Below are 72,089 nucleotides of genomic sequence, written 5' to 3' on the forward strand. Positions count from 1 at the left end.
CCTTGTAATCCTAAAACCCAGATCCTCAGGAAGCCATTGATCTCCTAATGCCACTATAGATTAGTTTGCATTTTCTAGAATTTTAAATAAATGTAATCATACAACATGTATTCGTTTTTTGGTCATTTTTTTCACTCAGCATAATTATTGTGAGATTCATCCATGCTGTAGCATACATCAACAATTCATTTCTTTTTACTGCTGAGTAGTAGTATATTATATAGCTATACCACAGTGTATTCATCTGCTTATAGACATTTGGGTTGTTTTCAGTTCTTAAGCTGTTACTAATAAAGCTGCTACACTTTGATATACAAGTGTTTATACAGTGTTATGGGCTGAATTGTATTCCCCTAAAATTCATAAGTTGAAGTCCTAAGCCCCATTACCTCAGAATAGGACATTATATTTGGAGAAAGAGACTTTTAAGAGGTGATTAAATTAAAATGAGCCCATTAGGGTGGGTCCTAATCCAGTCTGGCTGCTGTCCACAGAGAGACACACAGGGATGGGCATGCACAGAGAAAAAAACCACATGAGGACACAGCAAGAAGGAATCAAATATATCTATGTACATATATTTTTTTCTTTTATAGATCTTGCTTTCAGTGATGTACCTAAGAAATCTTTGCTTAATCCAAGGCAGCAAAAATCTTCTCTCTTATGTTTTCTTCTAGAAGTTCTACAGCTTTAGGTTTTTCATTTAGGTCTATGATCCATTTTGAGTGAATTTTTGTAAATGGTGTAAAATATGGATTGAGGTTCCTTTTTTCCCCCTCACCATTTGTTCAAAAAACTGCAGATCAGTTGTCCATAAAATTGTGGGTCTGCTTTTGGACTCTATTTTGTTCCACTGATCTATTTCTCTATCTTTACACTAGTGCTACACTGTCTTGATTACTGCAACATTATATTAACCTTTAAATCAAGTAATGTTGGTCCTCCAACTTTGTTCTTTTTCTAAGTTGTTTTGGCTAGGTCTTTTAAATTTCAATACGATTTTAGAATTGGTTTATCAGTTTCTACAAAAGAGCCTGCTGGGATTATGACTGAGATTGCATTAAATCTTTAGAGTCAGTTTCAATTAATTGATTTGTTTTCCCACTACGGTTCAAATTTTCCTGCTTCTTTGCATGGTTTTTATTAACTAGCAGATATTGTAAATTTTATCTTGTTGGGTAATGCATATCTTTGTGTTCCTTTTCTAGAGCTTTGTTCTGGGATGCAGTTAAATTACCTGGAAATAGTTTTATCCTTTTTACATCTTGCTAGACTGGCCCAGAGCAATGATTACTCTAGAGCTTATTCCCCATCACTGAGGCAAGATCTTTCTGTGTACTGGACCCAGTGTGCTGTGAATCCTGGGGTTTTCTAGTCTGGCTGGTGGAAAGGGTAACTATTTTTTGCCCTGTGTGAACACCAGGCACTGCTACCTCTAATATGTTTAGATGTTTCTTTCTCCGGCCCCAGCTGGTCTGCTCACAGGCAAGGGCTAATCTTTACTCAGCTGAATACTTGAGGTGACCCTTTACAGATCTCTTCAGTTCTCTCTGTGCAGCTCTCTCCTGTCCAGTACTCTGCCCTGTGAACACTAGCCATCTCAGTCCCCTGGACTTTCAGCTTTATCTCCTCAACTCACAGAGTCCATTGTACTCTCCTGAGCTCCCCCTCCCAGTACTGTGGCCTGAAAACTCTCTCAAATGGTAAGCAGGGTAATTATAGGGCTCATCTTGTTCTTGTTTCCTGTCTCTCAGGGATCACTATCCTTTGTTGACTGATGCCCAGTGTCTTAAAAACCACTGTTGCCTATATTTTCTTTTTTTTTGGGGGGGGGGGTTGGTTGTTTCTGGTAAGAAGGAGAATATAGTCCCTATTACTCCATCTTACTCAGAAGTAGATGTTCCCACTCTCCTTTTTGACCATTGTTTTATAGCCTTAAGGTAATGCATTTTTTAAAAAAAATTATGTCATTAATCAAACCTTTTTAGTCAAAGTTTAGCTATTCTAATTCACTTATTTTTCTTATATTATGTCATTTTGGAACTGTGTCTTTTGATTCTAACCAATGCAGGATTCCTTTTCCATCTGTAGCAAACAATGCTAACAATAAAGGGAAATGATTGAATTAGCACTAGACAATAAATACTTCCTCTCCTGATGTGCCTACTCTGACCAATTTGTTATGGCCACTGGATTGTGTTGGCTCGTAAGTATTACAGAAACTTATTTGTTACCCCTTCACCAATAACTGAAAATGAGTAAAGAGAAAAAAATTTAAATTAAGAAGATGCTTTAAATTTGCGTTAGAGTGCTGAAATGTTGGTTAGCTTAAACAATCCATTCTATCTAAATTTTTTTTTTAATGACAAAGTTGTGCATCGTCATTTTCATTACATTTCTAATCTCTATCTATGGTTATATATCCTTCATCATTCAAAACATTTATTTGCATTTGTGTTAACTTTTATTTCTTGGTCAGAACTTGCCAAACACAACATTTTAATGGACTTTTATAAAAAACTGGCTCTTGATATTACTTATTAATTTTTTTTTGCTTTACTGCTTTCTTATTCAATTTATGCTTTTTATCCTTCTATTGCAATTTTGTTCAATTTCTGGGATCTACTCTAGCTTCTTCAGACAAAAGCTTAGTTTGTTTCACTTCAATTATATTCATTCTACGTTCCATCTCTACTGTTCCCCTAACTATCACAACTTATATCCAATATCTAAAATGTTTCTCTCTGGAGGGGGTGGGGAGAGAGGGAGAGGGAGAGAGAGAGGGAAGGAGGGAGTTAAAACCAATAATTTGGCAGACATTTATGTAAAAGAGACAACATAAGCTTCATGAGGGTATGACTGTTCACTTCACAAGGGCAGGTTTTGTGCTCTAAAATATTTGGTGAATAAATGAACATACCTGTTCCTGCCAAACTTATTTTTTCTGATCTTGCCTCTGTACTTGGAATGTCCTTTCCCATTTTTTCTAGGTGAATGTGTGTTAATTCTTCAAAACTGATTCTAGGTCAATTTGCCAAAAGTCAACTGCAGAAAGCCAACCTTCCACAAGGCCGATTTGCCGAATATTCTTGTTCCTTTGAACTATTTATAAAGTTTACAACAATTCACATTGGATAGGATAGTTTTAATAGCTTTTAAAAATTTATGTAAACTTTTAGTTTACCAGTTTTCATAACAGCATTTTAAGGAATGTTTAATTTGTCTCTACCCAGATTCCTGCTGCTGCAGCTGGAAAGAGCTGGGACAGAGAAAGGGGACTTCTACTAGGGGCAAGATGAAGAGGAGGGTCAGTATTCATTGCTTCCCAGAGAGAGGCAAGATGTGGTCAAAATACAAAGGATACATGCATGGACCATATATTCACAAAGAATATATTCTCAAATACAATGACTTTTTATAAACACATTCTTAAATAAGAAGCTGCCCACAGGTTCCTCCTTTGTTTCCCCATACATTTCGCCCCATTTCTCCTCATCTCTGTAGTCTCATTCCTCCCTGGGAGGGCCATGCTATATGCTGACTCTGCTCCCTGTCTCTTCCCAGGTAGTCATTCCCTCCCTGTTCCTTCCAGCACCAGCAGAAGGAGCTGGGGCAGACACAAACCCAACATTCCTTCGAGTGCTATTATGGAGACAAAATGAAAACTAGCCCATCTAGTTTCTAAGTAGTGAAACGAAACAAGTAAATTCATAGAAGTGGTTATTCCACAAATTGGACTCATTTTCTCCCAGACCTCACTCACGTGACTGCTCTTCTACAAAGTCTTCTCTGACTCTCCTTGGTTGAAGTGGTGGGTCCCATTACACTCTGTTCACACTTCCATCACACCCCTTAGAAGTGATCTGAAGACAGAAGCATTTTATCCCAGTTATCTGATTTCAGAAGTAGCTCAATCTCTAAACTGTTTATTCATTCAACAACTACTTATTAAACAAAATTTTTTCATTAAACAGACATTTACAGGAGGGGTGGCAAATTGGGTGAAGGAGGTCAAAAAGTATAAACTCCTAGTTATAAAACAAGTAAGTCCTGGGGATATAATGTACAGCATGGTGACTATAGTTAATAATATTGCGTTGCATGTCTGAAAGTTGCTAAGGGAGTAGATCTTAAAAGTTTTCATCACAAGAAAAAAAATTTTTGTAGCTATGTATAGTGACTGATGCTAACTAATTATGGTGATCATTTTGCAATACATACATATATCAAATCATTATGTTGTATACTTGAAACTAATATAATGTCAACTATATCTCAATTAAAAAAATTTTTAAACAAAATAGAACACAGACATTTACTGTGAGCTGACTATGTGCTGGAAAGTAAAAAAAAGATGCTGGAAATTAAGGTAAAATAAGTCCAGGACTCAGTGCAGACATCAGTCTGGAGAAAGCAGAACAAGTCTTAGACCTCTTTATATTCACCTTCCCCTTGGCATTGTGGTTGGCATTGATTCTGTGCTCAGTAGAAGTGCTAAGTATATCACAGGCACTTTGCAACTAAAAGAACTAGAACTACAAGTCCCAAGTACAGTCACGGGTGTTATAACTAACAGTGAAAACAACAGCAGAAAATAGTCTCAGTCCAAGAGAGATTATGAGGGGCTTCTGAAGGTTACATTTTCTAATTCACCAAAATATTTAACAAAAAAAGGACAAACAAAATTGTTTAGTGAGGTACATAGTATTCAGAATGTCACAAGAAGGAAAAAAGATGAGATAGCCCTTGTATTTAAAGTTTGGGTCCCGAAACAGGGCACTTGCCACTTCTTTCAAACTACAACAATAATAATTCAATAACTATGCTCAGAGTCTGGATATGCTAAATGGTATGTTAGGTGCAAATTCATTGAAAAAATATATTAATTCAGCCATAATCTAGTTCAAGGTATAACCTGTCAGTCCTAAGGTGATAAAAAATAAATAATATTGAATCATTCCAGATTCAAGGTCTTACAGCTTCCACATGGCTGATCAAAAACATACAGAAGCACATAATAATTTAGGAAGTTCAATAACATACAAAATGACCACAATAAAATTTAATTCAAATCTGACCCTCAGGATTTTTGAAGACTATATCTATTAGTCTGGACAGTTAAAACAGAAATTATGTTGTCAGATGTTCCCCCAAACAGCCCTCTTTTAAAATAAAAGAAACCTAGGTTTATGATTGCTAGTCATAACGAAAGTAGGTCTTTGGAATCTCCATCCTTTGATGTTCTGTTCAGAGATAGTAGGAAGTAAATAGATTTGAGTTTGAGCAAATTTTCAGACAACTTGCATGTTAGGCTGAATAATATCCCTTCCCCCAAAAAATAGCGTGTCCTAATCCCTGGAATCTATGAATATTGCCTTACATGGCCAAAACAGACTCTGCAAATATAATTAAGGATTTTGAGATGGGGGAGATTACCCTGGATTATCTGAGTGGATAACTTTTATTGTTGCCATAATTTATAGTTGTATCATAGTAACACTTTGTCAGTGTAACTATTTAATTTAGAGACACAATGGATTAGGATAAATCCTGCAGTCAAATTGTTGTGAAAGACAAGATTACCTGGATTATAAAAGTCAATATTCTCTGCTCCACCTTTCTTGAATGAACCAGAATTCCATTATTCCCTTCTCTGGCTCAAAGGCCAGACTGTGCCTTTAGGCAATCACAAGCAGTTACTCACACAGTTACCTTATTGATTCCCGATAAGTAACTCATATGCTCTGAGTTATAACTAGATCTAATTCAGAAACTGTCAGACTGTCAGGCCAGATTTCCATGATGCAGCCCCTGAAAAGAGCATTTAAGGATGGAGATCCCAAAGGCCTCTTTTAACCTATTTTATTTAACAAAGTTTTGGAATAAGCCCTCCACCCTACACCACTTTCTGGATAGCCAGGTAAGTTCTGAAAGGTGTAGCTTTGCTTCCTGAATTGCTTTAGATGATCTGATCATCTAACATATTCCCAACTGTCCTCATTGTCATCAATCCATAGCTACACAATTTAGACTGCTAATTAAATCTCACGTATAAGCTTTAACTTTAATCTTTGTAATTGAGACATTTTTATACACACACATGCCAAAAGTCTTTTTAATTAAAACCTTTTGTGGAAATATTTTTACTTTCCATTTTGGAGATGGTGAGAAGTATATGAAAAGTTTTGATTCTGTGCAGGGCATTCCTGTTTTAAATCAAACTAATTTTTCCATAGAATATTCTGTGATTTGCCCACTCTTAATACACTTCAGCCAGACACATTCCCTTTGAAATTAATTCCAGTTTGTGAAATTCGAAGGTGAAGACTAGAAGGAATGTAATTTCATATTGGTGGTTTCTGTTGCTGGGTAAACATTATTAATGTTTTCATAATGGCATAGTAAGTGATTTAATTCACTAAGCACAGTAGACATATGGTACCATGTTCCTATTAGCTATGCCCAGTACATGAAAATAAATCACTAAGTATAATCCATATGTCTCTTTTTTTTTACTAACCTACTGCATTTGAATATGAATTTGTCACTAGCCATGAAGATCTCCAGTTAATATGAACTACAGCAAGAAAGAATATACCATTAGATGTATAGGTTAATAACTAGAATATACAAAAAATGGTGATTAGCAATTCAGTTCTACAAATACTGGGATCATACTATGCGACAGGCCCTGTATTCTGAACTGGGGACAGAGGAGTGAATGAACCAAATCCAGCCCTTGCCCCACGGAGCCTAGTGTACAGACCAGGTACCACTCTTGCCAGACTCACGATGCAGGTGATTGTGGCAGATAGAGCAGCATGTCTTAATACGAATTCCAACCTCCTTCCTGTACTGCAGTACTTTCATGTCCTACTCAGGTTAGAAAGCTAAAAACTACACTTTCCAGACTCCCTGTAAATGAGTTTAGTATGTGATTTGGATTCTACTACTCAGGTGCACTTTTCAAAGACCTGGATTAAAACTAAATTAAGTGGAGACCGGGCTAGCTACAGAATTCGTGGGGCCCAATATAAAATGAAAGCACGAGGCCCCTGTACAGAAAGCAGGGGGTGGAACTTCTACCCTCCTTTTGTGGTCTTTTCCACAATTTATCAAGGTGGTTTCTTTTTTCTTTCTTTCTTTCTTTTTTTAAGCCCCTCTTTTTGTTTGCTATTTCGTGGTGTGATCTCAGAAAGCGAGGACACTCAGATACGCGTGCAGACACTCACCGGGCCCAGGGTCCCTGCCCACAACTGGGCGCGCACTTGTGACCCACTGGCTGCTGGGCTTCCTCTCCCACCAGCTGCCGGACCGACCGAAGCTTCCAGAAGTCCCGTCAGACATCTCTCTTTCCCAAGGGCTGGCACCCCAACCCACGGAGGAGGGATGACTCTGAAAGTACTGCCACCTCCACGCCCAGATGCACTAGGCACCTGGATAGAGGTAAGTTAAGAACCTCTCCCTGCAACTAAGAACGGGCGCTGCTACCCGCCAGGTGCGCGGACCGTGCGGCACTGTCCTGTCGGCGATCGAGGGGCGCATGCGCCTGACGCGAACCAATCCCAATCCTCCTCGCACGCAGGGCCCGGTCAACCCCAGGGCCGGAGAGGCGATGGTCACTGGGCAGTGGCAGGGAAGGAGAGCCCTGGGGTGCTAGGTCATAGCGGACAGGCTGGCCGAGAACTTGTCACAGGGAGGTGGCAGGAGGAGAGAGCTGAGGCTCGAAGCTCCCCGTGCATAATCCACTGTCCCAAAGGACTTCTCCTCAGAACACAAATTTTAAATCAAGAATTTTAGGATGGCAACCTCGGAGTGTTAAACTACAAAAGTGGCGCCCTTCTAAGGGTGGGACCTCGACTGGCAGCACAGGTTCTGTGTTGATGAAGCTGGTCCTGAGCGGAGAGAAAAGGTGGGAGGCTTTCATTTTGTGCCTGCGGATTTGGGCAAAGGCATTAAGGTTCTCCTGTCACCAGTTTCCTGCAAATTTCAAGAAGAGATTGTGAAGTTCCTGGCCATGCAGAAGCTGTGTGATTTTGGAAATTGGGAGTTGTTCCTAGAAACTCAGCCTAGAGCTTCCTCCTATAGCCCTTCATTAATTTTACAAACCATCAAATAACTGTCAATAATTCCCTTAGCCCAACCAGGAGAGTTCAGTTGCAAACAACAGGAACCACAATGGGTACAGTAGTAGTATTCTCTCTGGAAAGGCATGAAATAGGAAGATTCCAGGAATAAATTGACTGCAGTGGCCACTGTTCAGGCACAAAAGAAAGCACTTCATATTGGAGAAGTTCATTCTGTGCTAGAAGAAAAACCAGTTATACTAAGGGAGAAGCATTATTAAGATAGAATAGCTGTGCCATTCTTCACTGCCCTTTTATATCACAAGAGTTGGAGAAGATTGTTGAAGCAGAGCAGTGATTAGATTTGAAAGTGGGGAATCTAAGTAAATTGTGTCTTTGCTAAGAAAGAAGTACAAATTGTCCCCCTGATATGGTAAGAAAACATGAAAAAAATCTACTTTAGATTTAAGTAGATCTACTTGCTTTATTACCTTGAGTAAGTAAATTAACTTCTCCAAGTCTCAGGTTCCTCTTACTTTCCTTCCAGGGTAAAGATAATATATAAAAAGAACCTGCAATAATATCATAGTATGTATTCAGTATATAACTCATAGTATATATTCAGTAAAACTACTGTTATTATTATAATAAAATCAAAATTTTGTATAGAAACATGTGGATGGCTTTCCCAGGTCACATCACCCAACCAAAACTTTAAATAAAGCAACATCACTCCGATTCTCTGTTGGATTCCTTGGCATCCATCTCCTATCCTCCCACCTGTCCATGCTCCAATCCAGTCAGTTCACCCATCCACCCTCCCACTCACCCCTCTAACCTTTCTCTCTTCTAAAACTGGAACTGTTATGAGTTGGAATTTAATATTCAGAAGCCTTAAGATTGCCTAGTAGCCATCTACCACAGCAAGCTATAGATTAGAAATTTACTCCAAAATAAAGTTAGGCTAAAATCCATATAAAATTTTCTCCTCAAAAAGTTGCTTCAACTGTATAACAATCACAGGGATGCTACATATTTCTGGTTGGCTGGGGAAGTGAACAGTGGAAGGCCGGTCTTCATGTCAGCTCTAACCACCATATTGAATATTGATGAGAAATCTTCCTATACTTTTGCATGTGCTATTACCTCAACTTAGGATTTCTTTCCCTGCTTTATCTAATAAATGTAAGGCCTATTTCATATTTTTACTCTCCTTTGAATCTCCCAGCACCCCCAGACAACTGATCACCCCCCCACTGCCAATTTGTACCTTGTGCACACCTCTGCATAGCACTTCCCATAATAAACTGCTAGTGCTTATTTACACACCTATATATTTGATGTATATATTTTTTAATCTGACACCTAACTCAGTTGGGCACATGGGGTGCTTGATACATGATGAATTAATCTAGAATTTTCAGAGGAAGCCCAAGCCCTTTGCTCCCAACTTCACCCCGTGAAGGCTCAGTCTGAGGTTTCCCTCTTCAGTTATAATCAGCAGCTCCACCCATCCTTCCCTCCTCTTACCAGAGCTCCTGTGAACCCAGCTCACTGTGTGGGGCAGCGGCACGTCACCCAAATCTCATCCACCCATTCCCATACTCCTGTTCTGTCCTGGACCCTCTCAGACCTGTCCTAGCATTTTAAAGGTATGAACAGAGAAAGACAAAGAAGTGAAAGAAAAGAGAGAGAGAGTTTCAGAAAGAAAAGCATGGTCAACAATGACAAATGTAGCACGAGGTAAAAGAGCTGTTGAAGTGCCTAACGTATTGTGCCCTACCATGCTGTAGTCTCAAGCAAGATGTAAAGGGTAAAAAAACAACAAGGCAGATGAGTCCCTTGTCATTCTGGACCTTGCATCCTATCATGCCACACACAACAAATGAATAAATAATGCAATCACAGCTCATAATTGTGACAAAGGAAGAAAATAGGGAGATGACAAAAATGTTGCCCATAATAGTAAGCAGCTATTTATAATTAATCCTAAATTACTGCTCTGTGTCAAGGCTTGTTCTAAAGACGATGTGTATAATTTCATTTCATCCTTATAACAGCCATAGGGGAGAGGTACAATTATTTCCTCCCTTACAGACAAGAAACTGAACCACACAGAGGTTAAGTGGTGTTCCCAAGGTCACACACCATGTGTTGTTCAGGAAAGGTCTCTCTGAGAGTCGGTATCTGAGCCAAGACCTGAGGGATAAGAATGAACCATCCATGTGAGAGCTGGGGGAGAGAATCTGGGGCTATGGGAAGAACAAGTACCCAGGCCTGGAAATGGACGAGGGTTTGTGGCGTTTGAATCATAAAAAGGAGGTTGGTGGGGTTGGATGAGCCGGAGCGAGTGGGGAGAGTGCAGGAGATGAGCCTGAGGGGGAGTAGGGGCTGGAACACGGGCTGGCAAGCCTCATGAGGAGATAGCTGGCACGGCCAGTGTGGCTTGAGCAGTTGCAGTGGAGCCATGGTAGCAGAAGGCAGGCTTAGCTGGTTGAGAATGGGAGGTACACAAGTGGAGGCAAATATTCAAAACTGAATAAAGAAAACTAGCTTTAGAAAGGGGAGAGAGGATGGTGATGAGAGGCAAGGCGTGGGACTGACCAACTTTAAATACATTTAAATGCTGTAGAGAATGAAGTGAAGACAGATGAGAGAGGAGGGGTGATTTCCTGAGCAAGGTCTGAGCGTGCACCAAAGGGCTGGGATTCAGGGCCCAGTGGAGGGGTTAGGTTCAGACAGGGTGAGGCAGAGTGATTACAGTGTGGTGGAAGTGATGCAAGGAAGGATGAGTTGGACACACATGAGCCAATGGGTGGAATGGAAGAAAGCTGGAGAGTTCTTGTCTCATTCTTCAGTTCTCTCTGTGAAGTTGGTTCCCCAAACACTGTATCCAACTCACCTATTGAATACTCATGCCCAAACTTTACTGCAGTTAGGGCTGAGACTCTTACTTCTCTTGGACCTCATCCTGGGCTTGCCTGCCCACTCCCAAGTCAAGCTCTTTATGTGGCTCACTGCTCCCTGTCCCTTCCCTGCTGACCAAGAGGTGTTCAGTACAACGTAATGCTTTGTGCTTGTTCTCCTGAGACCTAGTAATACCTAAACTCTTAAAATGGCAGTAATATATGCTCAAAAATTAAAAATAATACATGAGAATTGATCTCCCTATCAAGGAATTTTATAACAAATGGCTCACTATATATGCAAACCTCACCCCATGAGATGACGCCAAAGGAATTTCATAGCTCCTTTATCAAGGAAACATTTCTGTAGAGGGTGGAGTGCAATCCTCTGAAGAGTCTCTTCTGGCATCATTGATATTGTCAACCTATATTTCACGCAGACTGAATGGGATCATGGATTCTGACAGATATAAAATTCCACGGGTGCAAGACATTAGTGAACATATTCAATAAAGCTCGTATGATGAAATGACATGTTCATTCAAAAACACCTGACCACAGCTTACCCATCTCCTTTGAGAAAACTGTAATGGTTGTGTTCCTCTCCATCCATAATCAACATAATAAGGTCAATCCATATAGAAAAGGATGAGTTACTTGCATCAATCAAAATGTGTTTTATATACAGTTTACTCACTTTTGAGAAGTAAAATCTCTCCTCTTATGAAAAGGCTGAAATTGTAGACTTGTAACAATTATATAAGAAAACTTTCTCAAACTTTCAGCTGTAAGATGAATAAGGTCTGAGGCTCTAAGGTGTAATAGTGATTATAGTTGATAATACTGCAATGTATAATTGAAATTTGCTAAGAGAATAGAACTTAATTGTTCTTACCAAAAAAAAAAAAAAAAAAAGATAAATATGTGAGGTGATGGATGGGAGGAATTAACTAGAATAGATGGGAGGAATCTTTTCACAATGTATATACATTTTAAATCCTCATGATGCACACTTTAAATACCTTACAATTATTTGTCAAGTATATCTCAGTAAAACTGAAGAAAAAGTCAAATGATTTGTAAGTATCCTTCCCCCCCACCCCTAATTTTTTTTTCTTCTTCAGCAGCAAGCAATAACAACAACAAAAAACAACTAAAAGTGGTTGAATAATGAAGGGGCTAATTTTTACATAATAAAGTGTCTCATGTAAGGCTGTAGAGAGCTGGTACATGAACTCCCTGATTCCATCAAGAACCCAGGGGGCAGGGGCTTCCCTGGTGGCGCAGTGGTTGAGAGTCCGCCTGCCGATGCAGGGGACGCGAGTTCGTGCCCAGGTCCAGGAAGATGTCATGCGCCACGGAGTGGCTGGGCCCGTGAGCCATGGCCGCTGAGCCTGTGTGTCTGGAGTCTGTGCTCCTCAACGGAAGAGGCCAAAACAGTGAGAGGCCCGTGTACCGCAAAAAAAAAAAAAAAAAAAAGAACCCAGAGGCGGTCCTCCTCCTCCTGCCCCACCATTCTTGGCAGGTGGATTTTCCCCGCATGGTCATGAGATGGCTGCTGTACCACCTCATTACTCATCTCCCTTCGGAACCGGAGAAGCTTAGTTTATTCCTTTTAAAATGCTGTTTCCAAGTTTCATCCAACGACTTACATCTTACTGGCTAGAATTGGGTCATGTGGTCAGCTCTAGTGGAAAGATTGTTGGAAAGGTGAGTATTCTAGCTTTCAAGCCACTGTGTAGAAAAAAGCAAGAACGAAAGATTGTGAATGGCTTTTAAGCTGCCTTGTCTGCTTCTGTGGGCAAGGAGATGAGAAAGGAAGTTTATTAAAAAAATATTACTAGGCCATCCAAATATTCTAAATCACAGAAACAGAACATTTCCTTAGCAAATATTGACTTTTATAAGTGTTACTGTTTGGCAGTACAAGGCAGATTTTATTGATTTAGAGAGTCAATGTAACAGTCATTACTTACTACTGAGATGGTTTCTCAATATGCTAAGGTCCTATTATGATTTGACCTTCAGTTGAGTTCGATTTTTCAAATGCTTTTATTTAAACCCTGGACACTTCTAGACACTCAGCCTTCAGGACAGCACAGATCTCAGCCCCGTTATTCCCATTCCAAGCTGTCTCAGGAAAAATAAAAAGGTTTGTCTAATTCTCTTAAGTATCAACTAGATAGGGAAGCAAGATGCTAAATGGGCTCATTTATAAAGTGATTCTACATATTAGAGTCACCTAAGAACCTCTTAAGAAATTCTGATAAACTGATTTTTTTAAGACCTCTCTAGATAATTCTAATGTGCAGCTAATGCTGGGTACTGCTGCATTAGGACAAAGGGAAAAAAACAGAAATAGCATGGAAAACCATGAACAAGTTATTGAGCCTCTATAGGCTGTTTTCTCAACTGTTGATTAAATTAGTTAATTCATGTAAACATGTAGTTTGATGCATGGCATAGAGCAAACACTTAGATATTATTACTGTTTTGTTGATGTTAATATATTTTTGATGGAGTTTTTCCAAGGCAGGCAATAATATATAAGAGCATAGATCTTGAAGACAGCAAAATTTGGTACTTAAATCCCAGTTCGGCCACTTACTAGTTAATTTGACATTAAGCAGGCAAGCCATTTGATCTGATTCTCAGTTTTCTCATCTATTAAATGTGAATAATATCCATCTCTCAGGTTGTGCCTATTAGAAGATACTATGTATGCTAAAGCATAATTTTCAAAAGAGTAAAATCATGACTCATATAAATATAAAATGGACATGTATCAAAGATTTTATTCAACTCTTCAGTTACTCAGGGAACCAATAAGATGGTAAGACCTGTTCAAATGAGAATCTGACTTAACAAAGTTTTATAATTTACCAGTCAAATTGCACTTGCCTTGTTACGAACAGGAATTATTTGCATTGGTATTTGTTTTTTGCAATTTAACAGCTACCCCTATGGAACTGTAAAATAATCTAGCAAAAGAAGGTCAATTGAAGGTACATATTCCTGGAATCAGATAATGCCCTGAGGGTCGCCTGGCCAATGCCCAGTACTCCACTGAAAGACACCAGTAATTCTCTTTGCTCACTTCCAAGTCCTGACATGTAGACAAAGTGCCTGGCAGGGTGTACCTGCCATGCAGTAAGTCCTGATTAAATGGTGGCTCCAGTTCTTGTTATTCTTGAGTCATGATTATTTACCTAGAAAACCCAAGCAAGTCAACTAAATGTATTACGACAGATTTATCATTGCTATGACACTATGCATTTGTGCTTTACATTCCTCCCTCTACTGTAAACATAGCAATTATAGATTTTTTATGTAAAGAAAAATCATAGTCACATTCAAAAGCAGGATAAGAGAGAACATGCAGCAATATGCAGGAGCTGATGCCTCAGGCAGCCCAGCGTTGGACTTGTGTGGGGTGACAGCGCATGCCCCCCTTCCTAAAGCTGGAGGCAAGGACAGTCTTATCCTTTTCCAGCTCAATGACTAGATCTCCAATTATCTCCAGTCACAGAGCGAGGGACAAGAGCTCAAGCTACAACTAAGACCATATCCTGGGCTAGAGATGGCGGGGGAAGAAAGGGTGCAGGCAACCAAAAAACTGATAAACATGGAAGCTTGGAGGGGAGGAGGATGAAACACCCACACAAGATAAACCTTCAACTAAAATTTCAAAGAAAATGAGGAAAATTAACACTAAGAAACACAGCAAATAAACTTAACAACCAGAACATTAATAATTAACAAAGAATATGATGCAGCCATTAATTGTGGAAGACTATTTAACAATGTGAAAATATTCATGTGAGAAAAACGTGTTAAGGAAAGATAAATGTTTTAAAGACTGGTCTGCTTGTTGGCCATTCGCTTGTGGTTGCATTTCCACATTTCTATGCTTCCCACCCCCCTCCGGAAACACCCCGCCACTGCAGGAAGCCAGAAGTCTGTATACACCAGTCTTTTCCATATTTCCTGGCAGAGTGGAAATGTGGAGGATTTCCCTTCTTCTGGAGGTAGCTCCCACAAACAGCAGCAGCAGGTAAGCCTGAGCCCCTGACAAGCAACAGGGTTTGAACAGGAGGGTTCCTAGAATCCTGTAACATCGGCAGGATGTTTTGTTTCATTTCATTTTTAATTTTAACTACATTTTATTTCCATCCAGGTCAAGGGACAATTGAGAAAAAGGTTCTATCCTAAATACATAACCAAGGAAGCGTAGAGGGGCTCTCGATGCCATTGTTTTGAAGTTAGCCTATCAGTCATCATGATTGAAACATAACCCCAATGGCTTGCACAAGCGGAATAAAATGCTTCGCATTGTAGGATGTTATAAAGGCTGCTTAGCTTCATTTCCAATGCTGCACAACTCCCTGCTCCCAATACGTCAGCCGCAGTGGGGTTCCAGCAGCCTCAAGGCATGTGATTGTGGCTGGGGTCTGGGCAGCAGCATCTTCCTTCCTGCTTCTCCCATCTTAGGCATGGCAGTGGCTGCCAGCAGTTACTATTCTTTAGGTAAACTTAACACCTTCCTTTTTTTGCTCCTCCAATCTTTCCAACCACTCTTCTATACTGTATTCCCTCTACTGGTCCTCACTGCCTGACTGGACAATGAATGACAGAGTTGGCTTCACCAGCAGAATACAGATGGCATTCAGCAGTGTCATAAGTGCTGAAAAATTGGAGAAGCAATGATACTTAAGAAACTGTGAATGCCAGCAGGAACTGACCTTTTTTTCATTTTTTTTTGGCCACACCTCACAGCATGTGGGAACTTCCCTGACCAGGGATCAAACCCGCAGCCCCTGCAGTGGAAGCATGGAGTCTTAACTGCTGGACCACCAGGGAACTATTATGCTAAAGAAGTAAGCAACTTACACAGTACAACTGCTCTAGCATATCTACAGAAAGGAGGCCGGTTTTATCTGGTTAGCAGGATTACAGGTGATTTTTATGTGGTGAGAAGATCACAAATGCTGGAACCAGCCTATCTACAGACTCAAATCCCAGCCCTGCCACTTCCTAGGTGTGTAGCCTTGGGCAGGATTTTTAACCTCTCTGCCTGGTTTCTCCAAATGCAAAGTGGTTGTGGTTGATATAATATCTCAAAAAGTTATTTGAAGAAAAAAAGTGGGTTAATGAAGTTGAAGAACATAGAAGAGAGCCTGACATATAGTATTATATAAGTGAATTTTAGAAATTATTTTTTTTTAATTTTCTTTATTTTCCAATTTAAAAAAAGGATATGTAATTGACCAGAAAACATGTCATATGTAAAAAGAAAAATGTGACATTCATAGAAAGTAAATATAAATGATCTTAAAGTTATTGTTAAATTTGTAATTTTTACCGTGTCACAGAGCTGTAGCAGCGACCCTGGAAGACTGTGGGAGGGGACTGCACAAGGGTGTGAAGGAGGCGGGGATCGTTGTGGGCCATCTTGGAGACTGGCCACCGCAATCTGGAATATGAAGACCACTGTCATGCTTATTGCCAAATTAATTTTTTCCTTGAGTCAGTTAGTAATGCATGCAGCTAGGAGTAATAGGAGTCCCAGCCAATGGTGATTTAAACAAGGAAGGGGTTTCTTTATTTCACATCACAAGAAGTCCCACAGTAGGCAGTCCGTAGCTAGTATGGTGGTCCAGGATACCTTCAAGGACCCAGGCTCCTGGCTTTTAGCTTTATCTCCCTTAGTGATGACAGCAGCACTTCCAGAGCCCTTTGGCAGAAAGAGACCATGTGGCACCAGAAGCCTTCCTTCCCTTTACACCTCATTGGCCATAATCCCATCACGCAAATTCTAGCTGTAAGGCAAGCTGGGTCATTGAGTTCTTAGATATTCTAGCCTCTATAGTAGATGAAGGCAAGAAAAGCCAGGGAAACTGTACTGATGGAGGTCACAAGTTTCTAGCATGTTTCCTAAGTTCAGATTTTGAATGCTGCATTTTCTTTAGATAACGAGGCAAAAAAGTATAGGAGCTACATTATGACATAAAAGAAGCACAGGGCCTTACATGTAACAGGTTCCTATTAATTATTTCTTGAGTGAATATGTTATATAAGCATTAACCCTATACAAGCTTTTCCTGAAATGACTTTGTATTCTATTTCCATTCATTGGGAAAAATAGATTTTCCATTACTAGGAAGTAAAAAAACACACTAATTTTATGTAGTCTACTTTTCTCTTAATTTTAGGACTTTATTTCAGGCTTTGATCTGTGCATGAAATGCTAAGCCCAGCTACACTTCAGCTCTATGCTTCCCCTGCCACTCCCGGGCTTCCAAATCTTTTCTGCTACCCTACAGCCTTGTTCTCAGACATAAGTTCTTTTTCTATAATTGTTCTTTTTGGTCCAGAATTTTCTTTCTTAAATAACATAAAAATAAAAGTGATAGGGCAAGATGATTAAATATATTCCCTTCAGAAAAAAAAAATGTTAGAAGAAACTAACTTTGTAAATAGACAACCAGAAAAACAAACTGCATTCTGAAAATACCATGAAAGGCCAACATAGCATTTTTGTACTTCAAAAAAATGTCTTCTACTTTCATACCAAAATTGACTTTAAAATTGAAGCTGTTAAAAATACACACTTAATTTAGTAGCTTTTAATTCACAGAGCTTTTTCATGGGTGGGGTGCAAAGTGGTGAGTTGAATTTTGCCACAGAGGAATATACTGCCTGTGTACAAGTCAGGCTGTTTACTAAGAATAGACTGTGGGCAGCTGGATAATTAAAAAGTGCTTCGCATAATTGAAGTTCTGGTGAGGAAGTGATTAAAGTCATGGCCTTGCCTGCTGGGTGTATACAAACTACTTTAAAACTTGGATACTGGAATGTATGGCCTTAAAAGGATTGCATTAAGATGAAAAACATGTAAAAGGCCACTAATAAACCATACTTTCATTTTTAAATAGAATTTGAATCACTAAAATTTTACACTGATTTTACATGAATAGTGAAACTTGCTACACCTATTAGAAATATAGAAAAACATCTTTTTAAAAAGGGTAGCTTATGCGCTTACTCAAAACAAAAGAAAATAAATTGCAGAAAAATTTTTACTTAGCCATTTCAGCATTAACATTTTAAATATTATTCAGTAATCTCTAGCTTTTTGAGTTACTAAAGTTTAAAAGTACTGAAAATTAATTTTTGTTACTTATAAAAGAACCAGATACTGTTTCTTTCTTAGACTAAATTACTTAAAGAATTAGGCTATCTTTTAACGGTTAAACAGTATGATTAGGCAACTATTATCAGTGGCTACTTTGGGGAGTGAAATCTGGGATAAGAAGCAGCTGAAGTAATACTTTTCACATCATATTCTTCAGTACCCTCTGAATTTGTTTTTAAACAAACATATTATCTTCATAATTAAATTATTAATGATAAAATTAAGTTAAAAACTGTGTGAGACCAACAATCACTGAAGAAACTGAAAAAGAAGTCATGAAAAAGAATTACCTTGGGCTTGCCTGGTGGCGCAGTGGTTGAGAATCTGCCTGCTAATGCAGGGGACATGGGTTCGAGCCCTGCTCTGGGAAGATCCCACATGCCGCGGAGCAACTAGGCCCGTGAGCCACAACTACTGAGCCTGCGCGTCTGGAGCCTATGCTCTGCAACAAGAGAGGCCACGATAGTGAGAGGCCCACGCACCGCGATGAAGAGTGGCCCCTGCTTGCCACAACTAGAAAAAGCCCTTGCACAGAAACAAAGACCCAACACAGCCAAAAGTAAATAAATAAATTTAAAAAAAAAAAAAAAGAATTACCTTGACTGAAACTTGAAAAGGATCTTCATATATAAGAACAAGTTTCAAAACAGTAAGGCCCAACCTAGATCTAGAATTATCTTAAGAACAAACAGAAAAACTGAAATGATTACATGTTATTTTATGTTACAGTTTTTTTTTTTAAATCTATCCTAAAAATAAAGAAACCCCAAATTCCTTCTTACTAAATGTCAGTTTACCTGTTAACAAAAGGAAAGAGCATTTTCCTCACCTTTTTCATAGTAATTTTGAAGTCTCATTAACATGCTTTTATTACGAGACTCAGGGTTTCCAGGCTAGGTGTGGACCCTATGAAGTCAGTTAAAGATAAAAAAATTAATTTAACTGATTATTTTACAACATTAAGTTTTATTTTTAAAGTAATTTTATATTGCACTATTATAAAACCAATAAATGATGGAGTTTACAATCCCGGACTAAATTATCAAGGATTGAGAAGGGGAGAGGATGGGAAAAGTAGCAAATTCCTTGTTTCCATGAAAAGTCACTGAAACAAAATAAAACCAATGGAATAGGCACAATTTATCAGACAAATATGAAGAAAAAAGTATGCAGAGGTACATATTTATACCATCTAATTATAATTCAAGGCAAAAAAAGAATAAAATAAGACAATGAAGCCTATTTAAATAGTATAATTTGTAATAAAGACATAAGTCATCAACCTTGTGGCTATCCTGAAAGGATTAGAAAGTGAATGGCCTTAGCCATCATTTAACAGGCGTAGATAATATCCAAATAACAACATTAAATTACATAGAATAAAAATATTTCATGCAGAAGGAAAAATGGAAAGAAGTACATATGCAGTAGAAGACATTAGTGTACATCAGCATTACTCTATGACAGATAAAATGGACAAAATAAGGAAGATTTAGAAAATTAATAATGAAGTAAAAAAGATACTTAATGAATTCCCAACAGCAGAAATTACAAAGACCATATTTTTACTCTAATATAAAAATGAAAGCACGGAAATCTTTAAGAACACATATATGAAATAAGAAAAATACAAACAAGCCAAAAAATGCAAACCAGGCACACACACACACACCTACACACCTCACTCACTAGTACAGGAAATGGCCAGATATAAATTGAAAGCGTTAGAGTCTTTCATTACTTAAACAGAATAAAAATAAATTACTGCAATGGGTTAAAATAGACATATATATACATATATAATCTGTCTGTAAGAATATACTGAAGAACCCAAAACCTTATTTGTCACTTTTGGAGGCTGCTAGGCACTCACTCATTATTCTGAAACTTGAATCAAGCATTTCAGCTTTCTGTATCAGGATAATTAAACAGTTGACGAGATAAAGTATTTTTTTAATAGAAAAGGTGTAACGAATAAATGCAGAATAATAATAAAATTAGAAAATCACCATATTAAGATTTTCTAATAAAATAACGGACTTGTCAGTGATCATCAATGGCTGCTTAAAAGCATTCGATAAAAAGTTGATGTAATTCTTTTTTAATGAATGAATCAGTCTGACATCATCTGAATCCACTGATCCATTTTAATGTTAATAATAGTAGAACAATCAGATATTACATTGCTCCTAATGTGATGCAATTGAAAGCATACAGCACCACCAATGAAGTGTTCTTGCCAAAAAGACTGAAAGCTGAATTCAATCAAGATTTTGGACCTAACTACTGGTTTACAGGAAAGACAGGAGATGGAGAAACATGTTAAATAATGTCATGAGGATATAATCAGCCAAGTACAGACTGTAAGAAATTCTCTAGGGCAAATGACCCAATGTATTCCATAAATAAATGCAAATGTTCCATAAATAAATGAAAAATAAAGGAAGGGAAACTGTTATAGACTTAGGAGACATGCCCACCAAATACAATGTGTGGATTTTGTCTGTATCCTGATATAAATAAGTCATTTGTAAAAAGACATTTTAAACACAAATGATACTTAACAAAAGTACAGTGTTAAATAGTAATACTGCTAATTACAATCTTATACTGCCTATTTAGAAAAGGCAAGAGTATCAGCTGGAAAACTAACAGAATTAATTAGTAATGTGACTAAAAACAATATAAAAATTATTACTAATAGTATTCGTATATACTATTTGTCAGTAGAAGCTAACAATTCTTTTTTTTTTTTTTTTTTTTTTTTTTTTTTTTTTTTTTTGCGGTACGCGGGCCTCTCACTGTTGTGGCTTCTCCCGTTGTGGAGCACAGGCTCCGGACGCGCAGGCTCAGCAGCCATGGCTCACGGGCCCAGCCGCTCCGCGGCACGTGGGATCCTCCCAGACCGGGGCACGAACCGTGTCCCCTGCATCGGCAGGCGGACTCTCAACCACTGCGCCACCAGGGAAGCCCCTAACAATTCTTAATAGCTACACAAAAACTCCAAATACTTAGAAATAATTTTACAGGGAAATATGTGTAAGCAGTTTGAAGAAAACTACAAAACTTATACTGATAGATACAAATACTTAAATTAATTGGGAACTAGCGTTAAGAAACTCCATTTTATACTCTCTCCCATTGCCTTAATAATCATTAAACATTAAATGTGCTCCATCTTACCATACACCTCATTCTTTACTCTTATCAATCCATTAATCAATAACATATGATAGGTAACTTATTCATTTCTTTTAGTAAAAATGTCTCCCTTTACTTGGGAACCCAAAATCATTAACTGAAGTAAATGGTTACAGAATTGCCTCATTATTAGCAGTTGGACAGAGAATCATAACTGGATCCTTTTGCCTTTAACGATTTGGGGTTTGCTAATCTATTTCTGAACTATTTATTAGGAAGTTATTGCAGCCTATGGAGGCCAAAGTCTTCATTATTTCCTATGGCCTAGATTCATTAAACATAGTTCTGCTTGGCTAATGCTCACAACTAACATACACATAGCAGCCCATCATTTATAATGCTCCCACCATCAGCACCAACCCCATGACTGTAAATCAGCTTAGGGAATCTTGTTGTCCTAGCCATTCCAGTTACCCCCAACTGAGCATTTACAGCGAATTACTGTCTCATTATAATCTACTTATAGCAAGAATTAATGCCATAATCATAGGCTATTGCTCTCTTTACATATTTATCATCCCATAAAAGGACATCATATTGAATCAATTAAACTCTAATGTGTGAATACATTCTAATAATCTTGCACATCATCAGCTATCGCAGTAAACTCTCAATTTATTATTGGTTCAATTATTTATAAATTAAATAAAACATTTGTTACTAGACATAAGCTTACATTTTTAATAAAGCAAGAGGTTTTCTGAGAACTGTAGAGAGAACCTGCAATTATCAATTGTAAAATGCTAAAAAAGTTATCCACAGACTTAGAATTTAAAAAGTTAATAAAATTACAAATAAGTGTAAAACTCAACCATACATATTATTTTGCTTCAATCATTTTCCCATTGCAAATGATAACTTTACCCCAGCTATTTCAAAGCCAAACCACACTGCACACCATACAATGTAAACTATGTGTTCCCCTGGAAGAGAAAAAAATATGGGAACTTCCCTGGTGGCACAGTGGATAAGACTACGCACTCCCAATGCAGGGGGCCCTGGGTTCGACCCCTGGTCTGGGAACTAGATCCCACATGCATGCCACAACTAAGAGTTCACATGCCACAACTAAGGAGCCCACAAGCACAACTAGGGAGCCCACCTGCCACAACTAAGGAGCCCACGTGCTGCAACTAAGACCCAGCGCAACCAAATAAATAAAATAAAAAAATAAATATTAAAAAATATATGTAACATGCAGAGAGAACAGAGGAGAAACTGAGGTGGTAAACAGGCTAACAAGACAACGAATTGTACATGATGATATTCACTGCAGAAACATGGAAACAACTATCCAACAATAATTAATATATTATGATGTATCCAGAGGTAATGGGACAGTAAGTTTACTGGTAGTGTGATCATTCTCATTTTACCCTATCTTGTCAATACTAGGATTACCTCTTTTAAATTACTGTAGGAAAAAAGATTAATTTTCATTTACAATTATTTACTAATAAATCTCAACATCTTGTAAAAATGTTTATTGGTCATTAGTAATTCTTCTTTTATGAGTTGTCTGTTTTTAACCTTTGCCCATTTTATCTGATGGACCTTTATATTTTATTAATTTGTAACAGCTCTCTATATGTTGGGCAGGAAAAAGAAAGTATAGAAATCTTTGCGTCTGTTTTACCCTCAAGTGTTATGCTTGGAGTTTTAGCATGAATCAGATCATTTGAAATTACAATTCCTGTTTCTTAAGATGCTTCAACTTCTGATAGTTTTCAACTTCATGGATACTATCAGAAAGGTTAAAATACATTTTTTCAAGTAAGATAAGTTCAAAATAGTAAAAGCCAAGATTGACTTCTAGCATAGAAATGAAAATTTATAAAGTTTTAAGGTAATTAAGTGTGCTTATCTGTAGAAATGAAAATTTATAAAGTTTTAAGGTAATTAAGTGTGCTTATCTGTAGAAGTGAAAACAAATCTTTTAAAAATAAAAAAGTTTTTAGGTAGTATTACATTCAGGTAACTCAAGAAGTTTTATTATTTTACTATTCAAGAAGTTTAATTATTAAAATGAAATCATTATTTTTTCTTAAGGACCATTTTCACATGCCTTACCACCTTGGGTTTAGACGTCCTCTTTAGTTAGTTCTTTTTTTTAAAATGATAGGGAAAGATATCTATTTTACAAAAAAGCTGCAAAAAATAAACTTTAAGCTTGCCAAAAGCATTCACAGTATATAATTAAAATGTTTCTAATCAAATAATGTATGATAGCTAATCACAGGTTTACTTTTTATAGTTTTAGCCATAATCAATTGTCAATATTAACTTTATCTACTAATAACAAACTAGATATAAAGGGCTCTAGATATAAGGGCTCCTAACAGTTCTTCCCTCCAGTGCCCACCCCAAACTATGCCTATATAAGAAAAAAAGAAGATACTAAAGTTATTTTTAAAAATAAGACTAAACTTTAAGATTTTAAGGAAATCTTAAATTTCAAGGAAAATATTATTTTTAAATGTTTGTGCGTGCATCTGCGTGTGTGTGTATCTGAAAGTACTGCAACTAGTTGTAATGTTAAATAAATCAAAACTACTAAGTTACACTTGGGATTTAATCAATTTCCCAATTCAGTAGCGTCAAAGGAAAAGAAGACAAATATGGGATTTTTTATTAATTCTTAGAAAAGAAAAAAAGAGAAATTCCAGTTAAATTATCTGAAGCAAACAGCTATAAGTGAACCCATTCTATTGAATACCTTCCCGACTCCCAATACCAGCTCCCTCCCATTTTCCACTGTGGCCTCTGGAAAGCATATCTGATTATAAACAAGGTCTCTACACCCTACATCTCTTCAGTCTCTAACTCTGCCTGAACAGAAACCTGACCCCTCACCTAGGAAACTGCTTCCCTTGCAGCCCTCAGGAATGAAAGCTCCTCATTCTCCCAGACTCCATATAATTTCCCTTTAGTAGGCAAATCCCCTCTCCCTACTTTGAAGATCAGATCTAGTGGCAATATCACTAACCCATCATCTATCTATCCATCTGACAAATATGTACTTAAGTGCCTGTTACGTGCCAGGCACTGTGTTAGCTATAGGTTATAGAACAGTAAATCCTCATAAGGGTTAAAATCTAGTAAGACAAATATGAAACATAATTACACAAATAATTGTCAATTATGAAAGAAAAGAATAAGAAGGTATACGAGAGAATCAGTAGGATTTAGTCAGGCCAAGAGTGACAGAGAACATTTCAGGATGAGAAAAGGACAGAATGAACTCAGTTTTCAAGGAAACCAAGTGCAGTTGGGCAAGTGGGTGAGGAGAGTTGTCTGATAGGTTGAGGAGGGGGACAAGGCCTTGAGGCCATGAATGTGAGGGCCAGGACATGCAGGGCCTTGAGGGTCATGTTGAGGACTCTAGATTTTATTCTAAGTGCAATCAGAAACCACTGATAAGAGTTTCAAGCCTTCATTCCTCCCTGAGTCATTACTCATCCACTCACATTTAACCAGGATGCTTGTCCTTCAGCTCTACCCAACGCCTTCCGTATCCCAGAAAGCTTCACACCCAAGGCTTCTCAGCTCAACATCCTGGACTCCAGTGACCTCCAGCTCCTCCTCAAGCAGGATTCTCTCCACTTTTTCCTTGTCCCAAATTACTCCACCTCTGAAAATCAAATTCCAGTATTCCATTCTCAGGCCATAACCTCTCACCAAGCCTACTCTTCTTCCACTCTATACCTATCATGCCTGTCCTTCAACCTTTAAATTATTATCTGACTAGAAAAAACAATTGAAATATAATCTCATCAGAATAAGTGAAAAGTTACTACTATTTCCTCCACCCCTACCAAGGCATGTAGGCTTTTCTACGCCTTCCTCCATGCCCATACCAACATATGTGAACTTATATACACAAATGGAGAGATGCTTGTTTTGATTACAAAAAGGGAATCATACCTAATACAAAATTCTGTGACTTTTTTTACCCTAAAAATAAAAATCATGCACAAATCTCAGGCCAGTAGATATAGACTGAATTCATTCTTTAAAGTGCTGCACATTGTTCCAGGTACAGATGCTGCCCGTGATTCCCCTCCAACGTGAACTTCACTTGTTTCTGCAACAAACTTGCTGACCCCAGAAAACCTAGAAGGAGACTCCTCAGTGGAGTAAAGTGCTTCCATTACTGGTAGTTGGAAAAACACTGATACTTGTGACTGAAAAAGTCTGGGAGCAGAATGGCTGCTCACAGCATCGCAGTGGAGGGTAAGAGGTTTCAGGCCCATGAGTATTGAAGCCATCATGCCTTTCACCACTTAGTTTGATACTGCCCCAGAAATGTGCAAGGCAGGCTGCTGGCAGGTACTGAGGGAAACACAACCATGAGCAGGCAAGGAAAATTAAAACTCATTTACGGCTCTCGAAAGAAAGATGGCCAACACAATAGAAACAGGAGATGCCTACTGAGGTAGAACCAATGGAAGAAACAAAAGAATTTTAATGAAAATAGAATGTAATTACAGTGCTGAAAAACAAAAAATACCCCAACACTTTTAGGAACTAAAAATTAATCATGACTTCTTATTTAGGAATTCAGTACCCAACGGAAAAAGAGAATGACTGACCTTGAGAACCATGTAAGTGGTTAGAAAAATCAGGTGGAAGAAATATCGCACAAGAAACCGAGTGACAGATACCCTGAGGGAAAAGGTAAGCTGCGTGGAGGTCAGATCCAGGAGATAAATCAACGAAGAGGAAAGGAACATGTGGAGAGGTAATAATCCCATAAATAATGGAAGGAAACTTTTAGAACTTAAGAAAGTCATGAGGCCCTGAGTATCAAGCATAAAAGGAAGATCCTGCCAGCCTGTTAGTACTGTGGGAAAAAGGGCTTTCTGGGATGATGGTAAGTTGGAAGCAAACACTACTTGGGGACTCCAGGGGACTGACTCTGAACCTCCCTGATGCTGAGTTTGGTTCACAGGCCAGAAGAGCAGAATGTCTGTGCTTAATGTTTCACATGGAAACATTAAGCACAGAGATTGTTACAGTTCTCCTGGCTCCAACAAACTTCCTTTGTTATTCTGTGTCACTAGCATCTGAGTACTAACCTTAGGGACTTTGCAGTAAGTCTTTTCCTTCCACAGTCCAGCTGAAATATTGTGGGGACCAATTTTTAAACGCCATACGCACAAATTACTTTGATAAAAATAAAAATATAAAAAAGAGAAAGTATTCATAGATGAAGCAATGCATGATTGTTAAAAGAAACCATTACCTTTATTTATGAAATATACATGAAGGTAGTATGGTCATAGTTAACAGCAGAGACTCTGGATGCCTGCTACTTACCAGCTGTGTGACCTTGTGCAAGTTACTTAACTTTTCTGTGTTTTGGTTTCCTGAAGAGTAAATGTAATTAATAGCACCTTTCTCATCAGACATAAAGATTAAGTGAATTAATACATGTACTACACTCAGAACTTTGGCACAGACTAGTACTCAATAAATAACAGCAATGCTGCTGCTGGGCTACTGCCGCTGTCACTGCTTAAAACAGGAAAAAAGTATTGTACATAGAACTTTAATTTTGGAGTCAGAAGGCTTGAGTTCAAATGCCAACTTTAAAACCCAAAGAGTTTTATATCACAGCCACAGAAGTTAATCCCTCTATGCTTACATTTTGTCATATCTAAGACAGGAATATGAATACCTCCCTCTTTTAACACCCATCTATCTACCTAATCACAAACATCAACTGAGTATCCATATCAGGTATTATGTGGTGGCTGAAACAGAATCATAAATAAGATACAGTTCTGCCCTTAAAGAGTTCACAGTCTAGTGGGAAATACTCAAGAACCTTAGTTTTCTTTCACGTGAGTATTTCCTAAGGCTGTCTTTGCCTTAGGAGATGAAGAAAGGACCACAAGGGTCAAGCATGTGTTTTAGTACCACAAGTACTATGATTTAAAATTAAAAGGCAACTCTAATATTGTTGACAATTGTTGGGAAAAAAATGTGGCCAATTTCTGAAATTACTGTATTTTGCTATTTTAAGAAAAATACTATGAAGCAGTTAGGTCACAGGGAAGTAAGCCCCTGAAGGTGATATGGCAGTCTTAGGAGTGAGGGGACCAGAGATAAGCAGGCCCCCATTTCTGGTCAGAAGTGGATAAAACACCTTGGGGGGACTGAGCTCTGTTCACAGGCTGGACTGTGTAGTACACAACTTGCCTCTTTGAACAATCTTTTGAGACCTGAGTGTTCTTTGAATAAACAGCTCTCAAGCCTTTCTCTGAGAGGAGTCACTACTACTTGATCCCTTGTCAATTACATCCATCCCCTTTTAGAGTATCCTGCCTTGACACATAGAGTAGGAGATTACAGAGAACATGTTCTTGGTAGCTCTTCTACGTCATCCCAATAACAAACACCTTATTCGAAAGCTTCCTGGGATTAAGAGTGTTTATTTTGATCATCCCATGTGAGTTGGCCATGGGTAGGGGTGGGACAAGTTATTCCCCTTTAATCTTTCACTTAACTCAGGGGTTTCAGAATGTCTACACTAATAATATCAGACAATCACTAACATAAGATGAAGAACAAAAGAGACTATGAATTTATAGGAAAGCCTAAATGCCTATTCTTTATAAAGAAACAATGCATGCCAACATATTTTCACCTGTTACCATCAGTTGGCATTTAGTAGCCATGACTTAAAATTCTATATTTAAAACCTCACAGAAATTATAATGGCATCTCAGCATATTTGAAACAATATTAAGTACACTGAGACCTTTGGTATCTTTAAAAAGTAAGCAATTATATCACTATTAAAAATAATATCCAGAATATTTTCCTTTATTATATTAATATATAAATATACAGCACCATTATGTAAAACAATTATATACATTATTTAAAATCATGTATTTGGCTCATAATTGGCCTAGGTTTATTACAAATTCACTTGAATGGTTGCTACAGTCACAAAGAATGATTCTGGCTTCTTTTCTGTGTGTAAAATATTCCAAAAACCAAAATAAATTAAATAGATATTAATCCAGAGCTAAGTGAAGATTATCCAGCAAAAAAGGAATACTAACATGTATCTTGTTTTAAAGTTTCAATTGGATAATAAATTATGTTTCAAAAATCTTTACATAAAAACCCTAATAGTACCACCCATAAATCATAAAATATAGCAACAGATAGTATATTTAATTTTTATCTAATTACTTTTTAGACTCATAGTAAAAACCTATTGCTTATAGAAAATAAATCCAACAATTTATCCAAACATTGTTACATAAGAAGTTTTAAGAAACTGTAAATAATTCTTAATACTCTCATTTTGATTCTCCGACTTTTCAAGACTATGTTGTATTTCTTTCAAACATACTTCCTGATGTTGTGCTTTCTAAATAAAAAAAGAAATAAAGATAATTAATAATGACATTCATATCAAAGGATAGTCATAATATAAAATTTATATACACAGGGCTTCCCTGGTGGCGCAGTGGTTGAGAGTCCGCCTGCCGATGCAGGGGACACAGGTTCGTGCCCCGGTGCGGGAAAATCCCACATGCTGTGGAGCGGCTGGGCCCGTGAGCCATGGCCGCTGAGCCTGTGCCTCGCAACGGGAGAGGCCACAACAGTGAGAGGCCCGCATACCGCAAAAAAAAAAAAAAAAAAAAAAAATTTATATACACAATAATTGAATACATGGCTTTAAATTTTTTTAAAGAAAGAATCCTAACATCTGATGTGTTGATTATTAACTTAGAGCTCACTTTTCTTTAAAATATAGAATAAAGCACATACATGGTTGATCTCTACTGTGAGTTTGTTGTAATACACCTTCACTTAGCCCCTAATTATTACATATGTAACATGATTAACTCAAATGGATTTTACTTAAAACTGTCACAATTAATTTCTATTACATTTAACATGACATATTTTAATACTAGTTTTTGCCATTTTCTTTGCCTAAAAGAATGACTTTTGCTATCTTAAAAACTGATAGAATTCTAGTTTTGATAATATGAATATTTTATTTTTAGAATCTTTTAAAAAATAAAATTAACTCAATATCATAGGTATTCTTTGAGGAAAAAATTTTAAATGTATTGTATTTTTTAAATATTCAGCTGCATATAAATTCCCAAGAGATCTGTTCACTGAAAATACTTTAGATAGACAGGCTGCAAATATCATCTAGCTTCCAACTAAAATGTAGGCACCTTGAGAAGAAAAATCTTTTATATCCTTCCTATCAGGTGTTCAGTGACACCTGATACCTTCTGAAACTGAGCGATGCCCCCAGGGGAAGTGTGGTGGGTGGTATGAAACAACTTGCTAGGCTGAGCTACACAAAGTCACAGAATGAATATAGTGAATCTTTGAGGAACATCGATTTTACTCAACAACTTGGGAGGGAAAAATATTAATACAAACACACATATTGTAAGGTAGAATGCAAAATGTACATGGATTTTAGCATAATATATAAGACTCCAAAGACATTTCAGGCTTCTTGGTCTGAGGTAAGCTGCTGAGGGTCACCCTTGGGTCTGTGCAAGCACTTCGCCCTCCCCCGGAGCACCTGGGCAGAAAAATCTGTAGAGGCCTGCCACTGTGGGCAGGGCACCCTAGAAGACACCGGCATACAATTAACTATGAGACAGCCTCTCAGGGTGCTTACAGTTCAGATGGAGCTAAGGCTTGTATACAAAACGAATACTGAATTGCCAACTAAACTGCCCCTGGAAGGGAAAAAACTCATAAACCCATTTGTCAGCAATGTCTAAATCTATGGTTAGAATTCTAGTTTTTTACTACTGTAAAAATGATCAGGTTTAACAAAACATCAGATCTTAAATCTACCTATTTTAGCAGCTTTAATATTCCCAAGTACTGGGAATATTATAGCAAACACACCTCATCTTAATACTTATTTTATTTTTTCAGAAGTTTCAATTACACAAAGAATATCACACATATTTTACAACAGAAAGTCTGACAGTGAGTTAAAAAAAAGATTTTTGAAATAAAGGGAAGGCCTGTGCTAAATTAAAGATGAGAAATGTTTTGTTCTGATTATTGCCAAGGAACTTTTGATGGCAATAAAATTAAAATATTGCACGTCAAAACTCATTTAACTTTTGAACCTTTCAGGTTTTCAATGATTTAGATGCTTGGGAATGAAAAAATAGTTTTCATGGAGTCTGGCTCCTGGAAAAAATAAAGTATTATTTCCTGTGTCACTGTTAAGTAGATAGTTTTCAAGTAATTCAGTCACAACTAGTGCCAGCTTTCACAGTTTATGTCATCTGACTGTTTCATGAATAGTTAGGAAAAAACATTAGAAGACTAATTAAACACAGCCAATTTGGTATTCTCATCTCATGGCTGAGTGGACCAAAGCATCCACTTCACATGCAGATATAAAATGTTTACTTAACACCAACTTATAACTTTCTAAAATATAATATGCATTATTTAAGACATATCAAAATCTAACTCATAATAATAGTGTTTATCTTAAAAACTGAAAAATTCATATTAGAAAGAAAATAAGTCAATGATATCTGTAACTTTCATTAAGCATTTGTCATGTAAAAGTAATATGCAGGGAAAGGGCCTGATGAGACTTCGGGGGAAATGTAATAGATGCTACCAAGGATGCAGGATAATAATTCTTTGCCCAAATGCTGACATTTTAATTTTTTATGATTTATATTGTTATTCTTAATACTATCAGTAAAGCAATAGCCTTGATTCCCCTCACTTTGTATTTTAATTGTTTATAACTAAACTCCATGGTAAGAATGTTAAATGCTAACTTATTTTTAATGAAAATATATTAAGCCATACTAATACTTACACTGTTCATTTTGCAAACAAGTTGGTTTTGTTCTTCATTTTTCTTTCTAAGCTCAGTTTCCAGATCTAATATTTTAACTTGTAAAGCCCTTTCTCTAGATGACGTTTTCTCTATTTCTTCAGAAACCTGTAATTTTAATTAAAAGAATAAAAAAACTAAATGTGCTTTCTTTAAGATATGATTTAAAGCCTTGACACAGTTATACTGTATCTCTTCTTTCCAAATAGGTATTATTTGGATATTAGACAATTTAATTAGAAAGTGTTTAAAGATGTTCTATCTTGAGAAATGCATAGTGTAAGCATGTATTCTCCTCTTTGCTGTGTAAGTACCTGAAAAATTAGCTTGAAGTGGAAGAGGTATACGTATTTGCACTGCTCTGTGACGTTGGTAGGTTTTCCCCAATACTATATTTCTATAACCTGCTGAGACCAATTGCCATGTTTTACAGTATTTATATTTACCATGGTGTCTGGAGTGGTGGTGGGACATATAAAGTCCACAACCAACACTGATTATAGACTTGGATGGACAGAATTGGGGGCAGGGTAGGTGATATTTACACCACACACACACACACACACACACACACACGAGATTGGTTTTTCATTCATTCACTTCCAAAATGTTCTGAATTTGAGTTTTCATATTTCTCTGATGGCTTATTTTAGCAGAAAGTCTAGCTTAGCTACATTCATCCAAGGATTCAGATACTTGGGAGCCTATTTGCAGGAATACTGGGTTGGATCCATAAGAATGACAGTGGACGCAGGGACTAGTTCAGGAGCAAGGAGCTAGTAGGAAGGATTGTCCTCTAATCTCACTCCCATGGACTAAGTTCTAAGTTATTATAAAGTTATTTACAAAGATTTCTTGTGCACAAATTCCAAGGGCGATTGAGAGGATAGCAGGATTTGAAGCTGTGGGAGAAAGGGCCCTCAGGACAAGTATCTGTGTCCTTTACAATGTCCAGCAGTGTAGACAATGGTGACAGTGCAGTGATGGCACTCCTCATATGGCAGGAACTAAAGACAACCCCATATTCCATTGTAGCAGGAAAGAAAGGAGAGAGCAGACACATCTCTGGGGACTGAACTCTTGTGAGAAGGAATCTGAGAGCATCTAGCATTTCCAAAGTCCATTTAGTCTGAACCCAGGATAAAGTCACTTCTTATTTTCCTCCCAAAGGTTGGGACTGAGAAATCTGGATTACACTTCTATCATTGGCAGTACATTTTACTACTTAGCTTTCATTCAATGATGTGTCTTTCAAAGTCAATTTAAATTGCTTTCCTGGAGTTAAAAAAAAAATCAAAATATATCTATATGACACTCACGATTTAAGAGCCACATTTCAAGGATATCAGATGTTATCTCACCCTTGTGGAACTGCCTTTAACAGGCTTGGGAAAGACCATGGGTGGAAGAGAGTCTAGAGAGATAGATTCAAAATTTGGTGCTGGACATGTTAAGTTTGAGATGCCTATGTTAAGTGGAGATGTCAAATAAGTAGCAGAATATATGAATTTAGATGTCAGGATAGAGAAAAGTCTGGGGCGGAGATACACTTCTGAGAGTTATCAGGGTATAGACAATCTCCTTTTGGCGTCATTCAATCCTATGAGGAAATTCATTATCCCCATTTTATCAATTAAAAAACTAAAGTTTAGAAAGTAGCTTGCCCTGGGTCAGGGTATAATGTGTCAGAACCAGAATTCAAATCTACTTCTTATGGATTCCAAAGCCCACCTCGTGTCTTTCAAGATTACATTTTCAAATCACTTGATAAATTTACCTCTTCTTTGAGATCTTCCTGAATCATTTTCCCCTCCTCTCCAGAATGAACTAACCACACGCCCTCGGTGTACCTTGTATCTTCCCTGCATTGTAGCACCTACTTGCTGGATGACATTTGTTTGTTCACATGTTATCTCCCTACTGGACTGTGAGTGTCCTGAGAGCTGAGGCCAGGTCTTATTCATCTTTGCATCATAAGCACTAGCAGAATGCTTGACAGACAGTGAGATATTTATTAAACGCTATCCAGATGGATTTAACCGGAAATTAATTCTTGTCTGTATTTATTTATACAACAACATTTGCCAAAAGAAAAGGGAGTTGAGCTTTATAGCTCACTGAATCCTGACCAAAACCAAAAGGTTCAATAATTTGCATATTTGTTGTGGTTTCATTTAAAAAAAAAAGAGGGGGGACTACTTTAAAGTGTTTTCCATCTCTGCCCTTTACCCTGCCACATCATCATTTATTTAGTGAAGTAACTCTGGATCAGTAATCTATCTGTTTAGCTCCAAAAGGGAAAAGCAAGTAAAAAACAAAAATGTAATTGCTCCCTTCACCCTGTCATCAGGATAAAAACAATAACTGTAGGTTTGGCAAGATGAGATATTGTCTGTTTCAAAAGATGACTCTTTGGTAAACTAATTTAAAAGTTTCTGAATAAAGGCTATCTGTACCTTTTGTCTTCCTTCTTCTAAAGCAGCTTCCAGCTGTCTGGCCAATGCTCTATATTCTGCAGATTTCTCTTTAAACTCAAGATTGGTATGCTTAAGACATCCTTCTTGGTTTGCCAGCTTCTTTTCAAGCTCTTTATTTTCTGCATCCATCTGTTCTAATTTTCTTTTTACAGAAGACATATATTTTAAAATTATAGTGTGTAGAAAAAAGGTAACACCAATTTTAAGTCAATTTAATACTTACTGTTTAAGGTTTTCACATTTCAGCTGAATAAGATAATTTTCCTCTTCCAGAGAAAGCTTTGTCAGAAGATCATGATTTTCATCAAACTAAAGGAGAAAAAAGTTTTCTTGGTTATTTTCTTTATAATCAACTTCCAAAGAAATCTATATAGTTTATTATTAGAACAATTATAAAAAACAAGAAGGTATAAATATTATTACTCCTATACAGAGAGACACCAAGAAATATTATATTGTTAAAACACAAGTTCTTAAATTTCTGGTTAATTTTTAAAAAACTATGCTGCTTCACAGAAAATCTACGAAAAATTTTACTGAAAGATGGCAATTAAAACATTCTGAGTAATGTTTTATTGAAAAAGAACATTTATTAAGTAAATGTGAAGATTTTAAACAGTAATCTCCTATTGTTGGATACTTAGGGTTACTCTTACAGTTTTCTGTTTCTCTTACAGATAGTGATTGATAATTGAATATCTGTGAAGTTGTAACTCTGAGTACAAACCATATTTGTGAGAAGCAAAATAAAATAGATAAGCAAATCAACCAAAGACACACCTGCCTATGCCGAGACAGAATATTCTTCCCATTGCTTCAAAAGCTATATTTAAATAGTTTTTTTTTAAATCTTCTATGCAATTTATTTTATTTATTTTATTATTATTATTATTTATTTATTTTTACATCTTTATTGGAGTATAATTGCGTTACAATGGTGTGTTAGTTTCTGCTTTATAACAAAGTGAATCAGTTATACATATACATACAGTCCCATATCTCCTCCCTCTTGCGTCTCCCTCCCTCCCACCCTCCCTATCCCACCCCTCTAGGTGGTCACAAACCACCGAGCTGATCTCCCTGTGCTACGCAGCTACTTCCCACTAGCTATCTATTTTACATTTGGTAGTGTATATATGTCCATGCTACTCTCTCACTTTGTCACAGCTTACCCTTCCTCCTCCCCATATCCTCAAGTCCATTCTCTAGTAGGTCTGTATCTTTATTCCTGTCTTACCCCTAGGCTCTTCATGACATTTTTTTTTCTTAAATTCCATATATATGTGTTAGCATATGACGTTTTGAAAAAAAATAGAATTTTTCTCACAATTTCAATTAGTAATTTAGGTTATCTATGTGATTTGACATTTTCCTAGAAAGATCTTTTCAGGAACTTAAACTCAGCAAAGTTTTGTTTGCCTGTTTTTAAAAAGAGGATGCATTTCAATATTAAATCCAGATTACATTTGAAAGATAGACAGGGAATCCTTCCTAAAATTATTCTGCAAATAAAGAAAAAGACTTGCCACCACCTTTGGACATGCTTCTTTGAAAAATAATTAATTAGGGCTTCCCTGGTGGTGCAGTGGTTGAGAGTCCGCCTGCCGATGCAGGGAACGCGGGTTCGTGCCCCGGTCCGGGAAGATCCCACATGTCACGGAGCGGCTAGGCCTGTGAGCCATGGCCGCTGAGCCTGCACGTCCGGAGCCTGTGCTCCGCAACGGGAGAGGCCACAACAGTGAGAGGCCTGCGTACTGCAAAAAATAATAATAATAATAATAATAATAATTAATTAAAAAAATATTTATTAAGTGTTTACTATGTGTTAGGCATTGAGTTAGGAGATGGCTGTATGGCACCCACGATCTCTCTTCTGATGGAGTAAGAAAAGTATATGTTGAAAAAAATAATTGAGAATAATACAAATAAACTTGGTACATAATTCTAATTGAAATAAATGCTAATTTTTGTAAGGTAAATTACAATAACTTACCTTATCCTAACATTAAAAAATATACATGTAAACATAGCTTTGTTCCTTCGCTCATGCTATTACTATGTCCTCAAATGTCTAAATACAGATTTGTATGAATAAACTAAATCAGCAATTTTAATTACCAATTTTTTAAAAAATAGCTTGAAAATAATATAGTATTTGCATGAAACTGACCTTTTATCCTTACTTAGATGAGAGTAAAATAATCACCCCCTGACATGAGTGCCCTTAACTGGTGAAATTATTCCAAAGCATTTAACACATTTAGCAAAAATCAAAATGATGGTTGGACACCTGGCCCTGAAGCTCCCTAATGACGTGTGCTTGGTCTGCACATTTCCCCTTGTGGTGCTGCAGACTCTCCTGACACTCGTGAAGCCTCTGTTCTGCTGCCGTCAAGGAATCGCGGTCGTGCTCTAACTCCTTCAGATGAGACTCCATCTGGCCTCTCACCTGAGTTGTAGCATTAGGGAAATAAGTGCAAGATCACACATTCAGCATTAATGTTTTTACTATCTTAAATACTAGATATGCTTGTAATATAGTAAATGTTTTAGGTATAATAGTTTTTTTAAAAAGATTTAACCAAATAAATGAGAATAAACTTTAAGTTAGACTCTGCTAAATAAGAATATATAACTCAAAAGTGGGCTGGACTTCAATTAGTTTCCAAAAAGTTTGCTGAATAAACGAATATGGTAATATTAGCTTGCAGGGAGACTGTTTAAATTACTTAGGAAAGTAAACTTTTTTGAATCCTGTCATTTATATTCAAGTATAGATATTACTAAGAAAGCTGGTATGGTAGTTTTCTGCTGTCCAGCCATCAGTCTAAAGTAACTTTAGACTTTTTGTCATTCGATCTGGTAACTCAGATATTTCAATTAAAGCAGCCTTGCTGTGCTCAGCTTAGTCCAAATCAGTGGGTTTACTGTATATAAATTCAAAATAGCTAATATCATCAGTACTCAGTAGATAATAATTTGATCATTAATGTTACTATGTTACTAAGAACAAATCTAACTGTATCTATATTAATCTCTTTGGCTGCTGCAATTCTTCACTGTGGCACTTTTGTGGAGATGTGACAAGAAGCAGCCCTAAAAAAATGCTTGTACTGCTAATTAAGAAAAAATAACAAGACATAGGGCACTTAGGATGTTCATAGGGAGGGAAAACAAGAGCTAGACTCTTTCCCTGAGACAGGGAACACACAGAGCTGCTGTGCAACATCTGGCATTCTTGATCACAAAAGATAAAAGTAGAACAAAGCCTACCTCTGGGTCCCCAAACATCTAAGAGCACATGAGAAAACCAGGAGATTTAAAACAGTAGGGAAGAAAAAGGAAGCATTTCATTAGAAAAAAAAAATAATAATGGCTTGTCTGGTTTAATATCAGTAAGAAAACATTGTGACCTCACAGTATTTGAAAACCACAGGCTCCTGCCCCATTGGTCTTTTGAAAAGGTTTTTTAAACAGACATTTATTTAGAGTGCTGCCTACAAAAGAGACATTTGCATTGGTATGTCTCATGAGAAAAACTGATCAAGAGGTATGAAATGATTTCTTCTCTGCTCTGCTAAAAATAGGTGAAAAGTATTGATAATTCTAAGTAGTAAGTTGCACATTTGATAGGCTACCTTTATCTCTTTTAACCAGCAGAATATCTGCTCTGGCTGACCTCTTCTTCACATTGGTGCCTCACTCAGACTTCTCAATTCCAAGATGTGGGGACAACCCAGAGATAGTCACCTTATTACACTCAGTTGGAACTGACCAGTAACATCCCATTATGTCCCCAGCCGGGAGTCAGGGGAGTCAGCGTCCTACAACTTTTGCTGCTTCCTTACCAAAACAATGTGAAAAGACCCAAAAAGGGATGCAGTTTCATTTTAAAACTTAAAAATATTCACAAAAACATCATAACTTGCCAACACTGAACTTCCCCTCATTCTTTTGCAGTAGGATGAAAAAAAAAGTAAATGATGTTGGGTTTTTTAATGTTATTTTTCTTCCATAAAAGCATTTAGCAAAGAATAATTACTTTGCTTTTTTACACAAAAGATTTACTACCAGAATAAAAAGGTAAGATTAAAAATGAAAGGTATTCAACTTTGCATGAAGCTCAGTGATAAACATTTTTTCTGCTACTTAAGTCTGATCTTGTATCAGAAAAATTAAACATTTATGTTATTTTCCAAATATTTAGGAAAAAGTAAAAAAAAACATTCACACAAACAAACATTTCAAGCCTGGATGAAACATCATGTCCTTAGAAAACAAACTGCCACAGAAATCAAGAACAGATAATTTCTAGGTCTAAACTAAAGAAAATGACCAAAATTAAAGAATTTATATAAAATTCATAAGTACAAAACATACATAAAACATTATTTTATTGTTTAAAATGTTAAACTTACCTTCTTTAATTTTTTATTTTTGTTTTTTGTTATTAGGTTATTCTCTTGTAGCAAACTTTCACATCTGCTTTCCACCATTTCAGCTGCTTCTTGCAACTTCTGTATCTGAAAATAAAAAATATTATTAGAGTAAGATGCATTATTTTATTATTAGGACCACTGTATGAAATAAAAAGCTAAAAAATTGAATTTCAATTTTAAAATTTCAATTTTAAACCCATTATCATTTTCCTATTAATACTCTCAGTATGTTTATCTAATGTTACTCCTTCTTTAAATACAGGAATCACTCAGTGCTGTACTCTAATCCACAATCCTTTTATGATTTACCTGTCTTTTCCCATCAATACTTCTAGAATCTTCACCTGAGCTCTGAATATTAGAGAGAGATCCTCATTTGCAGGTCCATGTCACTTTAAAGAATCAGTCTCTGGTCCAAACTAGCTCCCAAACCAATTATTTCACACTCTGAATGAAAATCTGCTCAAAAAATATCTGAGCACTTTATACAAGGCCCAGAGTCAAGAATATGGTAACTCATCTACAATATTCTTGATGGGGGATTAAACCAGAACAAACAGCTGGAAGACCCAGATGACATTCCCAATAACACATTGCACAGTCCATCACAGCCTCCATTCTTACCTCCAGCTGGGATTACTGCAATATTCTAACTGGATGTCTCAACTCCAATTTTCTATCTAAACCATTGGGATGGAGCGCTTCCTACTTACCTACATTATGCCCCTCCTTAAGTTTTAACCTTTAGTTCATTATTCTTCAAACACTCTCTTCCAAGAAAATCAAGCTCTTTATTGACAGTTTGTTACCCATCACTCAAGGACCTACATAAGTCCCATCTTGCAAATGAAGTTTTTCTTAAACTTTCCAATACTTAAGCTTTTCTATAAATTACCAATTAACACACTCTCTATTCCATACATATTGTCATCTGTTCTTTTCCAGGTCTTTCATGTGAGTAAATCTGAATTATACTTTACTTATTTGGAAAGAGGAAATATTGTGCTTTAATGATCCTTGAAGGGATTCATTATTCTAAATCAATACCATTAAAAATACAAGATGACAAATATAACCAAAATTAACTAACAGGACTATTATAGGTTCACATTACACCTATGTAATTAATTTTAGATATACTTTTAGGAATAACCCATATAAACACAGGATATTTAAATCAGGAATCAGCAGAATCATCATTTTATAAAAGTATTTGGGACCTTAAGAAATATTTGGGATATATCATATTTTATCACAAATAATAACTCTACCTTTCTTCAGTTCTGCTTTTTTAGATCATAAACAAATGCAGTGTTTTAAATTATCTACCAAATTTAACAAACATTAAAATAAATGCAATGATCACCTGAGTTTTATAAACTTCAATAAGGGTTTTCTGTTGTTTTTCTACCTCTTGCAATTCTAAGAGCTCATTTTCAACAGAGGCAATCTCGTCCTTCAAAGCAGCTAGTGTAGTCTATTAAGGAATATATAAATAGATTTTATAAATCATTAGAATTCATTTGTACTCCAGTGCTATAGCATTAAAAAACATAACTCATTTATCAACGAAGCTAATAAAATAATTATTTCTGATTGCATATAATTACCATCTAAAATTAGGAATTTCAGGAAGTTAGTAGGATTTATGAGCAACCTTAATAAGACTTATTCAAGACCTATTTTTAAACTTTAAAAATCTACTGACGAGAAAGACTTGGAAAATAGAAAGACCATGTTCTTAGAAGGGAGAACTCAATACTCTTGACATATCAGTTTTTTCCAAATCAATAAACTTTACTGTAATTACAACCAAAAGTATAACAGTTAAGGGGAAGAGGAATATGATAAAATTAATTTAAAATTCATATGTAAAAATAAAGAGACTAATAAAAATTTTAAAAGATACTAAGTAGAGAATCTCAGTACTTATTAGATATTAAAATGTATAAAGAACTAAAATTATTAAGATACTAACATAATAATATAGAGGTCTATGGAATAGAAAAAGAAAAATACACTAAGATTATATTTAGTGTATGACAAAGGTTGGATTTTTGAATAAATGGGAAAAATATGGATCACTATATAATGGTAATAAGACAACTATTTATTAGGAAAAAAGCAGATTTAACTATTTGCCTTCAGCAAACATGATTTTTATATTAAACAATTATATATTTATTTTAATGTATTAAATATTTGAAAGTTAAGCTTAAATTTTTTCACAGAAGATCCAGGTAAAATTTGATTTGATTTTAGGATAGCAAAAACCTAATAAGCATAAAATCAAAAGATGATATCATGAACTGTAAGAGTCTGAGATTTTATCCTCCAAGTTTACCAGTTAGCCTAGCACAGTTTCATGCATGCTAGCAGAAGACACAAAACTCCTGGGTCAGAGTCTTAATTTCTTTATTACTCAAAGTAATAGCAGTAGCCAGATATTAGGATTTGTGTTCGTTTCCAAAGCCCCACTTCCCAAAGAGCAACACCAAGAGGGCCAGATGACACCTGTACATGTGGTGGGATGTATAGAGAAGCAACTCTGAGTTTAGGGAACCCAAATCTCTTATAACAGACAGTAAGCATGCCTTTTCGTAGAAGGAAACATTGTTATCTTCCAAGGATGTTCACTATACAAACATCCTTGAAAAGACAGTCTGTATCTGGATCACAGGCAGTCAGATGTGCAGAAATGTGAGACTCCCAACAGAAGCCGAAAAGGAAAAAAAGTTATAATATACACACACACACATAAAAACACACACATGCATATATATACATACATATGTACATGTACATATACCTCCAAAATTTCATAGCCCCTCAAAAAACTAAAGAGCCTAACAAAATGTGAAAAAAGTAAAAGATTAAGACAAAAGATTAATACCCTTAATACAGAGAGAGGTCTAATATAATAATTAGGAAAAAAGACATGTAAAGGATAATGAGTAGGTAATTCCAGAAGGCAGAAATGTAAATGATCAACAAATACATGAAAAAATATACTTACTAGTTATTAAAAAATGCTCTATGCAATGGATAGTCTTCTAGTAGTGAACATAAGAAGCAAAAATCCCTTCCATTGTGAGCTTAATGTACTCCACGTATAGACAGACACAAATAAGGGGTATATAGACAAAAAACAAGAAGTAAAATATATCATACACAAAAGCAAGACAGTAAGGACAAGTTGCGAATGGGCCAGGGAAGCCTCCTGAGAAAGGGACTTTGGAGTAAACACCAAAAGTAAGTATGGCTCTTTGAGAGAAGAGGATTCCTGTAGAGAAAGGCAATGGTGGGAGAAAGCCTGGCCAGTTAGGGGAAAAAGCAAGAAGGCCAATGTGGCAGAAAGCAAGAAAACAAAGGCAAGCGTGGAAGGATATGAGGTCAGAGAGGTAATGGAAAGCCAGATAGTATAATGCCTTGTAGATATTTACTCTATTAATCAAGGTATCACTGAAGGGTTTTGAGCAGAGCAGTGACATGGTCTTACATTTTTATAGGAACTACTTTACTGCTACACTGAATGCTGACTGCAGGCACAGGGGCAAGGGCAGAAGCAAAGAGAAGAGGTAGGAAGTCACTATAACAACGAGACATGATGGTGGCTTGAACCAGGATGACAGTGATACTGGTGAGAAGTGGTCAAATTCTGGATATATTTGAAGTAGATCTGCTGACAAACTGGAAGCAGGTGTGAGAGAAAGGAGTCAAGTAACAGAAAGGATGACTGCCGTTAACTGAGACAAGGAAAACGGTAGGATGAACCATATTGGGGAATATAGGAACTCTATTTTGGACATGATAACTTTGAGACACCTATGAAATATTCAAGTGGAGATTTCAAGTAAGCAGTAGAACACATGTCTGGAATTCAGGGGCAAGGTCTAGGCTAGAGATATAAATTTGAGAGCCCCCAGGATATAGATGGTATTTAAATCCCCAAAACTAGATAAGATCACTTATCAAATTTGGAGAGATTTGTTTTAAAATTGCCTAGTACTGGAAAAAGTATAGGGACCCATTCACGATGGGTGATCTGGAAATATATAAAACTAACATTAAGAATGGATCTTCCTTTTGACCATATAATTCCACTTGCAGACATTTATCCTAAGAAAATATATATGCAAAAAGACTAAAAGTATCCACATTTTTATTTATATTATAATAGCAAAAAACAAAACAAAACTGGAAGTAGTCCAAAATCCCCCAAATTATATATATGCTAAAAGAGTAACTTTACTTATCTTTCAGTTGTAAGATTATAGGTGATTTTTAAATTTTTCCTTTTGTGTTTTTCTGTTTTTCAAACTTTCTATAATGAACAAATAGAACTTTGTAACCTTCCAAATAACTTTTGTTGTTTTTAATACAGGAGGTCACTGGGGCCCTAGAAACAGTATCAGCTAGTATCTCCTTCATTTGAAACTAAAATCTAAAATTATTCTAAAATAATTGAAAGTAACAAAATACAACATGTAGACAATTTTACATTGTACATAACATAGGCCAAATATACCTAGATGTTTTTCCTTAAACAAAATTCAGAGAATATGTTAAAAATACATGTTTTTGAATTATTTATAAAATATAATATGTAAACTTTAACTCAATGATTTTTATATGTAATTTACAATTAATTCCATTACCATGTAATTAAAAACCAGACTTAAAATTAATGAAATATCCTTCTAATCCCCTCTCTGAAGGATATCAAGGAAGTTAAGAAAATAAACATAATAAATAAAATTGCTTCCTCTTCTAGAATAAAATATTTAAAGAATTAATTCAATAAATATTGAATAAGAGCTAACTATATGTCACACCTCCCCTGATTATCCTGTGCATACAAAGATGGGAGTTTATGAGGAAAGATTCATCCTAATTGAGAAGACTTTGGGAGGAAGCATCATTTAAACTGAACTTTAAAGGAAAGGTAGGGTTTATATACTGAGAAAGAACACATTCCAAACTGTAAGAACAGTAAAACTACAGGAATAGAGGAAAACATAAACAAGTTGCAGGAAATAAGGAGTATTCGTATTTGGCTCGAGTTCAGGATAACTTGAAGGCTACATTCTCTAGTCTCCCCTGTAACTAGGTGGGGCCATACACCTAAATAAGAAGAGTCGACTGGTATGGAACTTTCAGGGAGTCTCTCTAAAGAGGAGGAGATGGGGAAAAATGGGGAGAGAATTCTTCTTTTGTTTCTCTCCATCCTGTTACTTGAATCTTGGCTATAATGGATGGAGCCACATCAGCCATTTGAATGGCAGAGTAGAGAGCTAAAAAGTAGCTAGGTTCTCTGATGCCATACTGGTTTTGAACTGCCAATTCTGGCCTTCTTTTCCATAAACAGATTCTTTTCTGTCTTCTATTTACTGTCCTCCAAAAAGAGTATTAAGGAACTGAAAATGATGCCATCATCTTCAGTCAAGTCTCATCAGGTTACATGTATCTATGACTAGGAACTCAAATACCCTTTTCCTCAGAATGCATAAAAGCTTCTTCCCCATCTTTACTCTGGGTACACATAAAAACCAATCATCCCTTGGATTTGACTAAGTTGGAAAATTCTTTCCGGTTATGAAGCAGCCAAGAACATACTTTCTGGTTTCAAACGGACCATGCCTGAGGTTATATCCTATCATAACCGTGACACCTAGAAATAATCTTATGCATTAAAGTTAATGTAATTTTGGATGGTTCACCTAACTGCTAAAATTGGAGAGTAAATAAACTTTTTTAGGTTGAGACAAAGAGACAGTTATTCAACTTCATAAATCTTAGTACAGCTGAAAACAACCTTCACATGTATTTGTATATACAACTATAAACATCTAAATATCTCTATATGAGTATGTGTGCATATATGTGTAAATACAGATATATAGATATAGTTTTAGAAGCTACTTATTATAATGATATTCTAAAACTCTGAGAAACATAAAGGAAAAAATGATACAAGAGCACTACTCTAAACTTGCTGTTATTTCAAGTTACTTCTACTAAGTAGACTAAGTTGTCATTATACTATACATATATACATACACACATACACATAGTACCTTTAGTTTTGTATTCTCAAGATTCAGAGTTTCATTTTCATGTTCAATTGAGTGAACTTTTCTAAGAATTTCTTCACATGAATTTTTTCCATGGTCTTCCATTTTCTTCAGGTCTTCCAAAAGATTAATAATTTGCCTTTATAAAAGTCACAGAAATTTTCATTCAAACAGTGTGTTTCTGAAATTATTTTTGTAGGGTAGTTTCAAAAATTAATAGAACTCATACAGCAAAGAAAATAGGAAGCCGTAATCTATATATAAGGTTACTACTACTACCTGAGTAACTGATTAGAAATAATCATCCATTGATGATGCCAATGAAAAATTACACAACATTCTCTTTGCTAGTCAGTAGAACATCTAAGCTATGATCCACAGGTAGGTCTGTCTTTCTATCATTCACACATGTGCACACACATACACACAATTTCAGGGAAAAGGTTAAATAAAAGGATCAAGTGAGGTAATAAATAATCTTTAGAAGCAAATCATATACACTAGTTTTCAATGATAAAACTGAAGAAAATATACAGAAAGTAAAACATTCAATAACAAATATATAGTTATTTATTGTTAGCTTAATAATAAATTACAAAGTATAGAATATAAGTATTTTTACTTCCCTGGTGGCGCAGTGGTTAAGACTCCATGCTCCCAATGCAGGGGGCCCGGGGTCGATCCCTGGTCAGGGAACTAGATCCCACATGCATGCTGCAACTAAGAGGCCCACCCACCACAACTAAGACCCGGTGCAAACAAAAAAATAAAATAAAATAAATTAATTTTAAAAATTGCTGTTGTTGCTGATGTTGTTAAAAAAATTTTAAAAATCTGCTTATATATAAAAATATATATTATACTACATATATAAATATATGTAAATACATATATTTGTAAAATATGTGCATTTTTTATTTTTCTTTGTTATGCATGTAAGACACTTTAAGGAACAATAACTTGTGAACACCAATGCAGTTTTAATGGGTAATCATTTTTATTGTATTTTTAAAGTAGACTAAGAAAAGTTTATAAATTATAAATAGCAAAAATAACAAATCATATAGAAAACAGCTTTACCACATGTAATCCATAAGAACCAAAATACAAACTACTCAAGTTGGAAAGAACAGAAAACACTTCTTATAAAACAGTAAAAAGGCTCTAAATTTTTTTTCTTACTTTTTCACTGTTTCGATCTGAACTTCCAATTCAGTTTTTTCTATTACAATTTTCTCATAATGACTTTTCCAGACCTTGGAAGCTGAAACTGTTTCAGACAACTTGGCTTCCTAAAACATACATAAAGTACTCATCTTGTAATTTTATAACACTGGTTTTGTCCAGGGTCCTAAAAACAAATACATTATAAACAAGGAAACACTCATCCTATAAAGTATGGAACTTTTGTTACAGAAAATTTCAGTGTACAAATCTGAACACAGGAAAACTTTAAAGTAAATTTTAATAATGACTTGATAATACTATTACTTTATATGCACATAGTGGCAGTTCCAACTTAACATATTAAGGATGTTGATGGAACTATTTTCAAAAAATGTTTCATAATTACTGAAGATAATTCCCTTTATATTTATTGAACTCTTATTTGTCTTTCTCTGTCTGACTTATTTCACGTAGCATAATACCCTCCAAGTCTATCCATGCTGTTGCAAATGGCAAAAGTTCATTTTTTTTATGGCTGAGTAACAGTCACCCGTGTGTGTGTGTGTGTGTGTGTGTATGTATGTGTGTGTGTATGTGTATGTGTATATACACACACACCACACATCTTCTCTATCCATTCATCTGTTGATGGACACTTAGGTGCTTCCATATCTTGGTAATTATAAATAATGCTGCTATGAACATTAGGGTGCATATATCTTTTTGAATTAGTGTTTTCAGTTTTTTTTGGATAAATACCCAGGAATGAAATTGCTGGGTCATATGGTAGTTCTACGCCAAGCTGTTTTGTAGAGTCACCCCATTGGCTTTCAAACACTAGTACTGTCAGCAAGAAAGTAAGAGTGGTAGTGGTTGGTTATCCACTTTGAATGTGAACTACCAGAGGTAGAAATTTTTGTCTGTTTTGTTCATTGCTAGGGTCTTGAACAGTGCCTGGCATAAAGCAGATTCTCAATAAATAACTGTCAAATGAATCTACTCTTTACAAATCCACCTAGAGAGCTGTAGCCATCGTACCCCTTCTCTACAGTCTACAGAAAAACAAATTCACTAGAATGACAACAGTGCCAATAATTATTAATCAGAAGACTCAGAAGTAGTGATATGAACAGTTAACATTTATTGGGTGTTTCCTTCTTTCCTTCCATCATTTATGCAGTCACTGAACAAGTATTTATTCAGCATCTATTATGTGCAAGACATATTTTGTTTATATTTTTAAAGCAATATTTTTAATATATTGAAAAAAGACTAGTTTTCTGTTTTTATATTGTATGTAAATGAATATTAATATGCATTATAAAGTGTAAGTTGGGCAATTATATTAGAATATAAATTAAGATATTTAGAAATTTTACCTATAAAATAAGGGCTAAGAAGAAAATTTAAGACATTGATGCAATTAATTGTTGTGGGACTACTTCTAAAGGAGTAGTCAAGGAAGACCCCTCTGAAGAGATGTCAAGTAAAAAGATACCAGAATGATTTTTAAAAGAATCAGCTATTATTGAGCCTGAGAAGAACATTACAGCCACAGGCAACAGCACAAAACAATGAAACAAACACACTCCATGTATTAGAGGAATAGAAAGGAGGCCAATATGGCAAAAATGTAGTCTGGCCAGGCACTGTGCTTTGACATATATTTTCTCCTTTATTCCTCTTTACAATCATATGAGACAGGCAGTATTATTATTCCCTATTTTATCAATAAGGAAACTGAAGCTTAGAGAGGTTAAGTAGCTTACCCAAAGTCACAAGGTTAACAAATGGAGAAGTCTTCCTATACTATGGTCTGGGACATGGGTAACATGGTGCTAGTTAAACAAGAAAATCCCAAGAATGTTAATGACTCAGTTAGTTTTTACCACTCAAGAATATTTTCAGGCATTCAACTAGGCCTACAGCCTTATAGATTTTGCACTTAATGCTCAATTCTTTCATCTAATTAAATTCTTCTGAATATAGTTTAAATATTAAGAGTTTTAAAATGTTAACAGTTGAGTTTATAAAATATTAGATTGTTTTGTTTATACAGCATTTATGCAAGTCTGTTTTCATTTCTAAAAGCCTCTGATAATTCTACAAGCCATAGCGTAAGTTCTTAAGAGGTAGGATACCAGTGAGACATTAAAAAGAGTAAATATTTTATTAACTGGTAATTGAATAAATATAATTCATCAAAAACAACAAAACACTAAGTCCATTTTTCAACTTTGTTAATACACCCAAAGATAACTTTCACATGGTGGGTTTACGTCAGCAAATGGTTTTAAATGCATTACGGAGTTTAAGTGAAGAGAATTACTGAATAAAGTCATACGGTCTAATAACATAAATCAGCATTTCCCAATCTGGTATTCCTCAGAACCAGTTCCAAGAGTTGCTTTGTGGGTAAAACAAGAGTTCTGTGGTTAAATAAGTGGTGGAAAACTCTGAATTCAATACCCTCCTTGACACTGCTTTATTTTTTCTGAAGGCCTTCTAGGAGCCTTTAATATTATGTTAATGTGCTTTAATTCAATGTTAATATGCTATTAGCACTGAAGTGGTGTTACCCTTAATTGGCCACAGATGCTTTGGGACTTAACATATCCTTTAAATAAAGCCCCAAGGAAATGTTGATATAATTCAATATGCAAATCTGTCATTTTATGTAATCTTTCAAAATAAAGGCTAAAGCAAAAATGTATGAGTAAAGTTTTTCTAACAAAATTATTATATTAAGCATTATGAGGTTAACTACATAAACTAAGGACATAAAACAATTCTTTAAGGAAGAATGTATATAACTTACCTGCTCTTTAATTTGGGAAGTAAGGTTTTCCATGTTTCCAGTAAAATGTTTAATCCTTTGTTTGTAAATTTTAGATGCCTTTTTTAGAGCTATAGCTTTTTGCCTACTTGATTCTTTCATCATTACAGCCTCATGCGTACTCTTCTTCAATTGCAATTTCCATTCTGATATTTTGGTTTCTAAGCTCTAAAAAAATATTAGCAGTAATTAAATTATTTTAGAACGCCAACGTTTACATAAACATTGTTAAAATATGTAAAAATCTTCCACACAGAATTTATCAAAAGGATTAATCATAAGATTAATAAAAAGCAAAACAGTGAAGAAAGGTGATTTCACCAATGTTTATTTGTAACCAGTTATAGAATGCAAATTTATAAAGTATAAACCTATATAAAACTAATACTACTCTTATTAAAGATACTAATATTGGTGATTATGGTAAAAACACTAATTTCCTTAAAACTTTGATTAACTAGAATTTTAAAAAATTTCCCATCTAGATTATACATAGCACTAGTTACTGCAAATCGAAAAAACATAATTTATCTGGAGACAATTCAAACAACAGGTACATAAAACTGAAAGGAATCAGTAGCTCCCCAAATATATTAGGACTCTTTAGTTAAAATAATAAATGCTTAAAGGATATATGATCAAAATCTATAGATCATGAAGAGTATAGATGAGATAAACATAAACTTATTTACCAAATTTTAATTTACTAGAATTAAGGAGCATGCTTTGACATCTGAAAGAGTTACATCAAGGACAATAAAAGTACTACTTTGCCTAATAAGTAGTAAGTTTGTGGAAGTTATTATTCTAAAACCACACAGGGTTCAATAAGAGTTGGGATTATAAAAGTTAGGATTAAAAAAAGGGTAAAAAGATGTTTGAGGGCATGTTTCTATCCATTGAATTTGATAGTGTTAATTGACATGACTGTTTCCTTACATATTTCTTGAGGATATAGCTAGACACAGAACATTAGGTTGGGTGAAAGATGGATATGATTTAGTGTGATAACTCTCATGTTTTCACTTCAAATTATCTTAAGACTTCCTATTTAAAAGTATTTGAGTACTAACTATCTAAGAACTTAAAGACTTAAGATTTTAATGCTTTTACATTTTTTGAAAGTTGTGTAATTCTGAAAAGAATGTAAAATGATTACAGAATGTAAGTTTTAGTCTTCCATTCCTTGGACACTTTAATAAAAAAAATTAAAGGACTCAGTAAAAGATGGAGCTTTTCTACTTTTTGATCAACAATAAGTATGCTTAATTTCCACTAAAATTGAGATTAAGAAGTACATGCAAATCAAAACTACAATGAAGTATCACCTCACACCAGTCAGAAGGCCATCCTCAAAAAATCTACAAACAATAAATGCTGGAGAGGGTGTGGAGAAAAGGGAACCCTCTCGCACTGTTGGTGGGAATGTAAATTGATACAGCCACTATGGACAACAGTATGGAGGGTCCTTAAAAAACTAAAAATAGAACTACCATACGACCCAGCAATCCCACTACTGGGCATATGCCCTGCGAACACCATAATTTGAAAAGATACATGTACCCCAATGTTCACTGCAGCACTATTGACAATAGCCAGGACATGGAAGCAACCTAAGTGTCCATCGACAGATGAATGGATAAAGAAGATGTGGCACATATATACAATGGAATATTACTCAACCATAAAAAGAAACAAAATTGAGTTATTTGTAGTGAGGTGGATGGACCTAGAGTCTGTCATACAGAGTGAAGTAAGTCAGAAAGAGAAAAACAAATACCGTACGCTAACACATATATATGGAATCTAAAAAAAAAAAAGGTTCTGAAGAACCTAGGGGCAGGACAGGAATAAAGATGCAGATGTAGAGAATGGACTTGAGGACACGGGGTGGGGGAAGGGTACGCTGGGACGAAGTGAGAGAGTGGCATGGACATACATACACTACCAAATGTAAAACACATAGCTAGTGGGAAGCAGCTGCATAGCACAGGGAGATCAGCTCGGTGCTTTGTGTCCTCCTAGAAGGGTGGGATAGGGAGGGTGGGAGGGAGACGCAAGAGGGAGGAGATATGGGGATACATGTATATGTATAGCTGATTCACTTTGTTATAAAGCAGAAACTAACACAGCATTGTAAAGCAATTATACTCCAATAAAGATGTTAAAAAATAAAATTAAATAAAATTTTTTTAAAAGTACATCTTAAACAAGATCTAAAGACTTGATCTCTTTGAAAAGTAACTTGGTGGACTAAGAGAAGAAGCAAAACATTCCTAAATTGTCTTTAAAAATCTATCTAAACTAAAAAGTCCCACAAAACGTTTTAATACGTAGTTGGGGAAAACATTTTAAATAAGTATAAAAAATCTACTTAAGAGAAGCGAAGAGCCCTCTCCACCAACCCAAGAAATACACCTGTCATTCCTCTAAAAAACCGCAGGGTGTCATCATCACATCATGAATAACAGCTACGCTTTCAGTTAAAAATCCTTTATCACTAAAGGTGAAATAAATTTTTTTGAACAAGGTTCCAGTCAAGACTTTCCCATTAGATTTATCAAATCCCATGCCTGAACACTATTAGGAAGTGTGCTGAAACTATCAAATTATTTTTATAGCTTCAAAATAACCCCTTCACAGTCATTTGCCAAGTGAATGGACGTATATTTAGAGTCAACTATTTGCCTTTTCCTATTTCCAAAGACTTATATTTGCAGCATATTATAAAGATAATTATTCTCTGTCTCTTCTAAAATGTGAAAATATTCTAACTCTAATTACTATAGTTTAAAGATCTAGGAAGAAAAATGAGTTCAAAGTACCTTTGGGGTAGTTCTCAGAGAATTATAATGTAATTAAAAATTTTAAAAGACCCAATACAATTTTTGAGTCATCAACAATACTAAAAAAATGAAATTTATATTGTTAAACTGAATTCGTTCATTGTGTTTGTAGTCTTAAAGGAAAAAAAAAACAACTTGTTAAACCTAAATAAATTCCAAAACTGTGTGTTAGAAGGAATGTAAAAAAAAATCCATGACCTAACGCAACTTCTTCTAATCATTTCTAAACAGTAGCATTTTGTAAGGGGATGTGAACTCAAAGTATTAGACAGGTGAATATCATGGCAAAACTTAGGATTTTAGCCTTATATTCACTCTCCTAATTATCTAAAAAGGAACTGTTAAACTTAACTTTAAAAAGTTATTTAATATTTTATTTTTAAACTGAAGAAAGTATTTTCAAGAACTTCCCCAACTGCTATTTGAGGACAAAATTAAAAATTGTGTAAGTAAGATAAACTGAAGTATATGATCTGAGATGTTAAATTACATGTATTCTCTTGTATTTACCATGACAGAGCAAGGCAATTTCAACTCTAGTTCATCTGCAGTGCCCTAGGACACCGATGCAAAAAACACAGGGAATCTTTGGGGGAAAGTGCTTAAAAGCACCTGTAGGCAGACAAAAGACAAAATTTATATCCCACATAAGCCTGCTTAATGTCCCTTTGATGGGCAAAAGCTTTTTGCCATTGAAGAAAAAATAAACAACCCCCCATATGCAGTCTTGAAACATGTGCCTGGACTGCAGACATCTGCCGTGATTCAGGAGGATAAAAGCAAACAGAAATTTAACACAGAAGTCCTCACGCTCAGTGAGGTTTGTCTTTACACACTTCTTCCAAAAGCAAGAACACTGCTTCTTTTCCGTTGGCAAAAATAACGACAGTAGATCCAGTTAGCTTGTGTCATACCACAGCAACCTCAAACTCTCATCTCAAAGTGACTGTGAGACTTCCACAAGAATATTTAAACTGCTCAGTTTAAACCAGAAAATTCCTCTTAATTATCCTGCTAAACCGTGTAACAAGGAGGTTACTCAATTATCTAAACACCAAGGCTAGGTTAACTGATCTTAACGTTATTACCATTAGTATATTGTCTGCTTACTAAGTACGTGTGAGAGTATGTATGTATATGTATAGATGCATAAAAGACTAAATACTATATACCAAATATTAATGGTTTCAGTATTTTAATTTTCTGTTTTATATTTAACAAATTTTCCAAATACATATAAATTAACTGATAATAGGAGAGATTTTTTAAGTAATTCGAGCTTTATAAATCCTTCCCAGGTTGGTACTAAAAAGTCACAGCATTTTATTTTTTTATGTTGGTATTTGGAGCCAAATCTTTAGACAAACCAGAAATCTTAAGATTTACCTCAAATATGTACTTCCCATGGCAACACTTAAATTGAATTCTTTCAAAATCACTAAATTCCAGAATTAAGGAAAGACTTTATTGTTGTCCATTACTTTTATCAATTAAACTATAAAAATGGGTGAATATTTATAACCTTTATGTGTTCTTTTAATTTATCATTCTCTGCTTCCTTTTTATGAATTTGGAACTGTAGTCGTTCATGTACTACTTTTACTGATTGTGACAAACGGCTTGCTTTCAAAGCATTTGCCTATAAGAGAAAACAAAACAAAGCAAAAATGTGTTATTTGATGTATTTCTTCACAATATTAAACTTTACGGTACTTAGACATGATCTAAAAAGTTGCTAAAGAGCAAAGTACAACACTTCCCCAATTACAAATGGATTTTATATAAAACCAGGGGGATGTTTTCTCCTCCCCTTTTTTATTTAATAACTCCTAATTATCTCTTTTTAAAAGTTCCTGTCTATCCTTCTAAGTAAAATTATGGGTATGTCTAAAATGCTCCTACAAACACAGAAATTCCTTAACTTCTACTAAAATTGAAATATATATTTATACATAGGTCCCTGACTTAGGCCAAGTACCCTGAATGAAATACCACAAAAATCTAAAAAGAAACAAAAAACTCTAAAAAATTAAGGTATTATATTTGATGCATAAAACTTGTAAAAATATCCAAATAATCTAAAAATATTTCTATACGTATTTATGAGGATATGGGGGCCCGGATGGAAAGAAGAGAAAGAGGGAGTCAATATTAAGAAAATTTGATGAATTAGCTCAAAATTTGCTTACCTTTTCATTCTGAAACAAACAAGAAAGTTCTTGGATATAGGTCTCCTTTTCAAGTACCTTCGTCTTAAGATTCTTCAGCAAATATAATGTAAAAGTTAGAAATATCACAACTTGGATAATGCTGGCTAATTTTATAAAACCAACCAGCATACAAATAAAAAATTTCAGAAAAATAGACACCAAGTCTAAAAAGACTTACAGTGTTTTCACTTTCATTATCAGCTAGCTTCTCTAACAAGTTGGATAAACTGTCCCCTCTCTGTGGAAAAAAGAAGTTGTAAATCAGTGTTCACAAACTATATTTCTCTACATAAAAAAGTAGAAAATGGAATAAGCATCACTTAAGAAATTAATATGGACAACTACTATGCATATGGACAACTACTATGCATACTTGTTTTTTAAAAAGTTAACCATCAGAAAGATTTTTACTTAAGTGTTCCAAATCAATTTTTATCCACAATTTATGAAATCAGTTAATTTACTAAATTAATTTCTAAATAATGCCTCATAAAGTACAAGCCAATGAAATAAAAATCTTGTATACAAAGGAGGCTCACAATGCTGATTGTAAGCAGGTAAAAATTATAAACAGCCTAAAGTCTAGCAAAAAGAAATGTTTTAAAGAATTACAGCAGGGGGCTTCCCTGGTGGCACAGTAGTTGAGAATCTGCCTGCTAATGCAAGGGACACGGGTTCGAGCCCGGGTCTGGGAAGATCCCACATGCCGCGGAGCAACTGGACCCGTGAGCCACAACTACTGAGCCTGCGCGTCTGGAGCCTGTGCTCCGCAACAAGAGAGGCCACGATAGTGAGAGGCCCACACACCACGATGAAGAGTGGCCCCTGCTTGCCGCAACTAGAGAAAGCCCTCGCACAGAAACGAAGACCCAACACAGCCAAAAATAAATAAATAAAATAAAAATTAAAAAAAAAAGAATTACAGCAAATCAATAACAGAATTCCATGTAGATATTTTAAATGAGAATGAAAAATGTTTATTCATTTTGAGGGTCATACATAGTGTATGACTTCATTTATATGAAATATCTGAAATCAGCAAATCCATAGATAGAGAAAAAGTAGATAATGGGCTAAAAAGGGGGTAGTGGGGATGGGAAGTAAAATTCTAAAGGGCAATGGGTTTCTTTTTGTAGTGAAGAAAATGCTCTAAGGTTGATAGTGGTGATGGCTACACAATTCTGTGAATATACTAAAAATCACTGAATTGCATACTTTAAACCAGTGAACTGTATGGTATGTGAATTACATCTCGGTGAAACTGTTAAAAAAGGAATATATGAATATATAAATACAATGTACACAAGGGCTTAAATTCTAAGAGTATTTTATTGTAATCAACTGAAATGAAGTATAACAAATAATGCAAGTTTTTGAGATTGAAAATAAAAATATATTTTCTATAAAAATATGCTGCTTTCATGTAAAACTATTTATGAAACATTGAAAGTGGGGGTTAATGATTGCCATTTCAAACAAAAAGAATCATTTCCACTTCAAATATACCAATATTTTAATTTCTACAGTTCAAGAAATAATATACCCTTCAAGTGAGAAATATCACTATTAAAATAGTGCTTAGTATTTCTTACTTGTTGGTGTTCTGTCTTTCTAAGAAGATGTTCTAAAGTTTGTTTTAAATGTTTAAAAGTGTCTAATTCTTTTCTTAATATTTCCTTCTGTTTAGAAATCTTCAAATTGGATGCAGAAAGATCAGTCTGACAAAATATAAGAAGCACATACACATTTTAAGATACAGCATTTAGACACTCTAAAATATAATACTACTATTATCAAAGAATACTTTTTCCTAGTAATAAAATCATTCTTTTGCACATAGTAGTAGTAAGATATGCCAGGTTTTTCAGCAGTAAATAGTATATGTTACATGGCTCTAAAGTAAAATGAAATCAAAATAAGGGCTTAAACCCTAAAGTATTTCAGGCATTTATTTTAATAAAACTAATAGAATACAATCTATTTTTTTGTCCTTAACTCAAACTTTAGTACACTGAACTTTTAGAATGGAGGTTTCTATTCCACACAATACTATAGAAAATATATTTCATCTCTCAAGAGTGAAAGTGAAGAGTGAGAATGAAGAATATTTTAAATTCACTCTTGAGAAAAGCTGACTCTAGTTCAACTCAGGTAAGGCAAGCACCAAGGTACTTTCTAGCTTAGCGTCTCATCAAATACATGCCTGAGATTATCTTTGAGGAAAAGAATTGCAATTAATGACATAGGAATGAAGAACACTAATAAACCTGCATTTTTTTATATTAAATACCAGTATGTGAGCATAACTACTACAGATATGAGACCTCAGTTAATGCATTCTGAGTATTATCCTAGCTTCTCATTTTATTACACGTTCACTCGGCAAGTACTCACATTTTCAAAACTAATCTCTTCAATGGTGTCCTTAAATAATGGCAAAAGTAATTCTACAGAACAAGTTGCTAACTCGGCTTCCTTAAATGTTGCTTCCAATTTGGTCTTCTCAGTTAGGATGTCTTGCTTTAGGCTAATTAGATATGCACAAATAAAATTTAAGTTAAAGCTGTTACATAAACTAGTTATGCTTTTTATGCAAACAGAGCATAACATGATTAAATACTACAGTTCCATAAATTGCTCTGCAAAATATAACAGTAAACTGTCACTGAAAATGAATTTTTTCTGTACTTCCATATTTTTTCTACACTTAACTATACATGGAAAGACAGTTTTTAAAATGTTAAGATATGTAAAACACAAAGACTACCAACAGCAATGTACTCCTGTGCTATTTGATAATTATTGAACATCTCTTCTCTGGTTTGTAAAATGATTTGTGTGAATGTGTTCGTGTCTTTTTTTCTTCCCTTCCTTCTCCCTTACTCCAAAGCCAAAAGATTTGTCTTCCTAGACCTTATTCCAAAATGCTTTCTTGAAACTTATTGTTTTTCACAAAAAAAATTCCTCCAGAAAAATGTGTAAGCTAAACAAATGGAACACAAAAAACTAAACCTCTCCAATTATCTAAAAATCCTTCACATTTGGCTTTATAAAACATTATTATCATTCAAAACAAAAGTGATAATATTTGCTTTCTTGATTACGTTTTACACAGACATTACTGTGTATCACTGTAAGATACATTTTTGGGTATGGGGGCTCACATTTTTACATCCCGAAATTGGGATGCTTCTTACAATCTCTGTCAGTCTGGAAGCAGTCCTGAGCTGTCTTTCCTGTACAGGTCCAGAACTTACAGAATGAGCATCCAATGTTTTGAAGAATATCCCAGAGATGGGGTACAGCACTTTTTTAACCCGTAACAACAAAGGGTCATAGAGAGGGATTGGAGGAGTTGTTGAAGTAGGAATGTTTAGCAACATTCTAGAAGCAAGACCCCAAGGTAGGCTTGCTGTATATTGTAAGAGCCCATCACCAATAAATTTCATTTCAGTTATAGATGCTCCTAAGAAATACCAGTACATATCACCAATACTCTTAATAGCAAGGATAACTCTGAGTCAAAAAGTGACTCATAAGAGTTGGGCTTTGAGTATAAAGAAGTTTTGAGAATACCGTACCTACTTTATTTCATTCACATTTTATTTTTATATAAGCGCAGAGTTATTTGGACTAAAAATCTATGTATAAGTTTGAAGGAGCTTTTTCAATATTTATAAATAAAATTCCAAGCAATAAGAAAGCATTGTGTCTTTCTTTAATTGACACCTTTTTTCTTTTATGGAACATAATGTAATGGCTCAGCAACATGAATGGCATCTTAGAGGCTATGTCTCTAAGAAGTAGACTGTATTCTTAAGCACCACTTAAGATGTCTTAAAATGATGGGCCCAATGAAGATGGTTGCTACAAAAGACAGTTATCATTATTAAAAACCATGTACACAAAGTCAAGAATGATTATATATGACCAAACATCATTTTCATTTAAGCTAAACTAGAAGTTGGACTATAGTATCCATAGCAACAAGCATGGTATTTTAAGACTGTCATTTTGGGGAGCAGTGAGTCATACAAATACCAAGTGCACTCTCCATACTAAAGAAGCAAAATATGACAGGTATTTGTTAGATAGCAATATCCCAAAAGACAGTGAATTAGTACTCATTAACTATATTTCCAATATTCCATAGTATTTATATTTTCATTTACATTAGTTAAAAAGATATATACTTTACAAAATTTTTTATAGGTAAGGTTTTAATTTTTAATTGTTTTCATTTAAATTCCAAAATAACTAGGCAAATTCTGCTAAATGAGTACATCTGTAATCAGATTAAATAAATATAAATTACTAGGCTGTTAGATGATATTCTTGAAAGAATGCTGTGTTTGATTAAAATAATTTCAGTATGGACAAAACATGAAACCCTGAAATCAAAAAATTAAGCTATCCCCTGCTATTGTTGAGAATACCAGCTGAGATGACTTTCACTGGCATGCCGTGGTAAATGTTCTTTCTCTGGTATACTTTTAAAATGGGAAAAGAGTTCTTCTGAATGACTTCCATCGTTTGTAGGCTTCTCCATAAATTCAGTAAATGGATTTACAGGTGGCTTCCACAACAAGTTCTCCACATAAGCTGAAATCTAGGAAATATTTTAATTATTAAACATCATTTCAGTAGATTCTTTTTTTCTGCTATTACCCAATACAATAAAAATCCTAAAGATCTGTAAAAGAATAATATTTCACAAACTTGAAAGTATAACTGCTACTCATTGTGATATAATTCAAAATAGTATAAAAATTGCATAGCATAATCATTCAACGATTACCAACTTCCATACGGTTTCCAAAAGGCCCACTATTTTCTACATACTCACAAGAATGTAGAAATTATTATTAGTCTATTTCTTGAAGTATTATAATAATATCCTAATCCAATTGGACTAGAAAATGGATATAAAAACCACAGAATAACTATCATTCTCAGTTGCATTAGATTTATCCAATAGGAAATGTATGTTATTCATGCCTGTAACAGTAAAAATTTAAGATACTTTTGAAAGTATTTGGCAACAATAGCTACAAAGAAGATAAGTTGTTTTTTTAAAGTCGACTTTTCAATATTAAATTCATTTATTCCTATAATTAAATATTTTTTAAAAAACCTCAATCTAGGATATTCTTTGGTGATAATGAATGGACAGATGGCATTACTTCTAAGTTTTGCTAAATAATCTAATTGTTTTCTCTCAAACTTGGAGATGTCATTTTTAAAATGTGAATATTTATGAATTTCTTCAAAACGATTCCATTTTAAGTAATGAGTTAGTGCTTTGGCAATCATTAAGGCTGTATTTTTTCAAATCTAATATATGGAAATGTGTCTCCCTGACTTTGTTTATACAAAATCAAATGTCATATTTAAGGTTTTCCGCATTTTTTTCAGAGATATTTTACCTCTTTGTAATTTATTTTTATTTACCTGTATCGTAACATACATATGTTCAAGAATTTTCAATACTTTAAGTAGACGTGAAATTAAAGGTTGAAAATTATTCACTATATTTAATTAGCAATTCAGAAATCCTTTCCTGTCTGTAAAAATTTATCTATTTTTTTTGGTCCAAAGGTTCTATATACCAGAAAGATAAATATTTAGGATACAGGCCAGTGAAAAGCATCCTCATATTTTTTCAATACTAGCAACTCACGTCAAAATGGAAATGTTGAATAAGATACACATAGTCTAAGATGATCTACCTGAATGCTGCAAACACGCATCTGTTATTAGGACATAACAACATTTTGAGCTATTGGTAGCCCAGAAAAATTAAAAACATATGGATACACAAAATCAAATGAAAAACCAAACCTAAAGCTGAAGAAGAATATGCTTGGATAAGTCACTGCCATCAAGAAAATTATCATCTACTCATTTGTCCAGTTTTGGTACTTATCTTTTGTCCATTCACTTGTTTAAATATTCATCTCTCTGTACAATGGAATCTCAAAAAAGAATGCCTTATTTATTGGAATCCTCAGCACCTATAAGCCTTGTAAAAGCTAAGCAATATTTCAAGGAGAGGACTCAAGGCTTAGAGAAATTAATGAATAAGATGAATAAAGACTGCTGCTTTTTTACTTACCTTTTCAGGGATCATTAAAAGAAAAATAGTTCATATATTTAAAATAAAAGTTCACAAATCAGTGTAAGAGGGTAGAGATCTTCAATTTATTGAAAACATTTTATGAGGTAGGATTCAGTTTGGTATCAGTACTTTAAATGAGTTCTTGCTTGGCTTTGTGGGCTATTGGCAGCTACTTACATAATTCTTCTATAAGTTTTGTCACATGATAAAATCATACAACATAAGTAATTGTATCTTATCTTAAAGGGTAAACAAATAAAACTAACATATTATAAAAATAGGGATTTTTAGAATGACTTTTAGCCCAACATTCTAAAATGTTATCTTCTTTACTGATTTCTCAAAATGTGAAACAGAGAACTGGGTATGTCTCAAATATTTGCATAGACATTATCAACTATCATATTCTCACAATCTAGAAATGAATATAGGATAAATATTGTTGAGAGGTTCCAAGGTACTCCACTATTTTTGTGTTGTGACAATACTTTAACCAAAAACATATGTGTGCTGAACAATGTAATAATTTTCTTTAGCAAAAAAAATCCTGCCTTTATAAAAAATGCTATCATTTTGGGAGACCAAATGTATTCTTGAGAGGAAAAGCAGACATTTCACAGAAAATGTTTTCAATTATGTAGAATAAACTGCCAATTTACAAATGTATTATACTTTTGTATAACTTGTTAGTGGTGAAACAAAGACATATTCTGCACACATACTTAATGATCAAATCCCTAAAGAAAAGCAATTTAAAATATTTTTAATGTTTAAAGAATTAAATTTCCTATATAGAAATGACTTTATCGGGCTTCCCTGGTGGCGCAGTGGTTGAGAGTCCGCCTGCCGATGCAGGGGACACGGGTTCGTGCCCCGGTCTGGGAGGATCCCACATGCCGCGGAGCGGCTGGGCCCGTGAGCCATGGCCGCTGAGCCTGCGCGTCCGGAGCCTGTGCTCCGCAATGGGAGAGGCCACAACAGTGAGAGGCCCGCGTACCGCAAAAAAAAAAAAAAAAAAAAGAAATGACTTTATCAGTCCCCTACCCAAAAGGCATGTACTTAAAGCTTCTTCCAGGTGTGGTCATGGGTTTATGCTGATCCAGCTACACTCACTTCGCTATGTTCCGTTTTGGCCAGCAACAAGCATTTGAGGGATGGCTGTTCAGGGACCATGATGCTGGCCATGGTAAGAGAAAAGAAAGATCACAGTCCATGACCTTCCACAGCACCTAGATTGTTCTACGTAAAGTAACCAGCTCCAAGTATGTATTCAAAACTAATCTCTCTAAAGAGACTAGCATATGAATCTTGCAGATTTCAATTTGTTTTGCCAAACACTAATCCTTGGAAAACTAGTTCCCACTGGCTTCAAACAAAAGCACACAGCTTATACTGAAAAATTCACTATGAAATATTCAGCAAAGAATATCAAGTAGATACAGGAATGTTGCTAATTTCCCACACTACTTTAAACACTAGTCAAAAGTTTACTAGAGAAGTAATTGTATGCCTTTTTGGACTCCATAGTGAAAAAAAAAAAGGTTTACGAAATTTGGAAGTAGGCAGAGTAAAAATAACCAGAAGTGGAAAACTGATCTTATCAGTAAAGGCTATCAAAACTGGAAAAAGCATTTTCTGATATAGAGAGATTAACTTTGAAAAGTAATTAGCTAATGCTTCTGTCCAATGAATAAAGGAATTTAAAAATAAAAGGGTTGCAGATTGGATAATACGGGAGGAAAAAGTTGACAGGAAGAGTGACTGATTTGTAAATAAAGGATACATACATACTTTCAAGGCCCAAGTCCTCCCTCCTTCTCAAAATGTTCCTCTGACTGCTCCAGCCCACCAAGAATCCTAAACATTTAATAATATTCTCAGAATCATACAGTTTATAATGTAATTGCTCCATAAATGGTAATATTTTAGTTCTTCTTTAAACTTGCTACTAAATCTGTGAGGGCAAATATACCCATCACCATCTACCCTCAAAAATTAATCAGTGAGAGGCATAGGTTAGGTTCCAATATACAAGTTAGGGTCACCAAATAATTTATTGTTCAAACTGAAACACTTTTTTTTTTTAAAATCCAGGCCTGGGCTACATGTTCTGCGTGTTATCTAACACAACAGTTCTTTTTTTTTTTTTAGATGTTGGGGGTAGGAGTTTATTAATTTATTTATTTATTTTTGCTGTATTGGGTCTTTGCCTCTGTGCAAGGGCTTTCTCCAGTTGTGGCAAGTGGGGGCCACTCTTCATCGCGGTGCGCGGGCATTTCACCATCGCGGCCTCTCTTGTTGCGGAGCACAGGCTCCAGATGCACAGGCTCAGTAGTTGTGGCTCACGGGCCCAGTTGCTCCGTGGCATGTGGGATCTTCCCAGACCAGGGCTCGAACCCGTGTCCCCTGCATTAGCAGGCAGATTCTCAACCACTGCACCACCAGGGAAGCCCCAAACTGAAACACTTTTGAGATGAAGCCCCACAGAGAACCCAATTATCAAGAAGACGGGACCAAAGATGTTCAGAACATTGTCTAACCCCAAATAGTCAGCATCCTTTATCAGATAAACATAAAACATTTTCCTTCCCTTCAACACGAGGACAGCATGAGGACATGCTGCCATTTATTAACAGCATTCACTGACCAAAAACCTACACTGTTGCTATTATCATCCAAAGGCTACCCATTGAAGAAACCAAGTTTTAGAAAACAGCTTGACCAAGATTACAAGTAAGAAAGTGGTGGAACTCAGTTTTGAACTGAAAGCCATCAGGTACTGAAATATAAATATAAGAATCTACACAGCTGAAAGTAACATACAAACTTCCCTTTTATAAGAGTGTTTTAGCACTCTCATAAATTCAGTTTATATTAAAAAAAAATAATAATAAGGGCTTCCCTGGTGGCGCAGTGGTTGAGAGTCCGCCTGCCGATGCAGGGGACACGAGTTCGTGCCCCGGTCCGGGAAGATCCCATATGCCGCGGAGCGGCTGGGTCCGTGAGCCATGGTCGCTGAGCCTGCACGTCCGGAGCCTGTGCTCCGCAACGGGAGAGGCCACAACAGTGAGAGGCCCGCGTACCGCAAAAAAAGAAAAGAAAAGAAAAGAAAATTGTTCTGTACAAGGAAATGAAGGATGAATAAGATTGAGCTCCTTGAAGGCACAGACTACAAGTCTAAAGAGAGAGCAGTGAGCAGAACACTAAAATCCAGTGTGCTAAAGACTATGATGGGGACTCATCAGGTACCGCAAAAGCAACTGGCAGGATCCTGGGAGACTTCCCAAAGGTGGATCCTCAGTAGAGTCCAGCAGAACAAGTTTGAGCTTGGCAAAAGGGAACAGAAAACAGGCATTCCGGATAGAGGGTAAAGTACCAGCAAAAACAAGGAATCATGACGGAACATGATTTGAAAGGGCACGTGGCAAAAGATGAGACTGGACACATGAAAGTAGACACTGTATACCAAGCTCAAGAGCTTGAATTTTTTCCTAAAGGTTAAGACAGACCATTAAATAATTTTAAGCAGGAGAATGACAGATCAGAAGTGCATCTTTAAAAGGTAAGTACAGTGGTGTTTTGGAAAATGGACTAGGCATATGGAGGAGACGAGAGGAGAAGCAGTGATCAGGTTATTAGGGTCTCAAGAGAGATGAAACTCCAACATTCTTTTCCAACAAAAATTTTTGAAGAAATCAAAAGTTGTTGCCACTGGTGATTTAAAAAAAAAAACATGAAAAACAATGAAGGAATTAGAATACAGGAATAGCAAGAGATCAGTATGGAAAGAAATGATCAAATGTAACCCCTCATTTACCCATGACCATCTGAATGGATTGCTCCACAACTAAGTTGCAGGAAATGATTACTTATCCCTTTAAATACAAAAATTAAATTAGACCAGTTTGAAGAAAATCTTTTAAAAGTATGTATTATTTCTTCCTTCTCAGAGTACAGATAGACTGAACATAATTTAACCATTCCTGATGACCCAGAGGCAGCATATAAAAAATAAAGAACACTGGGCCAGATTCATCAGTTCACAGTCCTTATGAGCCACCTGACACAGACAACCCTTAGCTTCAATAGCCCTTTGGTTCTCTCTCTTACAAAATGAGAATAAGCTTTGCCAGCCAAAGCTGTCGTGAGGTTTGAACAGAATGAAGTAGAAACACTTACAGGTGGGGGGTTTTGTTTGTTTAATTTAGGACCCCTTTGGTCACTCTGTTGGGGCTGCTTTCCCACCAGGCCTTCTCTTTAATTTTTTTCATCTTGAAAAAAAAAAATCGTCCTGAGTCAATCACCATTCCCGAAATTACTTGCAGGCCTGAGTTATCTGTATAGAACCAACTCTTAACTTCAAACCAATCCTTTCAAAATCTATTCTTTGCAGAATTATTACAAGTCATTTTCAATGTAGTCAAAAATTGACTGAGTTCTACTAAACCAGAGCCCAGGAGAACAATTACTGACTTCCAACAGAACTGTGCCCAAGGGGATAGATGTTCTGTCAACCTCGTTGCTATACCCAGATCCTTGGGTCTCGGTCACTTGCACAAACTAAGCAGTGATTAGTAGCAATATAAACAAAGCCATTTTCTCATACCTCTGGGTGTTTGAGATGCAAAAACTATCCTATTAATACACATCAATTGTGAAATTAGAAGAAAATGAGAAGCAAAAAATGGATACCTGGCTGTTAAGGGCCAAGACAAACATTGCCGTGACAATCTTGTTAAAGCAGAAAGGTATCAAACACATTTTAAAAGCCGACAAGCTTACCGCAGTCTATTCCTTTAACCATAACTAACCAAGTGGTGCTTAAAACTACTCCAAGAACCTCATTCATTCACAAACACCTGAAACCTTACTATGTGTGAGGTGATAGGGAAACTTCGTCTCTGCAATAGACTTTATCCCCAACACCAGCCAAAGTCTGGCTATGGTTTCCTCACTAAACAAGCACCACTTACTGACCACCTACTCAAAACCTGGCACTGGTTAACATAGTCTCTTTTATTACAACCACTCTAAAGTGACTTATCCTCCTCATTTTACAGATAAGGAAGCTGAAGGCAGTAACGTTAGTGACCTGCCCAAACCACACACTTAAAGGAATAGAGGCTGCACTCTAGGACCCTGGAGAACGAATTATTTCCCGAGGCCTGGAGTATTCTTTACTTAAGGAGCCCCGGAGCTTACCAGAGTCTGGCACATTATATGGTGGGCATTTAAAAACCAGCCGTATACGTAAGAGAGCACTATTTCGGTAAGAAACGATGCAGTGCCCGGGGCCGGCCGGGTCAGGGCTCCGTCCCGGACAAGCCCACCTCGGCTAAGATCTGCCCTGCTGTCCCAGGGACCACACACTTCCTCGCTGCCTTTCCCAAGCCCAGGCTGTCTGGGGGTAGAGGACGGTGTACGCAGAAAGCGGCTGAGGTCAGTTTTGGGTGGACGCGAGGGCCTCTCACTTCCGTGACTCACCGTGGCCACCGCCCCGCCCCCAGAGCTGCCCGCGGTAACTGACCCTCGGCAATTCCAGCCGAGGAAGCTTGCTTCCCGCTCCAAAAGCACGCCGACGTCCCTACCGCTGCGTCAGTACGTCGCCGTGACGTCAGCCCACCGCCGCTCCGCTGTGAAAGGGGTCCGCCGGGGCCGCCAAGGCTGACGCTCGGCGAATGTTAGCGCAAGCCGCCCGTGAGCATACCTGTGTTCTCCAGCCCTGGGTCGGCTAGAACGGAGCGGGACGCGGGGGACAGTGCAGTGGGTGAAAGCTAGGAAGGAAGGCAAGGACTCGACGCGGGAAGCAGGCGAACTCCTAGAACGGCTCGCGGTGGCAGAATGCCCAACAAGGTGCAAGCGGGACAAAGCGGAGTTGGTAACCAGCAAGTGGCTTCTCTGGCAACGGCCGCCCCGCCCCTTCCGTCGGGCTCGCAGCGGCGCAGCCAATTGGCCGAGCTCGGGAAAGCGAGCGCCGGCGTCTGCTGCTATTGGCAGGAGTGAGGGGGAGGAGCCCGGGAGAGGAGCTTTGTCTCTCTGTTGGTTCTCCCAGTGAACTCCCCCGACCCCGCGACCGTTTGTTTTCCGAGAAGGGTAGCATTTGTGTGTAGTTACCAAAAAATCCTAACTGAGTTCAACCAGAAAGGGAAATAAGGCCGATGGATTCCAAATTTTCTGACACTTGGCCTGCAAGTGTCCTGCTTTTGCTTTTTAAAGGAGGAGATTTGAAAAAGCCAAGGCAACCACGTTGGAAGAAAGCTCGTTATAAATGTAAACAGCTAAAATCTGTTTATCTGAGATCATTCCCTGGGCCTATTTTCTCCTGTTAAATGAGGGAGCCGGACGGTGATCTCGAAGGCATCTTTCAGGTCACAAATTATTTGTATCTGTGCTACAGCCAGCTGGTATGGTTTATAAACGGAACAAGGCCAGATTCTATTTGGAAAAGTAAAAAAAAAAAAAAAAAAAAAGTTATCCAACGCCTCAACCTAACGTTCAAAATCGTAGGCTATCACATTAGGTTCACAAATAGAGGCACTATCAACTGAGCAGTTTAACCATGGCATACGTCTTATTGGTTTCACTAAAGAATATTTTCCACTGATGATTCCAGCAATGCTTCCCCCCCCCCGCCGCCCCCCTCCCGCAGCTATATGATTGTCCAGCAAAAAGTTCCCCAACCAGTTTATGTATCTCTTGTAAAAATAAAATACAGTGTGTGTGTGAAAAAAAAAAAGTTCCCCAACACATTAGCTTCCATATATGCAAATGTTAATAAGCACTGGGAACTGGGGATTTACGTACATACTCTCTCACTGATGGATCATAACCTTCGGCAAGTCAACTAGCTTCTCTGGGCTAGTCCTCTCATCTGCAAAAAAAAAAAAAAAGAAAAGAAAAGAGGAAGAGGACAGGTAGAGTTGGGGGCAAGGAACATAATTCTTGGGATTTTTCTAGCACTAAGCTGGGATTCTAGCTAACCTTGCTAACTTGCCATAATTAGAAAAATAATTGTACACAGAAGTTAGGCTGCTGTTAAGAAAAATACTTATTTTAATTAAATTGCATTGGTATTATAAGTTACCACCTGTGTAAGACATTCAAGAGGAAACATTCACAAAATCTCAAAATGATTACATAAGATTCTCAAATTGACTTATTTAACTGAATTGTCCAGGTAAAGTACATACGGCATCCCTCATCCTCTAAATCTAATCTGTTGCTGAAATCTTGTTGGATAGTGAACTTTTGGATAGAAAGATCCCTTATTCCAGTTTTACATAAATGGGAAAATAACAGTTCATTCCAGCCCATTCAAAACCCCCAATTTCCCCAAATATCTTTAAACACTTGATCACCTGTGAAACATTCCACCAAGGATTTCTGCATAATTTAAAGCAGAGACCAGCATACTTTTTCTATAAAGGGTCACACAGTAAATATTTTAAATTCTGTGGGTTATACAGCCTCTGTCATACTTAACTCTGCCACTGTTGTTTAAAAGATGCCATAGAGGATACATAAATACATGGCTTGGCTGTGCTCCAATAAAACTTTTTTTAAAAAATAAATTTATTTATTTTTGGCTGCATTGGGTCTTCTTTGCTGTGTGCAGGCTTTCTCTAGTCTTTGCTGTGTGCAGGCTTTCTCTAGTTGCCGTGAGCAGGGGCTACTCTGTTGCAGTGCGTGGGCTTCTCATTGCAGTGGCTTCTCTTGTTGCGGAGCATGGGCTGGAGGCGTGTGGTCTTCAGTAATTAGGCCATGCTGCCTCAGTAGTTGTGGCTCACAGGCTCTAGAGCACAGGCTCAATAGTTGTGGCACACGGGCTTAGTTGCTCCGTGACGTGTGGGATCTTCCCAGACCAGGGCTCAAACCCGTGTCCCCTGCATTGGCAGGCAGATTCTTAACCACTGTGCCACAGGAAATCCCTGTGCTCCAGTAAAACTTTATTTACAAAAATAAGTACCAGGATAGGTTTGGCCCACAGGACATGGTGTGCAAACTTCCGATATAAAGCATTTAAAATATCAAGTGCCTAATAATCATTAAACTCATTAGTGGGACATTTGTATGTAAGATGCAACAATGCAGCGTTGCATGAAAATTGTGTTTTTCTTCTTCATGACAACAAATGTATGTTATAATGTAAAAATTTCAAACAATGAAATAAAAAGTTAAAAGATACAGGATGAATAGCAATACTTAGCAAAATAAGAAAGCAATTTTAAAACGTTTGGTGGTGTAATAAACTGTGTCCAAAATGGCATACAAACAATTCTTCTCATCCCTGTATACACATCACAGGTGGAGTCTATTTCCCCTCCTCTTGAATTTGAACAATAGAATGTAGTGAAAGTGATCCTAGACCAGTTCCAGACCTAGGCCTTGAGAGACCTAGCAGGTTCTGCTTTCTTCTCTTGGAAACCAGGTACCATATAAGAAATCCAATTACCCTGCTGTAGAGGGAAACCCATCCAGATCCCAGCTGTTTGAGCCACTCACCTGAGGTGCTAGACCTGTGAGCCAGTTGACTTTCAAGGCACAGCCTTGTTCCCTGAATGCAGCTGTATAAGTGACCCTAGCCAACATCGTGATCCAAGGGGATGCAAGTTGAAACATTGAGGGGGTAACCTAATATATCCCAGACCACTGGCCCAAGAAATTTTAGTAAGGTAGCAGAACCCTGAATTGTCATTTTCCCACTCTGAATTGCATGTGTTCTTTTTTTTTTTTTTTTTTTTTTTTTTTTGCGGCACGCGGACCTCTCACTGTTGTGGCCTCTCCCGTTGCGGAGCACAGGCTCAGCAGCCATGGCTCACGGGCCCAGCCGCTCCGCGGCATGTGGGATCTTCCCAGACCGGGGCACGAACCCGTGTCCCCTGCATCGGCAGGCGGACTCTCAACCACTGCGCCACCAGGGAAGCCCTTGCATGTGTTCTTTCCAGTATGTTTTAGTTTCCTTTTGTTATTTTATCGAACTTAGTGGATTGAAACAAAAACTGTTTTATTTGTTCTGAACTTCTTTCAGAAGTTCAGGCAGGGTTCAGCTGGGTGGTTCTTTTGGTTCATGTGGCAATAGCTGGGGTCTCTCACCAAGTTGAAACCATATTGCTGCTGAAGTTGGACTAACCAAGATGACTTTATTTATGTCTGGTGACTTGGTGGGTTCACTCGGGAGGCCAGGACCTCTTCCATTCTATCTATTGGCTCTCCGTGTGACCGAACTGAGCTTTTTTCATGGCAGCTTCATCCCAAGAGTAAGTGTTCCAAGCAACAAATGCAGAAGCTGCAGCTCTATGGCCACAGAAGTTACACAGAATCACTTATGCTGCATTTTGTTATCTAAAATAAAATAGAGAGTCAGCCCAAATCTGAGGGAAAGAGTAAAACATTCCACCTCTGAATGGGATAGTGTCAAGGTCCATAGCATCTATGGGAAAGACAATTTACTATACAAGGCATCTATGATATGTGCTATTTCCTGATCATTAGAGACTATCAGCACAGTATCATAAATGTAGTAGACAAAAGTGATGTCCCATAAGGTGAGGAAATCACCACTGTTCATGCACACTAAATTATGACAGGGAGCTAAAGAATTAACAAAGCCCTTACATAAAGCAATAAATTCTCCCCCATTCTCTCACTTCCAAATGAAAGTGAATAACTTCAGTTGCTTCATGCATATTAGAATGAATAAAAGACATTTTTTAGAGTGATATCTGAATGTTAGGTGTTAAGAATTGTGCTTATTCACCTAATAAAAAGACTACATCTAGATGTAGACCCATTCATCTTAGGCGACCCATTCATCTTCTACACAGGCCAAATGGCAGGTTAAATGCTAGTGTGATGAGACTCATCACCCTGCATTTTTCGAGTCTTTGATGGTGGCACTGATCACTAGAATTTCCCCAGCTATATGGTATTGCTTTGGCTTACTATTTCTTGTAGAAAAGACAGTTTAGGGGCTACCAACTGGTGTTCCTATTTTAATAGCCACGAGTTAAGAAGCCAATGACAAGATATTGTAGGTCTCCACTAAGGTAATGAAGTTCAGGTCTCTCTTTATCAGATCTATCAACTTTTCATTATACAGATCAATTAGGATCCTAGCAGATTGTCCATCCATTTCATTGTAGGGATATCATGATCAATAATCCACTGTTAAAGATCCCTCTTAGTCAAATGACTATGATTACTACTCTAGCGCTCCTGCCCATTATGGTAACCACAACTACCTCATCTCTGATGGTTAAATGCAGTCATTTGGTCTCTGCCACTTTTGGATCCTATTATGTCCACTAGGGAATTGGGGATCCCATTCAATGGCATAATCTCCTAATTTCATCCCTGTGCTTAGAGGACAGAAGCTACAGTACTTTCAAAGGATTTTGGCATTCTCCTCCTCACTATTTTCTCATACATTAGCGAAGAGAAGGTCTTCTGGGCCTTCTCAGGACATATTTGGACATAGGTGACTGGGTCATGATGAATAACTGACCTAATGAATAGGTGACTGGAATGATAAATCCATTCCAATCATCCTATCTCCCTAAGTCTTTTAAATCAATCCTCTAAAATGTATTGAGAGATTTCTAGCATCTCAACTTTATTTAGTGCAGGCCACCACTGAGTCCAGGTTTCAACCAACCAACTAAGAAAACCTTTAGAACAACTCCCAGATGCTCAGGCAAGCATGATGAATCCAAGGCCTCTGATAAGTATATCCACATTAAAAATTTTTGCCTCAACAAAAATTATATTCTTTCATGCCTGTTCTAACACCCTTGGAATTCATTATCATATTCCATAGGTTTCTGTCAATATGAATAAGCAAAATCTTGCCTATTTTTTAGTGTGAAAGCTTTTTCCTAGGCCAGACTTTTTACTTATGCCCTGGAATATACTGGGGTATAATATACTGTGTAGGAACATCTACCAACTCTGTAGATCTATACCAGTGGCTCTTGACATTCTTTTTTGGAGTCAAAACTGGAAGCATGTGGGGGGGGGGGTACTACCAGCATCTAGTGGGTAGAGGCCAAGGATGCTGCTAAACAGCCTACAATGCACAGGACAGCCCACACATAAAAAGAATTATTCAGTCTAAATGTCGATAGTGATGATATTAAGAAACCCTGTTACGATATGGAGACTACAGAGGTCACTAGCCACCTATGGCTATTGAACACTTAAAATGTGACTAGTTCAAACTGAGATATACTTTAAATGCAAAATACACACTGATGTTGCATATGAAAAAGGAATGTAGAATACCTTAATAATTTTTATATTGAATACATGTTGAAATGATAGTATTTTGAATATATTGAGTTAAATACGATATATTATTAAAATTTAATTTTAACTTTTTTTTACTATCTTTAATGTGGCTACTAGAAAATTTTAAATTACATATGTGGCTCACATTATATTTCTACTGGATGGTGCTGGTCTAGAGGTATAAAGAAATGAAAACAGTGAGTTATGATAAGGTAAATTCCTCAGATGAAGTTATTTCAGAATCTTCAAAGAAGACAAGACCAGCCTTATAAGACAGGTAAGGAGGAGTTTTTCAGAAAGCAAAAAGCTCTCTAGGGTCTGTCTATCAAGATGATAGAATTATCTAAGTCTACTCAAACAGCTTCACGACAATTCTCAAGATCCAGCTCCTTCTCAGTCATTGCCTTATCTTTTCACCTAGTCAGTCTGTTTATTCAACTTACCTTGTAAGTCAGCTCTTCACAGCATTAATATTTGATTTAGATATGTCATCCTAGCAACCTATAGACGCGGGCCTCTCACTGTTGTGGCCTCTCCCGTTGCGGAGCACAGGCTCTGGACGCGCAGGCTCAGCGGCCATGGCTCACGGACCCAGCCGCTCCGCGGCATGTGGGATCTTCCTGGACCGGGGCACGAACCCGTGTTCCCTGCATCGGCAGGCGGACTCTCAACCACTGCGCCACCAGGGAAGCCCTAGAGGTATGTTTTTAAGGCAATCATAGAAGCTCTCCTGACCTCTGAGCTCATCACATTTTTCTTTGAGCCTCTTAATACAGTAGTAAAGAGCAAACCCACCCCACAGTCTTTGTATTCTTCATTTCTGCCATTCTCATCAAAGGCTTGCCTTCAATAACTACTTATTTCCTGATCACTACAGGCTGCTTTTAAATTGTTATAATTTACATTCAATAAAGTGCACAAACATTAAATGTTTAGAATATGAGTTTTGACAGTTATATTCACCCACGAAGCCACTACCTAAAACAAAGATACAGAACATTTACATCAACCTAGAAAGTTTATTTGTATTCCTTTCCAGTCCATCAGCCAAAACTACCTTTACCCCCTCTCACACACATACGTGCACACCGAGATAACCACTTTCTATTTTCTGTCACTAGAGGTTAATTTGCCTATTCTTGATCTTCATATAAATGCAATCATACATTCTAATTAATTTTGGGTCTAGCTTCTTTCACTCAATATATATATATGTCTTTTAGATTCAGTCATGTTCCATATTTTAGTACTTTGTTCCCTTTTATTTCTGAGTAGTATTCAGTTATATGAATATATCACAATTTATCACTTCTCCTGTTGATATTTTGGTAGTTTGCATTTTTTGGTTATTATGAATGTGGCTGATACAAACATTCTTGTAAAAGGCATTT

At 36.3% G+C, this 72,089-nt stretch overlaps 1 protein-coding gene across 5 annotated transcripts; it reads right to left on the reverse strand.

The window, feature by feature from the left end:
• Positions 1 to 28,629: 28,629 nt before the first annotated feature.
• On the reverse strand, positions 28,630 to 57,858 carry ODF2L (outer dense fiber of sperm tails 2 like; the record flags this gene model as incomplete). 5 transcript variants are annotated; one of them, XM_079697204.1, is made up of 16 exons in its annotated part: positions 28,630 to 28,758; positions 31,228 to 31,353; positions 33,702 to 33,864; positions 33,946 to 34,031; positions 36,013 to 36,171; positions 38,141 to 38,245; positions 39,528 to 39,638; positions 44,239 to 44,374; positions 45,418 to 45,527; positions 48,221 to 48,406; positions 52,607 to 52,723; positions 53,274 to 53,345; positions 53,473 to 53,532; positions 54,887 to 55,012; positions 55,689 to 55,821; positions 57,731 to 57,858. In XM_079697204.1, the coding sequence occupies 16 exons, from the start codon at positions 57,841 to 57,843 to the stop codon at positions 28,630 to 28,632; spliced, it is 1,932 nt and encodes a 643-aa protein (XP_079553330.1). The 5 variants fall into 5 exon arrangements, with proteins under 5 accessions (XP_079553330.1, XP_079553334.1, XP_079553331.1 ...); XM_079697208.1 differs by lacking the exon at positions 54,887 to 55,012; XM_079697205.1 differs by lacking the exon at positions 52,607 to 52,723 and having other exon boundaries at positions 57,731 to 57,843.
• Positions 57,859 to 72,089: the final 14,231 nt, after the last annotated feature.

The sequence above is a fragment of the Hyperoodon ampullatus genome, assembly GCF_949752795.1.
Source record: "Hyperoodon ampullatus genome assembly, chromosome: 2".
Classification (NCBI taxonomy): Eukaryota; Metazoa; Chordata; class Mammalia; order Artiodactyla; family Ziphiidae; genus Hyperoodon; species Hyperoodon ampullatus.